The sequence below is a fragment of the Pelodiscus sinensis genome, chromosome 16 (genome assembly GCF_049634645.1).
Source record: "Pelodiscus sinensis isolate JC-2024 chromosome 16, ASM4963464v1, whole genome shotgun sequence".
In the NCBI taxonomy this organism is placed as follows: domain Eukaryota; kingdom Metazoa; phylum Chordata; order Testudines; family Trionychidae; genus Pelodiscus; species Pelodiscus sinensis.
In genome coordinates, this window is record NC_134726.1 from 10481508 (window position 1) to 10553596 (window position 72089).

Genomic DNA, 72089 nt, shown 5'->3' on the forward strand with positions numbered 1-72089 from the left:
CATACAAATTCAACTTAAGAACAAACCTACAGTCCCTATCTTGTACGTAACCCGGGGACTGCCTGTATAGATTAGGGTACATAATATTAGAACCTTGAAAAGCTTGAACTTTCTGTGAGTCCTGCAAGGTTAGTTGTTTCTGTGGGTTTGTGTCTGACAGTTATAATATTATTTTAATGTGTTTTACTCTTTGTTTAATGCTAGTCAAATGGGAGTTATTGCAATAAAAGCTTTACTACACCAAAGGCTTTTCACAGTGCTGATGCGGCCAATTCTGAAATGTTATGGAAACGAAATTACTCCATAGTGAGGTATAGCTTCTTTCCTCTATATGCTGCGTGCATAGCAGAGAATATTACCTTGTAAATATTTGAGGAGACCAGGTTGGATGGAGAAGCAAGTCTGCTACCTCAGCAACTAGAAAGAAGCAGAAAGAAGTCAATCACAAGATTCTTTCTGGCTGCTGGAAGATAAATTCCTTTCAACAACTAGGTATAATTACCCTAGGTGAGTCCCAGTTCAAAAGAGAAAACAATAAAATAATGAAGTATAAAAATCTCTGCAGGAAACATCTTCCTTTTTTAAAAACCTCAGCAGCAAATTCTTCCAGCTGGTAGTTTTTAAAACTTGAACATCTCCCCTCTTCCACCACCACATGAGACATTAGAGAGCATGTCTGGTTAGCAGTCTCAGAGCCCAGCCTTCAGTCTAGGGTAGCAACAGAAGTATGTGCCCTAGGTCCTTGCCCAGTTTGCACAGAAGCCTGTGCCACCGCATCCACGATGCTTTGTTTGGCCATGCTAGTGTGGGTATGTCTGTCTCTGCAGTTATAGCTATGACTTGAAGAGCTCATTTAAGCATTGATGTTTGGTGTCTATTATATGACTTCCTGAATAGGGTGTTGTTCCTGCAGTGGTTCCAGTGAGATACAGTCCTTCAACTTCCCTATCCCCAAATAATTGTTGTGTAATGTAACTGTGGGTTGTCACCCTAGTGGGGGTTGTGTTTCAGTGTTAGGTAAAGAAATCCTCCCAATGTTGCTTGTGTAATATATTAATTTAAGGCTCTGATCCTACAAAGCCTTGATCAAATGCAACCACTTGCATGCTGAAAGCTAAGCATTGAGTAATTTGCAGGATGAGGCTTATGTTCATAAAGCACTTTTGGCTCATTGGAAATAGAAAGTCAAATATAAAAAAGATGTTTTACTTAAGACATATCACTATTCAGGCCTTATAATTACTCACTATGGTCCATCCAGGTTTCTCAGCTTCTGAGGTGAGCTTGGTGAAGCCTTATCACATAGAAAACTGCATTTCAAAATGGATATTATGCTTACCTCTAGTCTCTTCTGAGTCTTGGGAATAATAACAATACTCACCTGCATGACAGCTATTGGGATCCTTTAATTAATGTGGATAAAATACTTTGATTAAACACAAACAGCAACGTAACAAAAACACTGCCTTAGCTTGGGGGCCAAACTCATTAAGCTATACTTGTGCAGCTTCTGAATCAAAGACTAACTCCTACTGAAGTTACAGTGGTGTAAATGGAGGCCAGCATAGTTCCTATACATTTGAACAATCAGTGTAAATAAGAACAGAGTTAATCCCAGTGAATTTATTGGAGACTGTAGATCAGTATCTAAAGATCCCTGCATAGAACTATCACATTAGCAGACTCTTGGCTCTGATCTACACTAACTCCCCTTATTCCAAAATAACAAGCAGAGCATCCATACTACCAAACCCGTTATTTCAAAATAAAGGGCTGATTATTTTGAAATAATAACCCCTGCTTTCCCTGAGGAATAAGGCTTACTTTGAAATAGTTATTTCAAAATAGCAGTAGTGTGGACGTGCCACTGCTGCTATTTTGAAATAACTACTCCCCGGAGTCATTCAAAGTAATTACTCCCCTGTGCTTCCTGGGACTCTAAGTCGAGGTAGCACATCCATATTAAGGGAGCCTGCTTTGGAGTAATTTCGAGGCTTCCCTGTAGTGTGAACATGCTATTTCAAAATACTTATTTTGGGAGTTATTATTTTGAATAAGTGATTTTGAAATAATTTCCTAGTGTAGGCATACCCTTGCAGCTCATGACTTCACAGAGGCTCAGGAAAGATAACTAAAAATTAGCCAAAGGTCTAAAGTTAAAGCACATTAAACTCATCTGTGGACTCTCTCATTCATAATTAAAGTGGATTTAGATCACTTCAGTAAAAACATGCCAATTGTTATAGCAGTTTGTATGTAAAAAATTGACACAAAGTATTTTGATAGGATCAAAATGTTCTATTTAGACTTTTTTGGAATGGACTTTGATTTCTTAACTGACTTTTTATTTTGAAATGTGTTTTATAATATAAAAGTCCAAACTCGGACAAAACACTTCAATTTTATCAAAATGAAAGCTTTTTATGCAAAACAAATTTTTTCAAATATTTCATTTATTGGGAAATTTCTAAACTTAGAAATTTTGAGACAGAAGAATTTCCTATAGAATGGAAATTATAAGAATTTCTGTTCCAACATCCAGATTACAAGGAAATGCCAGAGAGTTTTAATTCCTCAGAAAGGTTTGCCATTGCAATGCCATGCAATTAGGAAAAAACTGCCTGACTCATTGCACCTGTCTATATAGCAACCAGCTACTGAATCAGAAAAGGACACAGGAGATCAAACCCCAAACACAGGCAGACCTCTCTCTGATAGATGCCGGGGGAGAGGGGAGTCTATTTCCTACTTCAGCAACACTTGTGTAGCTTGACATGCCAATAAAGTCTTACTGCAGTGAATTGAAATGTCCAGGTTTTATTGAATCCAGAACTTTTTATCTAAATCGGTCAGAGGAAAATCTTTCAACCACTAGAGAGTGTATTAATCGGCCATCAAAAACACTAAAATGTTCTTCTCTTTCCTGTAAACCCCTACTAAACTCTGTAGGGCTAATACCAGTGTCTGTCCCACTCAGTTACTGCTCAGTTCTTACTCAGACAAACTCAGGGTTTGGTTCAAGGGGATTGGGTTGCCCCAATTGCCCTGTTTTGAGAGAACCTCCAAGCTGAGCAGTTCTGCAATCTGACACAAAGGGTCATAGCACCAGTCAGATATGGCCCAGCTCCCCATCCATGTTGCTCCAGGTTGCGACACCACTCACTCAGTTTTGGCCCAGACTCCCTTTTGTGCCTGGGCTGAAGCTGAATAATACAGTGAATTCATGTGCCAGGTTGTAATTCCAGGAGCCAGGGGGTAGAGAGCTGGGCTCAGCCCCATAGGACAAGGACCAGAGTTTGCACAGTGGAGGGAGTCAGTGGAGGGAGGGGCTCTTTCTCCAAGCACACACACAGCAGGCCTCTCTTCAGTGGTGGGATTTTTTATGGAAGAGGAACTTAGTTTCAAATTTGTATTAGCATTACATGATCTTACATTAATCAGATCTAATCAAATATTATTTTATCTAATCATTCTTTGTAATTTCTGCAGCACACATCCTATAATAGATTGATGAGTTACTGTTGATCCATATTTTTTTAGATGCATGACTAATACTTCACGGATTCTTAAGTCAAGACTGCACATCTTCCTAGAAGATATGCTCTGTTATTGGAGTCAGTGCCGCAATCACTAGGTGAAATTCTCCGGACTGATTTTCAGAAACAGTAGGAGTACATGGCGACAATGGCTTTTTGTGGCTTTACAAGTTATGGAAAAAAATAATTGGTTAAGTTACTATATGTCGTATGTGTTGTAACTCTTTTTAGGAATCTTAGAAGGGTAAGCATATTAGTCTTTAACTTTTAAAAAAATTAAAAATGAGTGGTCCTGTAGCATCTTAAAGACTAACAAAAATGTTATATAGTATCATGAGCTTTCGTGGGCACAAATCACTTCTTTAGATGTGTGGAGCAAGAGGTGGTAAGTGAACTACTGTTGCCACTAGATGTCAGCAGAGACCACTGTTCTTATCTTGAAAAACAACTGCATTTAAAGTGGGACTTTTTCTGCTTCGCTAGGAGAAATATTAAATGCAAAACAAGGAATAGAGAAATGACCACAGAAAACCACTCCAGCAATTAAAAAATCAATATAGCATTTTTATATCAAACTAAATAGAAAACAATTTTTAGTAGACTGTTTCAAGAGAGCTCAAATCTAGAGCAAATGTATTTCTAGTTGTCTAACGTTGCAGTAAAAGTCAGAATTATCCTTACAGCTTCCTACTTTCAAAATCTTTTAAAAATAAAATTTCCTGTAGAGCCAAATAGTCTGTACAAGGACATGGAGGTGAGGGGAATTTTTTAGGAAAACTTCCATCCTTAGAGCATAAAAAATACATCTGAAAGTGTTTAAAAGAAGTGAAAGAGATTAGAGGAAAGGAAAGATGACCAAATAAGCCGGGCTCTGGAATAGGATTTGGGAGACCTGGATTTAATTCTGTACTCTGCCACAGACTTCTTATAAGGCCTGGGGAAATTATTTAAACTATCTCATTCCTCAACCACTCCCTCCACATTGTAAAGCTAAGATAGTACTTCCCTATGTCACAGATCATTATGTGCATGTATCTATGAATACCATTGTTTTACTTTCAGAAGCATTTCCCATGGAGGCCAACCCGTCGTCTCTATCATTGTGACTTTGACACTGGCAGACCAAGTGGCAGCTTATGTGAAAGCCCCTGGCCTATTCCCTTGTACATTAGTAAGGATCAAAGTGATTGTTAAGTGTATGAGTGTATTTGGTGTTTAACCTTCATGAAAACTAAAGGGATCTTAATTGCACTTATCTGTATCCCAGTGGTAGGCAACCTGTGGTCTGAGGGCCCCATGCAGCCCACTGGTTTTGGCTGTTTGGATTTGGTTTATTCCTCCCTACCCCACCCCCGCCTCTCTGAAGTGTGTGCTGTTGCTGGCAGGTGGAAGCTGTGAGCTTCTAATCAGGGTTTGAAATCTAGAAGCCTCTGCTCATTGGTTGAGCCTTAATCAGGGGGCAGAGCTATCAGGGCTTTATAAAGAAGTGAGTCAGCGACCAGAGAGCTTGTGACCAGGGACTGCTGGGAATTTTGAGAGGGAGTTGGGAAGGGGGCGAGGTACACTCGCCATTCTTTAAAATCTTTTCACTGCACTCCTGCCCTTCAAGGAGGCATTTAATAACTGAGGAATCTCTCAGAAGGAAGGCAGGTACAGATAGTGATAAGTCTGCTGTTGTTACCTGTACAGCATGTGCCATGTTTGTCTTCCTCTTGGAAGAAAGAAGGGATTTCATCTGCACTAAGTGCAAGCTGGTCGCCATTTTAGAAGAAAAAATTAGAGGACTTGAGGCCCAAGTATCGAACCTATGTTCCATCAGAGAGGATGAAGACTTCCTTGATGGAAGGCAGCATTTACTCCTGCAGGCATACCAGGCTGAAGAGCCAGTGAGGACAGTACAGGACAAGAAAGAAAACTGGCAGCATGTAACCTCTAGAAGAAAAAGAAGGCCAACTCAGGTATCCCCCATTCCTGTAGAGGTAAGTAACCACTTTCAGGCTGTCTCCACAGGTACTATGGTGGAGAATAGTTTGGCAGGAACCTCTCAGGGAAGAAATCAGAAGAAGACACCATCTACCAGAAGGCATGGGATGCATAGTTGTAGGGATGGGGATTCCATGACCACAACCTTCAAAAGAAGAAGACGGGTGGTGGTGGTCGGGGACTCCCTCCTAAGAGGAACTGAGTCATCCATCTGCAGTCCAGATCTGGAATCTCGAGAAGTATGCTGCTTACCAGGAGCTCACATTCAGGATGTGACCAAGACTCTTCCCAAAATGATCAAACCTTCGGATCACTACCCCTTCCTGTTTCTCCATGTAGGAACTAACGATACGGCCAAGAAAGACCTTGAGTGGGTCACAGCAGATTATGTAGTGCTAGGAAGAAGGATTAGGGAAATTGAAGGATAAGAGGTGTTCTCGTCTATCCTCCCTGTTTAAGGAAAAGGTCCGGGTAGGGATCATTGAATTGAGGAAGTAAATGCGTGGTTGCGCAGATGCTGTCGGAGAGAGGGCTTTGATTTCTTCAACCATGGGACTCTGTTCCGTGAACAAGGATTGCTAGGAAGAGATGGGATCCACCTAACCAAGAGAGGAAAGAGCATCTTCATGGGCAGGCTTGCAAACCTAGTGAGGTGGGCTTTAAACTCGGTTCCTTGGAGGACAGTGACCAAAGCCCTATGCTAAGTAAGGAAGTCAGATACCAGGAAGAAACGTAAGGAGGAACGAGCAACAAGGGAGGACCCCTGATTCGGATGGAGAGGGTAGGGTGATCAACTGGTTATCTAAGGTGTTTGTACAACAATGCAAGAAGCCTGGGAAACAAATAGGAAGAATTAGAAGCCCTGGCCCAGTCAAAGAACTATGATTTGATCGGAATAATGGAGACTTGGTGGAATGATTAGCATGACTGGAGCCCTGTCATGGAAGGGTATAAACTGTTCAGGAAGAACAGGCAGGGGAGAAAAGGAGGAGGAGTAGCATTGTATGTAAGAAAGAAGTATGATGGCTCAGAGCTCCAGTATGTAGAGGGAGAGAAAAGCCTGTTGAGAGTCCATGGGTTAAGTGTAGAGGTGGAAGCAACAGAGGTGATATTGTGGTTGGGGTCTGCTATAGACCGCCGGATCAAGTGGATGAGGTAGATGAGGCTTTCTTCAGACAACTGAGAGAAGCTTCCAGATCACAGGCCCTGGTTCTCCTGGGGGACTTTAATCACCCTGACATCTGTTGCGAGACCAATACAGCAGTACACGGACAATTCAAAAGTTTTTGGAGAACGTTGGGGATAACTTCTTGGTACAAGTGCTGAAGAAATCGACCAGGGGCCATGCGCAGTTTGACCTGCTGCTCACAAACAGGGAGGAACTAGTAGAGGAATAGAGGTGGGTGACAACCTGGGAAGCAGTGATCATGAGATGGTAGATTTCAGGATCCTGACCAAAGGAAGAAAGGAGAGAAGGAAAATACACACTCTGGACTTCAGAAAAGCAGACTTTGACTCCCTCAGAGAACTGATGGGCAGGATTCCCTGGGATGCTTACATGCAGGGGAGAGGAGTCCAGGAGAGCTGGCAGTATTTTAAAGAAGCCTTATTGAAGGCACAGGAAGAAACCATCCCGATGCACAGCAAAAAAAGCAAATATGGTAGGTGACCAGATGGCTTACCGGAGAAATCTTTGGTGAGCTTAAACACAAAAAGGAAGCTTACAAGAAGTGGAAACTGGGACAGATGACTAGGGAGGAGTATAAATATATTGCTCAAGAATGCACTGGAGTTATCAGGAAGGTGAAAGCGCAATTGGAATTGTGTGAATACAGAAAAGTAAGAGTGCATTTAACTCAGCTCAAAAGGAGAGAGACTGTTAGTGTAGAGAATCTCGGATGGACAAGGGGCCCTCTGCCAAAGCTCTGTGAAAGTTATCTGGGGAAGGGCAGGACTCTTATTAGCAGGCTGCATGCCTGCTAGGAGAGAGCTTTAAGACTGCTTCAACCAGCTTCTCCCTTCTGTTTTAATGATAGAACTAGAACAGACTCCATAAGGAATCTCTTTATTTATTTAAAATGTACTCCAGTGGACACTGGGATTTTTGTGTGTCTGTACTGTGCTTTTGGCCAAGAGCTGAAATCACTGAGAGCTGAAATTACTAGGTTTGACCCAGAGCCAAATCCACTGGTGGGAACAGCAGCAGGTGGCCAGCAGGAGCAGTGGGAGCAGCAGCAGGTGGGAGCAGCTGGCAGTCATCTTCTGGCCAGCAGGAGCAGTAAGTGGGAGACTTCGTGATGATGCATCTATGAACTCTGGGTCTGCACTGACTGGACAGAGCCATGAGTGAGATGTTTGAAGTGTGGAAGGCAAACTCTGAGTTGGGGATTGAACTAACATAGTTGAAGCAAAGGACTCTGCCCTGCAGACTCTGGTGATGGTATCTTGGTTATGGATTTTCTTTGTTTATGTGTGTTTCCTTAGATTAATGCTAGATTACTGTTATTATATAGACTGTTTTTATCTCTGACTCCGTGCTTATGAGAAGGGAAGAATTGCCTGTAATGGTGCCCAATGGATAGGTTGAAATTATCCCAATTTACTGGGTGGAGGTTTGACCCAGTTTGGTTACATTTTTGAAAGAACCCCCTAGATACTGCACCTGGCCCTTCTGACTGCTAACTGCTACCATAGGAAGGGTAACATACATAACTCTATGCCATCAACATGTCAAAATAGTGCAGGAAGTTCAAATAAAAAACTAAGATTTTTAAATGCTCCTAGAAGGCACAGAAAATAATCTTAGTAATTTATGGTGAAAAGCTCATTTGTTTTGTACTTAGTTTAGACCACTCCACCACCTTTGTGAGTGTAAATATTTTACATTTATAAAAGATTTGTGTGGCTACAATTCAGACATTCAATAGAGGTATTTGGAAAGCATATCATATTATATATATATATATATATATATAATAACGCTGCATGGGAAACTGTCAGGTTCCTTATAGAAAACATATGTCTTAGTTCTCCTTTGCTTTTGTAAACCATGCTCAGCTGTGAGATATCATTTTAGAGGAGTCAGAACAATTCAGGTCCCTTTTAATGGAGCAGCAGTAATATATTCAGAGAAAAGCAAGAAGCTGCTGCTTATAGTCCATTTAGACATAACAAACATTTAGAGTAGTATTATACAGGTTTTGGCACAGCACTAAATGTGATCTCACATATACAGGGGGTTTGTTGATACATAGAGGTGGAGCCTAGCACACAACATTTAAAGTGACATACTCAAGCACATGTAACTTTAGCAATGAAAGCTTTTCCCTGCTTCCATTTTAAAGCCATTTCTGTGGTTTTGTCCTGTTCATAGCACATAGAAAGATATCCAGCCTAATTCAAGTGTAGGGTGACATGTTGAAAATACAAGAACACTGGAATGTTGTTGGGCGGGATTTTTTAAAGCACCTAAATGACTTTGGAGCTCAATTTGATTGTCCATAAGAGAACTTGTGATCTCAGGAGCTTTAGAAAATCCTGTCTGTATTTCATCCTTATGAGACGGAGAGAGATGATGTTATGGCTAAAGTACTGGACTAGGAATCAGAAGATCTCATTTGTCTCCTAGCTCTACTGCAGACTTCCTGCATGAGTATGAGCAAATCACTTAGCCTCTCTGTGCCTTTACTCTTAGTCCATTAAATTCCCAATACTCTCTGACTCCCACAGGCTGGCTGGCTGGCTTCCCTCCATTTCACTTAATTCCCCCTTGCCCTGTTTACAAAGCTGCCTCTTTGGAGCAACGCCTGTCTCCCACTCTGTGTCCATACAGCACAGAGCACAATTGGGCTGTGCTCTCAGCTGGGGTCTCTAGTATCACTAATGATGCAGTTTTTTAATTCAAAATACAATAAATAATTATAATCATTAACAGAAGCAGGTGAGAGTCATTATCCCCGTGATCAGTAAAGGAGAAACTATGATGCAGCGAGGTAAAGGGACCAGCTCCAGGTCCCAGAGCACACCCAGCACTGCTGAGAAAGAAAGTAGCATCCCGACTCTCAGTCTTGTGCTATGTCTACACAACAGCATTATTTTGTAATACCTTACATTATTCTGAAATATCAAAGAGTGTGTCTACACTGCAAGCTATTATTTTGAAATGATGTCGAGCTGGTGGACTTCTTACTCCAACTCCTGTTACCCTCATTTTACGAGGAGTAAGGGAAATTGAAAGAAGAGTGTTTTTCCCTCAACTTCCTGCTGTGTAGACAGCGCCAAAAGCTGAATTAAGCTATTTCTACTTAAGCTACACAATTGACGTAGCACAAGTTGCATAGCTTAATTCGACTTTTGCCCTGCTGTGTAAATGTGCCCTAAGTCTACTTATTTCAGAATGATTTTCCCTGTATGCATGACATGTGGATCACCATACTGAAGCCATAAAGAAACACTCATCCTTAATAGGAATATAGTGGAGCTGTTGATTCAATAGAGGACTCACTGGAAGTTTGAGGGTTAATAGCACTGCAACCCAGGGACTCTGTGGGCTATAATACAAAAACAAGGCATCAGCACATAAGATAAGTTTCAGCTGAGTTGTACGTTTAGTGTTACACAAGTCACAATCCATGTTAAGAAGTCGCTCCTATCTCAATCCATGTTAAGAGTCCCCATTGACATTACAAAACTAGATGTCAAAGCACCTTGGAGAACAAAATAAATGGCATTGTTAAAGTATAATGCATCTCAAGAATGCAACTAGCGATGCGCAGGTTTCCCTGTAAGGGAAAAGGGAGAGGTTTATAACTTGGGTGCCACACTGGCACACATCTGAAGCAGTGTACGACCTCAATATTGGTGCACAAAACAAAAATCACTGTGCTCATGGATGGAAAATCTTAGAGGGAGCACTGGCAATGTGTAATGAATTGTGAGGGGTAAATATCATCTATCATGTAAAGTGAGTGCTAAGTTTGCAGAACTCCATCGAAATTAGAATTATCTGACCTAGCTTACATTTCATTTTTAGCATTAGCTCTGTGTGTGTATAACCCACAAATCTAGTGTGGTTACTGAGCAATGCAAGTGGCACCTAGACCACAGCAACAGTTAAGACCAAGAGACAGCATGGGCTGGGAGCCAGCTGGCTTTTAGCTCAGAGGGTAGAGGCTCCTATACTTAGGTCCCCAGGTTCAAATCCGCCCGGTGGCGGTTACATGTGCATGTATGTGCCATTAGAAAAGAGAATCATATCTATTATATAAAAACAGAGGTCTCTCATGTCTGAAGTGGGGTGTAAGGCCAGGTCTACACTATTGGAGAAAGTTGATCTAAGATATACAACTCCAGCTGTGAGAATAGCATAGCTGGAGTCGACATACCTTAAGTCAAATTTCTGCAGCATCCCCGCTGTGAAATTGATGGGACAAACTTACTTCTCATGACCCAGTAAAAGAGTACTGGGGTCGACAGGGGGGCCAGCAGCAGCTGATTTAGTGGATCCTTACCAGACTCATTAAATGGAACCCTGTGAGATTGATTGTCAATCTCTGGGTAAGTGAAAACAAGCCCTAAGGGAACAGAAGGAATCTGTAATTAGTAAAGATGAACACTACCTTTAGCTACAGCGTTGTATTAATACCATTGATGTCTACTAAATTGTTCTTTAGACCAAGTCCTACTAGTGTCTCTAGGATATCGCTCAAGTACTCTGGAACCCAGGGTACTCCGGATTGTTGTCTGGGTGGGTTAGGTCACACTTCTGTGTGTGTATGTGTGTCTATCTGTCCAAGAACTCTTCCTAAATGCTAAGAGTTAGGACCACCAAATTTGGTATGCAACTTCCTCTTATAGCTTAAAGCAAAGTAAAGATTTGGTTGGGCCAGAAAAATGGGATGTGCCTGGAATGGGACTGCATTTCATAAAATAGAAATGGAGGACTGGGACATCGGAGGGCAAGGGTAGAGAAAGGGACAGCTATCTGCTATATATTTCAGAGAGTTTGTCTGTTTGTGTGACTGTGTGTCTGTTCCCCAGCTGCAGGATTGTAGAATCATAGAATCATTCTCTTTCAGACCTAGGATTCAATGATTCTATGATTCCTGCCCCCGCTGTAACCACTGGAGCTGCAGCGGCCATGGAGAAGCACCTCTCTCTCCAGGCAGCCTGCAAACTGAACCCCTTGTCCCCTTCCCCACCCTAGAACAATGATGTAAATGAAAAAGACCAAAAATTAACTGAGAGAAGGACCAGAGCAATGATGGGTAAATCTGCTAGTACATGTATACAGACTCTGTATAAGAACTGATACAAAAGACATGCTGTCTAAGGGCTGCTTAGTGGCCTATGCACAATAAATGTGGTGATGGTGTTAGTCCAGCTGTCAAGGGAGAGAGGCTTCCGACACAGCTGCCCCTAATCAGAAGCACCCCTGTTAGCAGTCTCAGCAGAGGCCCATGATTAAATTGGCTGTGGAGACCAGACTCCAGTGCAGTCATGAGGAACTTTGTCAGGGGCACCTAAAGAGGGAAAGGAAAGAGAGAAACTGTTTGTGCTTGACCTGGAGAAAGCTCATTCTCTGCGCTTGTCAAACAAGCATCCTTAGTGAGCACTAAATACACCATTCATTTTCTTTTTAAAGACATGTAGGCCAGCCCATAGATATTTAACACTTGGTACCACCACACAATTGTTGGAAGAGCTAACTCAGCATCCTAGTACACTCAAGAGCAGCTTTGCCATTCTTCTCCACACTGATCCCATAGATTCCACGTATGCATTAGGCTTCTTTGCTGCTTCAGATCCTCTGCTCCCGTCTCTGTTTGAGGCCCACTATTCGGGCAGCCAGCAGGAACGCTGCCCCAGTCAGCACCTCGGCAATGAAGGAGACCCACACAAGTGCCAGTGACCAGCCAAACTTGATGTTAACTTCCTGCAAGAGACTGTTGTTTCCCAAAAGGCAGAGGGCTTCCTTGAAGGCAGCTGCCGCATATGCAATGTAGACACTGATCCCAGTGAGTGTAACAAGGCCTAGAAGAAACACAAATAGTGTTGGGGTCCACTTTACCTGAGCTAAGGATCTGCTAGATCTCCCTCCCTATATTGGCAGGCAGAGCTCTCTCCTGCCTTGGTTTTGTATCTTGTCTCTAGTTTTGTTTTGGTCTCTGTATCACTAAATGAGGAACTGAAATGCAGCACAGCATGTTTCCTGCAAAGTGCACCTATTGATGCATGTCTCAGGGCTGTCCTGTCTGCTGGACAGTTTGAGGCAGCTGCCCTGGGGCCTGTGCTTTGTGGGGGAGGGGCCCACAGAGTCAAGGGCAGTCTGGGGGATTACCAGGGAGGCCTGATGCCAGCAGTAGAGGTTGGACCCTTCTGCACTCACTAGTGGTGGTGGGAGCTGCATGAAGTGGAACAACCTGGCCCCAACCTCCTGTATTCTGCCATCTCTTAGCCAGGCTCTCCGCTCCACCACCCCAGCCCCCACCTCATTCCGATCCCCTGAACAATAAGGCTGGGATGCAAGCATGGGGGAATGCACTGGGCTGGGGCCAGGTCGCTCTGCTTCCCACTGTGGCTGTGACTAGCACTAACCCCCCTTACACCTCCCCCTCCCAGTAATCTCTCTGGTCACATCACCCATGGGGGGGACCTTGGGGGATGGGAGAGGGTGGAGCAGGGATAGGATGAGACAAGGCAGGGCAGAGCAGAGGCAGGGCTTGTAGGGAGGGATGGAGCAGGAGTGGGGAAGGCAGAGCAGGGGCAGGAAGAGATGGGGTCCAGCCTATATTTATTCAAATCAAGAGAGAACAGCAGATAAAGTAGCACTCTATATAAAACTGAATCATGTCTATGTAACTCAAACACCTTCTGGGTGTGGTGCACTGTCCCATCTAGTGGCACCTAGACCACTTACAGAAAAAGAGAATGAGTTTTCTCTGCAGCCTGAGTTGAGAGCGAGCTGGCTTTTTGCTCAAATTGTAGAGGCTCAGGCATGAAGCTCCAGAAGTCCCAGGTTCAGTTCTACCTGTCAGCGTTACATTTAGATTAAGCTACAGTCTCAGAGGGGTAGTCATGTTAGTCTGTATCTGCCAAAACAATGTGTCCTGTGGTATCTTAAAGGCATTTGTGAGTGCAAGTGGTATCTCCCACCGAGGTGAGTTCAGTGTGTTTTGATGGAATTTCCCTCTGAAACAGCTGGAGACCCTAGGGCCTGGGTTAGGGCCCTCCTTCTAGGGCCCCGTCTGGCAGCCCCTTAGGTATCAAGCACTAGGACATGAAGTCCTATGCTGAAGTGTTTCTCTAGTGACTCTGGCTACTAGGCAATACTGCCCTTGACACCAAGGGTGATTGTCTTCACTCTGGTCCTTGGACCTCGAGAGTGTGAGGTCAGAGACAACCAAAAACACTTAATCTCAATGTATCCACACCAATTACCTGCCCTGTTACAGGACAAGTTGTGCATACATTGACACAGTAAGGAAAAAATAAATAAAATGGCTGGACAGACCATGTAAGCCCCTCTTTCCAGGCCTGATACAGAATCCACTGAAGTCAATGGACATCTTACCACTCATAGCTGTTTTTGTTTTTTCTCTTAGACTTAAGATCAAGCCTTAAATCACCACAAATGCAGCGTTGTATAATGCCAAGTTTCACAAATTCCAAAGCCACTATCATTTTACTATGATTTTTTTTTAAATCTTGTCTCTAAAGGACGAAAAACTGACATAACATTTTCTGAAAGGGTATGTAACCTTTCAGGGATGAAGATACCATGTTCAAGATGTCTCTCAATCCTCCAAGAGACACGGCTACATATAACTTTCTGCTATACCTTGTTGTAAATGTCAGCGAGCTACTTCAGAACCCCATTACTAGCTTTTTAATCTAAAAGGAGCTGAATGGGAAAGCACATAAAGTGAATAAACACTGGCACTCAGTTGGAAATCAGACATTTTGCTGGCTGTTCTCATTGCCCTCTGGGAGTAAATGCCCTAGTTCTAAGCTGTCACCCTTCATCTAAAGTAGGTCTCAGTACAGTACCTCCAAAAAGAAAAAGCATTCCCGTCATTAGAAGCAGCAGGTAGGCTCTGGCAAGAATACTGATAAATCCAGTCATCCCTCCAAAAATCATCAGGATCAAGCTGAGAGGCAGCAGGATTACAAATGTCCCATGCATGTCTAGAGAGAAGAAGAGTTATCAGTTTTTCATTATCACTGCCATTTGTGCCCTATCAAGATCAGGGCTTTATTGTGCTGGATATCCCTATTACAGGACAGGGTGTGCAAACACACAGTAAGACCATCTCTTCTCCATAGAGCTTACAGTCTAAATAGACAGGATGCAGGATGAGGGAAATAAAATGCAACACGAGATCCTGATCCCTTCACTTAGGGTACATCTACACTGCAAGCGTCTTTCGGAATAAGCTTTTCTGGAAGAGAGCTTCCAGAAAAGCTTCTTTCAAAATAGCACATTTATCCACAAAAAGCGCAACAAAATAGTGATTTCTATTTTGAAAGATAGCATCCATGCTGATTGGATCAATCTATCTCAATTTAAGGCTACCCAGAACCAGTTCAGGCAGGGCATTAGGTCAGCCGTTGCTTCTGGGAGCTGCTGCATAAGGCTATCTCAGACATATGCTTAAAGGGACCTCCCTGGACAGCTGTTTCTCAGGTTCTTCTGCTTACTTGCCTACCTCTCTGAGGGGACAGCAAAGCATTTCCTCTGTGAACTTTGGTTGCCCTGCTTCAGGACACCACAGCACTCCCTACCATGGAGATGGAGCTGCCTCTGGGCATGCGATGGCCCCATGTTGCCAGTTTCTGCAGCAATTTCTGCAGGCTGCCTTCATGTCCCTGCATGAGCTCGACCCCAAGCTCATCTCTGAGAACCTCTGCCTGTGTGTGGGAGCGATGCCCTTGCAACCGCACCCCACGATGGAGCGATGCCTCTGGCAGCTGGACACCAGTTCCAACTGATGGGACCAGCTGCTGATGGAGCGATACGATGACCAGCTCCAAAACTTCCACATGAGGAAGGAGATTTTCCTGGAGATGTGTGTTCCTGGCTCACCCTTGCCCTCAGATGATGGGACACCCAGATGTGACCCGCCAGACAGTCACATCTGTAGCTCTCCACACCAGACAGTTACCAATCTTTAGACAACCAGTTCAGTGTGGGGAAATCAACTGTCGGGGCCCATCCTGGGTGGTTCTGCAGTCCCAACATCACATAGCCCTGAAGGGGGGGTGGGCTTCATGGGAGTGGCTCCTGGGGTGTTTATGGGGGGGAGGACTCAGGGACCTCCCAAGAGCTCATGCACCCCCTTTGATTCTCTGTTTTGTTTCTTTGTCTCCTTCTGAAGGTGGTGAGACCAACACTGTGCAGGGTCATCCGTCTGGGTGACGTGGACCCCACTGTCTCTGGATTTACTGCCCTGGGCTTCCCCAGCTGCAGGGGGGCTATTGATAGCACACACATCCCCATCTCAGCCCCCTGGGCAGCACAGTACATAACCCACAAAGGTTACTTTTCTATGGTCCTGCAGATCCTGGCTGACCACCGCAGCCATCACGGACATCTTCGTCGGCTAGTCAGGGAAGGCACACAACACCCGTGTCTTCCACAACTCCAGTCTCTACCACAAGCTAGAGACCGGCACTTTCTTCCCTGAGTTTAACATCAAGGTCAGGGACATTGAGATGCCATTGTGCATTGTGGGGGACGTGGCCTACCTCCTCATGCCGTGGCTGATGAAGCCATACACCAGCAAGGACCTGAGCAAGGACCACTTCAATGGCCGCCTGGACAGGGCCTGCATCCAGGCTGAATGAGCCTTCAGCCGCTTGAAGGCAAGGTTCAGGTGTCTCCTGATACACTTGGATGTGGGGGAGGAGAACATCCCCCAGGTGATATCTGCTTGTTGTGTGCTCCACAACTGCATGGAGAGAAAGGGGGAGGCCTTCCTTCTGGGGTGGGGTGTAGAGGCTAGCCAGGAGGGAAGGGCCTTTGAGCAGCCACACACAGTTGCCATCCAGCAAGCCCATCAGGTAGGCCTACGCATCCGGGAGGACCTGAAGGAGAGTTTTTCTGAAGGACCCCAGTAATTCTCCCCAGGGCCTCCTCACTAAGGCTTTGCCCCTGTGCTTTGCCCCTCTCTGCCTTTCCCACAACAACCCCTCCCTTCCCTGCAGACACAATAAAAATTGCTTTGTTTTGGAAAAAAAACCTGGTTATTTATTTGGGATAGAAATAACTGGGAAGAAGGGGGGATAAGAAGCTGGAAATGGAAGGGGGCTCAGAACCTTGGAGGAGGGTGTGGGGGGGCAGAAAAACTTGGAGCGGGGAGGAGAGGCTCAGGACTGGGGCTGAGAGTGGTGCATGGCTTGGGTGCTTCCTCCGCCTCGTGTGTGGGGACCTCTGTGACGTCGTGGGTGGGGAAGTCCAGAAAGGATAGAGGAATAGGCAGAAGGGGGTAGCTGGAGTTGGGTCAGGCATGGGAGGGGGAGTGGGGACAGGGGCAGGGACAGGAACTGATGCCAGGTAGGTCAGAAGCTCCTGAATGGCTGTACACGTGTTGCGTCCCTGCTGCAGCAGTTCAATCCACATCTGGGCCCTCCACTGCGCATCATCCCAGACCTTCTGGGCCAGTGTCTGCCACATGTCCTGCAGGATGCAGACATGCTCCCTCAGGAGGTCCTCCTGGACCCTCCGGCAGCTGCGGCTCCCCGAGGATCAGGCGGCTGGCTTGGGTGGTGTCAATCACCCCATAGTCATGGCTGGTCCAGCTGGGGAGAATAAAGAGAGGTGGTCAGTCATCCCTGGAGACACTGTCCCTGATGCCTTGCCCTCATCTGTGAACTGAGAGCAACAGTTCCCAGGTCAGAGGATGAGGATGTCCTGGGAGCAAGGCCATGTGTAGCCTGGACAGTGGGCCCTGAGGTCTCTAGGGGACTATGCTTTCCCATCCCCCCCCCCCCACACACACACACGTCCCACAGACAAGCAGGCAAGGAAAATGGCAAGCCACACTGGGATCAAATGGCTGGAAGAGGGACCTCGAGCTGCCTGGGCTTACATTGGGGCTGCACACACACCTGTGCCTGGCAGCACTGTCCGTGGGAGTGGGTGCTGCCTCGAGCATGCAGGCATGACTGTGTGCCATTTGTGGCACTCCACAGTCTATGGGCATGTGTGTCTGTGTCCTTGTCCCCAGCCTCCTTCCAGCAGTGGCTGATGGTGGGAGGGAGTCCCCCTCCCCGGGAGTCAGACGTGTGGCCGGCCTCCCCAAAGCCGGTGAGCAGGAGCCCAGGGGTGCTCCGGGGCTGCCTCCTGGGGCTGCGTGGCACAGACAGGTGCTGCACATGCATCCACTTGCACTGACTGAGTGCGATGGCCAGGCCGAGAAGGCCAAGCAACAATTGCACCCCAGCCCGTCAGTACCCACCACCCTCACCCTGTATGTGTGAAAAACTAAGACCACTCGCCTGATGATCCCTCCCTGGCCTCGGAGGATGCCTGGGACACATCCAGGCCACGGGGTACTGGCTCCAAAGTGAGTGTGGTCACGGGGCTCACCATGTCCTCATCATCATCATCACAGGCTGGGACCCCCAGAGGAGCAACGACAGGCATCTCCAGTTCCAAGTCGATCACCAGGGGTGGCGAAGGGGCTGCACTGCCCCCCATTATGTGCTTGGTGCAGGTCTTCAAAATAGGGTCAGGAGTGGCGTCCTGCCCTGGAGGGTGAGCTGCTCTCCCTCGCCCTGGCATAGGCCTGCCAGAGCTCCTTAACTTTGCTCTGGACCTGATCCAGGGTCCTGGCGTGGTTCTTTGTGGCCAGGCTCTTGGCCATCCAGCCATATATGTCAGCATTCATGTATCTGGAATGGAGATCCTGGAGGTTCTCCTTGTCACTCCACGCCTTGAGGAGGACCAGAATCTCTGCCCCAGACCAGGATGGCACACGTTTTTTGTGGCCCCTGGAAGGTTTCTGGGAGCCCTGTGCATGCTCCCTGGGACAGGCAGGAGGCTCTTGGGGCACTTGTGGCTGGGACATGGTGCCCAGACATCAGGCAATGTGAGCTGTGCTGCGGCTGGAGGCTCTGAGAGCTGGCTTCCTGCCACATGCCCTGTCCCCTGTGTCTGTACCTTTAAGAGCTGCAGAGGAACCGAAACTATAGAGTTTTGATGAGTGTAGACCAAGTGGCCAGCAGAGCACCTGTAAGATTTCCTGGAGGACTCTTTTTTTGACAAAACTCCCTATTCCATGTCCACACACACCTAGTGGAATGAGGTTTACCGGTATTGGAAAAAGCCATCCGTTATTTTAACTTTCTTTCGAAATAACACAGTTGTAGTGTGGACACTAGTATTGTTTTTCCAGAATAATGGCCGTTATTCCAGAAAAATGGTGCAGTGTAGACGCACCCTTAGGCTTAGTAGTACTTCATTCGGTAAACAGCTCTGCTGATTGTACTTCTCCTTTTCAGTAAAGGTATCAGAATCTAGCCCACAGAGATCTAGGTGATGGGTTGCAAGTTTCATGTTAGTTCCAGATCCTAGTTTTCTTAGATTCCATGAAACCAGGAATATTCTTAGTGCTGACTAACTTCAACAAGTCCGTGGTAGGGATGAGAGGTTACATGTACAATGCAATGGTAGATGGCTAGTGTATGTCTGATGTGGGTGCTCACTGCCAGATGCATCTCAGAATTACACTGAAAGAGTCATGTCAAAGGTTTTAAATGACAACTCTGCATAAGGCCTCCATCCAAGGGCTGGAACTCTTCTGATTCAAGTTAATTTTTCCCTCTGGCTACGTCTAAACTATGGGCTTCTTTTGGAAGAAGCTTTTTTCGGAAGAGATCTTCCAGAAAAACTTCTTCTGAAAGATAGCATCCTAAGGATAAAATTATTTTGTTGTCAGTATGACCTCTGTGTGACCTTGGTGTTAAGCCTGGTATTTGTAAAGAGGTACATGCTTGGTCACAGGTATGCAACTAGAAGGGGATAGGTGAAACTGGCATAAACCTGTTTTACTGGTATGAACCTGTTGTAAGGCCAAAGAAGGGAATGTGAGGGAGTAGGTAATGATTGGAGGGGATTTGATGCAGAGAGCATGACCTGTGTATGTGTGTACTGTCAGTTGTCAGTGGAAAAGGGGTGATTACCATGTATGATAATACAAAAGACATTGCCTTTTGTTTGGGAAGTTGCAAAACTTTCCTGAGAGTATCCTGGAGATTTTTGCCCTGGAATACATTCCTGAATAAAGCTGGTTGCTAAAGAAGGGTGTCTGAAATTGATTGGGACAGGGGCTTGGACCCCCATCCAAACCCTCAGATTAAAATTCTCTGTCAGTCCACACTGCAAAAGTGTATCGAAAAAGCGATCTACTTTTTCGAAAGAGAGTGTTCAGACTGAATGGATGTTCTCTCACATGTAAGCTGTAATTGCTATGAATGGAGTGGCCTCCAGGGCACTTGTGCTTTTTCCTCTTTCCTCTTCTTCCGAAAGAATTCCCTCTTCCACAAAGGCTTCTTCCTCATAGAAGGAGGGTTACCAATGCCAGGAAAACCCCTCTGTTCTTTTCATTTTCTTGCAGAAGAACGCAATTGCAGTGTGGACGTTCCTCAAGTTTTGTCAGAAAAATGGCCTCTTTTCCGACAAAACTCTATAGTGTAGACATATCCTCTGCCTCTAATCCCAGTTGCTGATTTTTTCTCTTCAAATGATGGGATTTCTTCTCTTCAAATGATTCTCCTAGAATACTTAATTACTTCTGCTTTTTATTGTAAGAGCTGGGGTTGCAGAAGTGGGAAGTGTAGTGTAATTGTAGCAGCTGAAGCTGGGATCCAGACCCCTGGCATCTCTTTTCAGCTCTGAGACTGCCATGCAGGGACCTTGACTAGTTCACAGATTACTGATCTCTGTGCTTCAGTGATGTGGGGGAAGTGAATCTTAACTCATTATCTTGAAACCTTAATTTTGCCTCCCAAAGCCTGTATGAAAGGCTTTGTGCTAGAAAAAAAGAGACAAGCCAAAAGCAGCGTTCAGAGCACCTGCAAATCCAAGGGAACACATTCCTATTAAGAAACCACCACGGAGCCCAGCTCCATGCATGCTACATGCTGAAGGGTCTCACTTGATAATTTCTGTTTCCCTGTGTGGAGGAGTCCTCACGGCCTACCACGCTTGGATATGAGTCTGACGAAGTAAAGTCTAGGCCCTGCTAAAGCCTGGTTCAAATGTGCATGCAGGCGGAGCCTTAGGCAAAACAATTAGGCTACGTCTATATTGCAGGCTTCTTGCACAAGAAGCTTTTTGCAGAAGAGATCCACACTGCAAAAGCGCATCAGAAAAGCAATGTGCTTTTGTGCAAGAGACCGTCCAGATTGCATGGACACTGTCTCGCAAGAAAACTCTAATTGACATTAACAGAATGGTCACCAGAGTACCTGTGCTTCTTCTGATAGACTGTTTTTGCCCAAAAAAATGTTTCCCATCCACACACACCTTTTGCGCAAGAGCTCTTGTGCAAAAAGGAGTTATTCCTCACAGAGAGAGGAATACCTATACCACAAAAACCCCTCTGTTCTGTCGATTCACTGTAAATTTCCTCGCGCAAAAGTGCACTTGAGGTATGGACGCTCCACGTGTTTTTGCACAAAAATGGCTGTTTTAGCGCAAAACCCCTGTAGTGTAGATGTAACCTTATGTGGAAAATGTAACCTCTTGCCCTCGGTTATTGGATAAGGCCTGAGCATAAATAACTAACAAAATGCTGAAACTGCTATGTGTTTATCATAAATAATAATCATAGCTGAAATTTCCAGAATTATTTTTGCTATGGCTTGCAGGAATAGAGAGCAAAATAATGGACACACCTTGCGTATTTCAGAAATACTAGCCACAAAATAGGTAAACAACTTGGGATAATTGCGTATGCTAGGGTCTGGACAAATAAGATAAAGTAAAAGAGGCCAGCATAGTCATGATTTATAGAATAGGGAATCACTTATAGTTGGGGTGAACAACCAAGACTCGCTTTGTTATAAAAATGGGCTTTTGTAAAAATATAGTTGGAAAGTAGGATAGACCCACAGATCCTGCTCATTGTAACTAGAAGCAAAGACCCTTCATCCGGCCACGCAGCATGAGGCGTCTCTAAGTGTGGGAGTCAAAGAGACCACAAACCTCCTGCCTTGACCACTGTAGGGGAAAACGGGTGAATTGTAAGTGAACTCAGTTTAATGTTGTAGTAACTGACTTGCAGTAAGAACTATGTCTGAAGCATGTGTTGCATCTTGCTCTCTATTCATAGTTACTGCATTGCTTTGTTTCATAATATTGGCTTTTGACATTTGCAGAAGACATGCTTAAAAACATATTAACTGCTCGTAAGGCTTGCAAAACTTAAAGGATTTGCAATAAATAAGCAAGTGGTTAAGTCTCTCTGGTGTGGCCTGGTTTCCTTTGGATCTAAAGTCACGCTGAACCACACAACACCCAGCATTTCCCATGTAGTGCTTCCATGGGGTTCTGCTGTATTTTGGTCCTGCAGCCACTGAAGGCCTAAGACAACTTGTCCCATAACAGCTCAATGCCCTTTGAGAACGATGTACAAAAGACATTTAACCACGTAGGTGAGAGCCCTATAAACCACTTGATTGGCACAGGGTGTAAATAGTGAAAGGACTTGCCTATATTCCAGATTTCCCTATTACCTCCTGCTAATGCCGGTGCTATATAATAAATACTCTATAACTGCTGAGGCCACTGCAGGAATATTCTTATCCCTTAACTTTAGTGACAGAATAAGGGTGTTTAACTCAGCATGCTTACCCTTCTCTGCTCATAATTTTTACGCAGCTTGGTGTTTTTATATCTTTTGTTGTAGTACCCTATTCTATACAGACTGGTTATACCGTGTGTTAGACACCTCAGCTCTGCTCCTCACACCTTATGGAGTTTGTTTCCCCTCACATACACACATTTCATTCCTTCAGGTAGGGAAGCAGTCTCTGTCATCTTAGTCTTTCTGAGAACACTGAACACTTCCATTAGTTCACCAGAGCACCGCCTTTGTCCTCTGCCCACCTCCCTTTGTGTTTCATCACAAAAATTCTCCAGACTTGAAATCATCTTTGCTGATATCCATGGATCCTCTCCAAAGCAACAGTTCAGTCTGCAGAAGCGAAGAGTGAGGGGGGATTTGATAGCAGCCTTCAACTTCCTGAAGGGAGGTTACAAAGAGGATGGAGAAAGGCTGTTCATAGTGGTGACGGATGGCAGAACAAGGAACAATGGTCTTAAGTTTCGGTGGAAGAGGTGTAGGTTGGATATTAGGAAAAACTATTTCACTAGGAGAGTGGGGAAGCACTGAAATGGGTTACCTAGGGAAGTAGTGGAGTCTCCATCCATAGAGGTTTTTAAGTCTCGGCTTGACAAAGCCCTGGCTGGGTTTATTTAGTTGGTATTCGTCCTGCCTAGAGCACGGAGCTGGACTTGATGACCTTCTGAGGTCTCTTCCAGCTCTATGGTTCTATGATTCTATGAACAGTTACCTTAAGTGGTATGACAGAGTCCCACATGATCCCACAAGCCTTTTGTCCTACTTCATCCCATCTAGGTTATTTATGTAATAAACGCAAGGTTGCCTGTGTAATCATCAGGGCTCGTCGAACCGTGGCGAGCCCTACTCGCCAGCCGCGCTGTCCAGTATGCGCAGATCGCCCGAACCCGGCTCTTCCAGATTGCAATCTACTCGCCACAGGTGAGTACATTGCATTATTTGTCGAGCCCTGGTAATCATAATTCATTACTCTTGTGCATAGGCCTTATGATCATGTGACCATGTAGTGGGATTTTTCCCACCACATAGCTGCTGCATTTAATGCCTGATGCTTCATCTACACAACAAGTTTTTGCAGCAGAAAATATTCTAATGAGAGACTCATTAGCATAAGTGGCAATGTCATTTGCATATTTTCTGCCAATCCATTTTTTCACTAGGAGTTTTTGCGCAAAAACAAGCAGTGTGAACATTTCTTTTTTGCACAAAAAACCCTTTTTGTGCAAGATTGGTATACCTCCTTCTTTGAAGCATAAGGAACTTGCGCAAAAAGGGGGTTTTGCGCAAAAAGGAAATGTCCACAAGGCTTGTTTTTGTGCAAAAAACTCCTAGCGAAAAAGCAGATCGGCAGAGATATGCAAATGAGATCACGACTTATGCTAAGGAGACCCTCATTAGCATATTTTCTGCCTCAAAAACTCATAGTGTAGACGTAGCCTAAAAGAATGTTCATCACGGGCACCAAATTCTCGCTTTCCCTAGGGATACTCCACCCTTGTCCCCACCAAGGCCCTGCCCTCACTCCGCCTTTTCCTACCTCTGCTCTATCCTCCTCCCCTGCCCACTCCCTGCTCACTGCTGTCTAGCTACCCCCAAGCCTCTCCCTGCTAGCTCATCAGGACACTGCCAAACAGCAGATAAGTAGCAGCACCTCTGAACGACTTTGACTGGTGGTGCTGAACACCCACTATTTTTTTTTTCCTGTGAGTGCTCCAACCCTTGAGTTCCCATGGAGCCAGTGTCTATCATGTTCTCATCACGAAAAATTATTCAAGACTTGTTCTAGCAATTTTTCAGTGGTTCCAGGCCTTGTTTACAGAATGCTATTCAAACCCTGCTCTGACAGAATTATTAATCTCCCCCTGGGGCTTTTCTGTTTTCTTCATTACCACAGTGTCAGAATGCTTCACAACCAGTGTCCCAGTGAGAGGAGGGGGTAGCTGTCTCCCACTTCACAGATAGGGAACTGAAGCACAGAGGTCAAAGGAATTGACTTTTTTAGTGTGCAGGACCTGACCTTTTTTTCTCTCTCAGAGAAATTACCATTATATAGCACTTAATTTACATGCAAACTTTGCTCCTCTTGTCTCAATTTGTCTGTAAGTAGACTGCTCTTGTTCAAATCAGACCCCACTATCTCAAGTCAGGCCCCCAGGCTTTGTCTACTCTGAAGGGGTTTTGTGCAAGAAGCTTTTTGCAGAAGAGATCTTCCGCAAAAACTTCTTGCACAAAAGCACATCCACACCAAAAAAGTACATCACTTTTGTGCAAGAAAGCATCCACACTGCATAGACCCACTTGCACAAGAAAGCTCTGATTGCCATTTACAGAATGGCCATCAGAGCACCTGTGCTTTTTCTGATAGGCTCTTTTTGCGCAAGAAATCCATGCCTTTTTGCGCAAGAGCTGTAGCACAAAAAGAAGTTATTCCTCGCGAGGAGAGGAATAATTCTACCAGCAAAAGCTCTCCGTCCTGTCAATGTACTGTATTTTTTTTTTGCGCACAAAAACGTGCTTGGGGTGTGGATGCTCCACCGGTTTTTGCTCAAAAACAGCCATTTTTGTGCAAAAACCTTGTAGTGTAGACATAGCCCCAGAGAATGAGAAACACCTATCTAGTCACCATTTGTGAAAAGTTTGGTTGAAGTGACTTGCCCAGCATCACACAGTCTGAGGCAGAGCTAGAACCTAATGAGGCCATCCTTCATCTTCCTGCAGTCCCTGCCGCAGTCACTGCACCTTCCACTTCAACATAGAAGGCAAGAGTCCTATTGACAACAGAATTATTCACTATACAACCATGATTCTCATCCCAGGGCAGGTCCATCCTGGGCTCTGAAGAAGGCAGGGGTCCAGTATGTGTGTTGGGGGACAAAGGGGAATAATGATCATGTAATTAAAGACAATCTCATACTCACAAGGAGGCTGAAATAAGGTTGCCCAGGTAGACTTAATTCTGGCCAGGCCCCCCAATGTGGGGGGCAAAGGATCTAGTTGTCCCAGGGCCCAACAAATTAAAAGGTTCCAGGGCTTTGGTCCCTTTAAATTGCAAGCAGAACCTTGCATGGCATGCTCCAGGAAGCACTGAGGGCTGGCTGTGGGAGGTGCAGTACAGTGTGTGTAATGCTGAGAGCTGGCTTTCCTTAGCCCCTGCTGAGTGTCCCAGAATTGAGCTCCTCGCACATTGCCCAGGGCCTGGCCAAGTTTGCCACCAGCCCTGATTTTGGCATTTCCTAACTTTGAATACCTGGCTCTTTAGTCTTAATCTTTAATGTTGCTTTAAGCCTAATTTTCTAGAGGATTTTTTTAAGAAAACTGAAAAAATAAATTCTACCACAAGTCACCATACCAGCTCCTCTTGGGATCAGCAGCAGGGCTGGAACCTTTAGATCCACCATACAGACCTCTGCTACTTATGGTAACGGTGTAACCAATAGCAACAGTAGGTTGGCATCCTCTAGATGGACCTGCAGCTTTGCTAGTGGGTTTCACAGTTATTTGCTGGCTGAAGAGGAATGGTGAGACTCTGGGTTCCATTCCAGACCCTGGAGGGAGATGTTCTCTAATGGGCACTGACTCTTCTTCCCCCCACTCCCTTCCAGATTGTCTTTATCTGTGTCCTGGATCCCTGTCCCAGGCCCATCATCTTTGCCATTCTAGTCTGCATGCCTCAGGTTTCTCATCCCAGTCTCCTTCCTGAGTCAGTCCCAATCTCCTCTTCTCCCTCCAATCGGACTCTTTATTTGAATTGGGCCGCTCCCCCTATTCACACTCTGTTCTCAGTTCAGGTGTTTGGATGCAGAGCCAGCAGAGTCCACAACAGTCTGAGATGAAATTGCAAGGAAAGTCCTGTTCAAGTCCCTGCTGCAAAGAGTGGCCCCTGGAGATGTTAAAACAAAACAAGTTTTCAGAACGCTTTGACAGGGGCATAGCAATGTTTTTCCTAGCCACCCTCTCGGAAACAGCTGAATCGTTTGGGCTGAAATTTTTCAAGAAAATGAACCATTTGGGTTGCTAGATAACTGCCTCGGGATGAAAGTTTGACAAACTCTAATTGCACTGTCTTACAATGGGAAATGCTGGGCAGCCAGCCCTGCCTATAATAGAACATTAACTAATAGGATTCTGAACAGCACTACTCAGTTTCTTAGGGAGATCCAACAAACACTTTACTGTGTCTACTGTCAGGCTATGTCTACACTTGCACAACAAAACTTGTGTTGTTCATTGGTGCTTAACACACAGACACACACACACACACACACACACACACCGTGAACTATAATGTTTTTCCCGTGGCAAGTGCACATGGTAATGCTGTTTTGTTGGCAGGAGCACTCTCCTGACAACAAAGCAAAACCCATTGAAGAGTGGAAGTATTTCACTTGTGCCAACAAAAAGCATTCACACATGCCAGCTTTTAGCAACAGAGCTGTGTCTACGCAGCTGTGTCAGTAAAAGCTGCAAAGAGTAGACATTCCCTGGCATTCTGACCTTCTGAGATCCACTTGCTGAGAAACTGACCTTCTGAGAAACTGAGATCCACTTGCTTACCCCATTGGCACCTACCTGCCAACTGCTACAATCCACCCAGTCCCCTGAACCTATCTGGGTCTCTCTAAAGCCGTGGTCACCAACCGGTCGCTCGCGAGCTACTGGTCAATCTCGAGGCCTCGACCAGTCGCTCACGAGGCGTCCTGTAAGCCCTGCCCCCATTTCCCTCCCACCCCCCAGAAGCCCCACTACTTACCTCCAGAGAAGACGGAGGTAGTGTCGGCTTCCGGCGCGCTGGGGTTTGGCCCCGGGGCTTCCCGGCGCGGGGAGGGGGTTGGCGCCGGGACAAGCGCCCACAGGGCTTCCCTGCGTGGGTGGGGGGGTTGGCTCCCTGGGCAGGCGAGGCTTTCCTGCACAGGGAGGCGGGGGGGGGGGGTGGCCCCAGGGCAGGTGAGCACGCACGGAGCTTCCCTGCGTGGAGGGGGGAGTTGGCCCCAGGGCAGGCGCATGCGGGGCTTCCCTGTGCGGGGGGGGAGTCGGGCCCCTGGGCAGGCGCACGCGCAGGGCTTCCCTGTAGGGGGTTTGGCCCCGGGGCAGGCATGCGCTGGTTTCTGTCTCCTTCATGGTTCCAGCCCAAGACTGCCTCGCTCCCAGACCCTGCCCCCCAGCCAGGTGTTCGTCTGCGCCTCCCTCCCTTTGTCTTTCCCCCTGGGAAGAGCCTTGTTATCTGATCAGGCTGGGCCTAGGTGTCTGGGCTAATACACATGTCGGTGAGTCAGTGGGAGTCACACATCACAGCTCAGGGGAGCCCCAGGTTACAGAGCAGACAGCACCCCCATTACATTACAGATGAGTACACATGAAGAGACAGGTATGACTCAAATATGGGAGGGGGGAGCACAAGAAAGAAGTGACTCTGCAGAGCTAGTACCGGCCACACCCACCACAATCCTGCTCTTGCTGTGGTGGGAAAAGGAAATAACCCCTAGATAGAAGCTGGTAGCACAAACCTAGGGTCCATGATCCACATTGTCCTTCCCCTACCCTCATCCATCTGCCTTTATCTAAGGGTGTGTCTACACTATACCATAGGTCAAAATAAGATACATAATTTGAGCTATGCATATTGCGTAACTTATTTCAATGTTATTTCAAAATAGCTTATTTTGAATTTGGCAGTCTATACAGCACTTATTTTGAAATGAAGTGCTATTCCGAAACTCCCTTGTAGAATGAGGTTTACAGGGGCAGAATAGCAAGCCTGTTATAATTTGAAATAGCGGACGCACTCAAAAGACGCAGAATAGCTAATTCAGGATACATCCAGTATCCCAAAATAGCATTGCAGTGTAGATGTAGCCTAACTGACCTTATCGTGTGCCTTCTAATTGTGGCATTTCACATGATCATCCCCATAAAATCATTAATCTCCACCCCATGTTTAGGCTTCCTGAACATTAAATGCACTTAATAAAGTTGCCAGTAGGCAAGCAGAATTTATCTGTGATGGACCAGCTCTTCGGTTAGTATTAATCAACATCTCTGCATTGAAGGCAATGGAGCTACCCCACATTACTCCAGTTGAGACTCTGTTTGTGACATTTTGGGGTCCACCCAGAACAGGAAAGAATTATATCATCACCTGCCCCAGAACTTCAGGTTCTTTGCCTGGTGCAGCTATGAGTCTGTTCCCTGGCTGCAATAGCCTGCCCAGAGCTTATAGCCTCACCAGTTCTCACTAGCCTCATTATGCTTTGCATGTTGGTACTAACTTCCCTTCCAGCCACAGGTCTCCCCAAATGCATCTTTCCTAACGTATTAATTACCCAGATATTCATACTGTTCTCTCATTTTGACCCCATGGGTGTGAAGCCAGATCCCCAGTTATCAGCTCACTCTGGCTCTCACACATGCACATCAGATGGAAATAAAGTTTGCAGAGGATGTCCTTTAATAGCCAATACCCTCTCGTTCCACTTGGTTTGGATGATCAGTATGACCAGTCCTGAACTGACATGCCCCTATTAAATTAATCTAAATGCTGCCTTTGTTGGAGAAGTTCAGGACTCCTGAAGATCAAATACATTTGTGAGCATTAATGCTTTCTGGTCCTCAAGTTAAACTTTACCTGGGATGCAATCTTCAGCAGACGGATGGGCTCTCCTTATGGCTACTGGTCCATAAGCTAGTCTCTTGAACTTCCTTAGATAGTAGATTGATATGTCCAAACGGGTTCCTTGGGTTTCTGAGAAACCCAAGGAATCACTTTGCACTAAGAGTACCAGTGTCAACAAATGTTAAGAGCCAAATGATTTTCAGATCAATTCCCACACAGACTAAAGAATATGATGCAGTATCTACACAGCGCCAAATTTTGAAATAACCCACTATTCTGAAATGTCCCTTAATCCTCGTGGAAAGAGGTTTATAGGGACGTTGAAATAGCAAACCCAAAATAGCTTGCTGATAAGACATTGGATAGCTATTTTGGCATACTCCAGCATCCCAAAATAGCATTGTAGTGTAGATGTAGACAAAAAGAGCAGGATCAAGCCCAGCCATGTGCTTCACATAGCCACTGAGCCTGATTCTGCTTTCATACCAGTTTTACATCAGTGTAAATCCACTGACTTCAGTAGGGTTATTAATATTTCTGTGCTTGCCAGAGGAGAACTTGGCCTTTTGGGGGCAAAGTTTAATATCAATCTGCAACTAAAGTAAAGGAGAACAAATGTAATGGCTCACTTCTACCTTCAGAAATGACATTGCTGGGAGCAGCACCATGTAAACAAAAGCTATAATTGTGCCTGGAGAATGAGATCATGAGCAGGGATGAGCAAGGATGACTTCATTTTGGAGTTGTTACCTGCTTCACAGCTTCTCAGAACACTGTCCTTCACTAGCTGATATAGCAGGTCAGAAGGGCTAATGAGCAGTTGCTTTCTTGTCTATAGTTTGACTTCTATGAGTCAAGGCCTTAACTAAAGTACCCAAAGTTATGGATTCAAATATATTAAGCATGTTACAGGAAGTGCATCTGGATACAGCATGTCTTCTTGTACTTAGAGATAGAGCCCAATGCAGAGGGAACAGAAATCCACTTCAGGCTATTCTCCTCCTTCCAAATGAATTAGCAAAGTGATGAAGTGTTTCTCATGTCTAACCATGCAGGGTGGGCGAGCTAATGTTAATCGCCTGTGACAGTCACATGGACTCTGTAATGCCTTCTCCACTAGAAGCAAATTTCAGGTATAGACTAAGTGAAATCTATGCATCTTCCTAGGAGGAAGTACTGCTATCTCTAGATGTGGGTTCCAAGGATTTATGAGAAAATGTGGTAATTTAAAATCTGCTAATTAATTATCTCACGTCAGGTTAAACAAGGCATTTAGCATATACTGTATGAATCCAAAGCCTAAGACTCATTTTGTTCCACTTCAATAAACACAGTTATCACCTGGCAAACTTTTTTTGAAATACTGCCATGGAAACTGTTCAGTGATCCAAACTCAGGCCTTCTGCCTTAGATAACAGAACTAGTCTACAGAAGGAGGCTATTTTAAATATCTTTAGAACACTTCTGGCCTCAGTGATCAATCTGTGTAAGAGGCTCAAATGTGATTTCTGCTGACACACACTCCATTTCCTGCTTTTCTGAAGTGGACTGAAACACATGTTCCAATGTGGTCCTGGTCCTTCTGGTGGCATATAGAGATTATGTGGGTAAAAACCTTTTGTTCTGTTTATGAAATTTCACTCTTAGTGCATTGGCAATGTGGTTGGAACAGCCTTTTGGTTTGTTCATTTTATGTTTTCACTGTTAGTTGGGCAATTTAATCAGCCCATGAAACGAAATAAAAATCAAATGTTTCTGGACAACAAATGCTAAAAATTAATTCATTTCAAACTTCAGCCAAATGTTTGAATGAAATGTCTTGCAGTAATTGTCAAGATTTGTAAATATTTTAAAGTAATCATTCAAGATGGAGTGGATTATTGGAAGTAGCCCACATGAATGGTTAATGAATTAATCAGAAAATCAGGTGATGTGAATGGAGTTATGCCAGCTTAGCACCTGGACATATATCTTTAACTCAGTTCTCCGCTTAATATGATTATGTTGAACTTATTTTAAGGGGAAAAATAGGATTGGTTTTGAGTGTCTGGCAAATAGCAATGCCAAAACTACAAAACAGGCAATAAGCATTACTGCTTTAAAAGGAAGGGAGAAAACATAATTGTAGAATAATAGGTAATAAAATATATCCTTCACCTTCTCTACCTTCCAAGGCCCATGTTGTTTGTTTTAGGCTAATGAAACTCTCAGATCAAAACATTCACCTGGTAGTGTGATTCATTTGGAGTAATACTGAAGTCACTGCAAATCTCTCAGGGTCAGAAAGAATCTCATGAACTCACTGAAGAACTTCAGTGGGGAATCATGCACAGTAGCTCAGAAACAAATAAAATCAGTATAACATACTAAGTATTTATTACATGATTTAAGATAGAAAACACTGAGTTATATTATTTAATTTCATTTAGTTTGTATCATGGCAAGATGGCTCTTTAAGAAGCCTGGTCCCGCTCTCCCGTTACTGATTTCATCTTAGAAAGGGAAGATTATGCAGACTGTAAATCCCAGGGATCATGGGTATACTGTAGGCCTGAGAACAAGGTATGTTGGGAAAGGAGGAAGAGATACAAGTAAGATGCCTTAATTTATAATGGAAACAAGACCATTCTTTGGACTCTCCAGATGAAAGTAGGAAAGAGGGCCTAGGAGAGGGCTAAAGGGACAGACAACGGGCTGTGTAAAGTACCACCTGCCAGGGGTGATGCTCTGACTAAAAAGCTAGAGCAATCCAACCCCAGAAAGGGGAATCAAGGGATTGGGCATCTGTGTAATACTTGAGATAGGAGAACAGAGCTAAAGAACTCTTTAAGGGGGGCTTCTAGCTAGTGGTTGAATTGTCCTTATGCTGGAAGGGTCTTAATTTAGCCAGAGGACTAAATGAACTTAGTATGAGAGGGAATGTAGGAAGCAGCTTCATTATCATAACTAGGAGGTAAGCCATTGCAGGAAAGAGTCATTGTCCTTCCACAGGAAACATTAAATTCCACATAACCATATAGTTCAAAGCAAGTTGATATTAACATGTACATTGTGAAAATATTCTAAAAAGCTGATCCATGCCCAGGTGCACATACTATTCTCAAAATCATAACAAGGAAAGCATTTTCTCCCAGCTATATGAGTGGAAAATGGCATGACAACTAACACCTGATCACCGGGTGACTCTGGAGCACCTAAGAAATGAATTGTGACAAGAAATCAGCCATTGGACAGGAGGAGTACATTGTTTAAATGACTTTGGCATTGACAGTGATTTAATCATGCCTCATAGGTATCTAATGCATTTAAGGCTATGACACACAGTATGTGAGAGCAAATCAGGATTAAAAATGGTATTTTCTCTAGATTCTTCTTTAATCTTCATCATATATTTCTTTACATGTGATCAACCCAACACCACATCTAGGTCCATAGGGTTGCACCCCTGCAGCAGAGCTGGTTGCAGATTCAAGACATAAGATGAATGATCTTTGTTGCATGAAAACACATTCTTGTGGGCCTGGGGCAGTGCTTTTTGGGCTAGACTTCATACGGGGGAAAATGCTCTGCTGGTAACAGAAGCACAATCTTGTTCAAAATGGCCTCATTTTTCTCAAGCTGCAAATAATTATACATTTCTTTTTACTATATTTTTAAACCAAAACCAAAACTGAGTTGAACATAAGAATGGCCGTATTGGATCAGACCAAAGGTCCATCTAGCCCAGTAACCTGTCTTCCAACAGTGGCAAATGCCAGATGCCCCAGAGGGAGTGAACAGAACAGGGAATCTTCAAGCAATCCCTCTCCTGTCACCCATTCCCAGCCTCTGACAGAGGTTAGGGACACCATTCCTACCCATCCTGGCTCACAGACATTGATGTACCTAACATCCATGAATGTATTTAGTTCTTTCTTGAACCTTGTTAAAGTCCTGGTCTTCACAACCTCCTCTGGCAAGGAGTTCCACAGGTCAACCATGCAATGTGTGAAGAAAAACTTCCTTTTGTTTGTTTTAAACCTGTTAGCTATTAAAGGTGAAAAGTCATTCTCAGTTTAGCTTTGGAAAATATAGCAAAAAAGCTACTAACTAAAAGATCTTGTACAAGCAAATGCCCATGATTTGAGAAGAGAATCCCAATCCGTTTTCAGGGACCTGCAAACTGTATACCATTCATACAACACTGAAGTCATTTTTATTAAAATGTTATATAGCAGTAGTACCCATAAGCCTTAGTCAGCATCAGGATCCCATTGGTTGGTGCTGTACATATATATAGAAACCCATGAGCCCTGTCTCAGCTTGATGCTAGTTCAAAAATCATTTAGGGTTTGTGTTTGTACGATCTGGTCCTAATGTTAAGTTCAAAGAGCTATACAGGACAAAGCAGGCGGAGCTATCTAATCGGTGCACAGTGGTATAATTCAGGCAGAGCACTGTACATCTCTTAGTAGTGAGACCGTTTGCCCAGAGTCAGGTTTCCTTCCTACTAGAAAAGTGAAACTCAAACTTATAACAGACTTTTGACTTTTTGTCAGAAAATGCTAATAAGTAGGTGTGCAGCAGATGTATCTGCTGGTGAATTCCCCCTCAGATAAAGTTGATTGTGATCTTTATCTGGGCTCAGAGTAGGGATCAATTCTCATTAAAGCCGGTTGAAAGTTTGGAAATTGTGTCCATTTTGTGAGGTTAAAATAGATGCATCTCGAATTATTACTGACACTTTTTAAGTAGCAAAAACTAGGAGGGCTGGTAAATGAAAATGTAGTTCCAACGTTTTTTCATGGTCCTGAGAGAAATTCCAAAACTTAAGTTTTTCCCTTTAAAATAGGGTTTTTTTTCAGGGGCAGACTTGTTTTTCACCTGTGAATCAACCCATTTGAAAACAAGAATCCAGCTGGGTATGCCAGACCCAGACTGATATGCCCAGACTGCATTTACTTTTCTTCCCTACATTTATTTTAGTCACTGCTTAGCCTAACTCTTGATGTTACATTCACTTAGGCTACGTCTACACTAGCACCCTTTTCCGGAAATGCTTAAAACGGAACAGTTTTCCATTATAAGTATTTCCAGAAAAAGCACGTCTACATTGGCAGGATGCTTTTCTGGAAAAGCACTTTTCCGGAAAAGTGTCCGTGGCCAATCTAGACACGCTTTTCCGCAAAAAGGCCCCGATCGTCATTTTTGCGATTGGGGCTTTTTTGCAGAAAACACTACTGTGCTGTCTACACTGGCCCTTTTCCGGAACAGTTTTCCGGAAAAAGGACTTTTGCCCGAACGGGAGCAGCATAGTATTTCTGGAAAAGCGGCTGATTTCTTACAGTAGATCGTCAGTGCTTTTCCAGAAATTCAAGGGGCCAGTGTAGACAGCTGGCAAGTTATTCCGGAAAAGCAGCTGATTTTCCGGAATAAGTGGCCAGTGTAGACACAGCCTTAGAGTAATGTCTCTCCTGCTCACAAATGACAGAGGACCTAATTCAGCTCACCTTGAAATCCATAGGCTCTACTTTCAGGGCATGTCTACACTGCACGGCTATTTCAGGATACCATGATGTTTATACCAGAGGTATCCCGAAATAGCTACCCCATGTCTACACAAGCTGCCCATTATTTCAAAATATTTTTTGAAATAGCGGGCGTGCTATTTCGGCATCCCAGTAACTCTTGTTCCACAGGGGTTAAGGGGTATCTCGAAATAGTACATTATTTCAAAATTTGGTGCTGTGTAGATGCGCCAAATTTCAAAATAAGCTATTTCAAAATAGATTTGAAATAAGATATGGAATTTGCATAGCACAAATTGCATATCTTATTCTGAATTTAGGGTGCCGTGTAGACATACCCACAGAGACCTAACTCAGCTCACCTTTTAAGCTGTGGGGACTCCTCTGCTTATATTTAGCGAGAGCTTGATTGGGTCCACAATGCCAAACTCCTCTCTCTCTCTGATCACTTCCCAAAGCAGACACAGGAAACACATTAGGACAGCCATCTTCTGCTGACAGATTATACCTTTTAAAGGAGACTCACTAAACCCAATACCAAATCATAAGAGGAACATAGTGCAAACTAGAAAGCCAAAATATAGGAAACTAATCCAGTTAAAAATATCCGTTTGTTTGTTTGTTTGTTTAAAATCCCATAAGAAATAGACATCCTGCCTGAATCTGCTGTTTAACAAAATTACTAAAGACTTGAGAAGAAAACTGCACTTTAAGGTACAGTTTAAATCAAACAGCAGTAGCTCAGAGGCTGAAAAATCTCTGACATTTAAACAAAGGCAATTACTGTTGCATTCACCACAACTCCTCTTGTTTACCAATCACCAGATCATTCTTGCCTGTCATACATATAGGTAATATCCACTTGTCTTAAGTACCATGATGTTTATTTCTAATGGTAACAATCAATATCTGGTGGTAGGCATTTCTGTAAGGTAATGAAGACAATAATGCTGTCTGCAACTAACACCATCAGGCCCATATCCTGCCCTCTCGGCCCTAAGTTCCCTCCAAACTGAGTGGCCACTGCCTAACAAACCCTGTAGAGGGGCTGGTGCAGTGTGCTTCTCCCCCGACCGTTGCACGCAACCTGGAGCTGTCCCAAAGCTGCCACTGCTGGGAAACACAGCACCAATGCAACCTCGCCTGGACCTGCCCAAACTGGGGGACAGACACACCTCCCACAGCTGTGCTTGCTGGATCTGCAGAAGCTACTAAAAGGCACTACTCACCTGGCCCCAGCTGTCACAGTGAGGCTACATTTAGACTATGGGTTTTTTCTGGGATACCTCTGGATACCTGTGGTATCCCAGAAAAACTCCGCCGTGTCCAGGGAACACATCTGCACTTCCACTTTTTTTTTTTTTTTTGCAGAAGAGCAGACGTGCTCTTTAGGAAGCCCTGTCTTCCTCCTTCCACGAGGAAGAAGGGCTCTTCTGAAAGAGGAGGATTTTCTGAAATTTGGTCCAGTGTAGATGGGCCAAAATTCACAAAAACCTCTTCTGAAAAAACTATCAAAAAGGTATGCAAATTGCGGAGCCTGCGCCCTGAACCCCTTAATCCCAGCTCCAACCCAAGGCCCTCACCAACAGCCAGAGCCCTCATTCTGAACCCCAGCCCTCTGCCATAGCCCTGAGCTCCCTCTTGCAGCCCAATCCATCAGTGTCACCCCTACCACACTCTGTGTTCAAAATTGCATAAAAAGTTGGAGGGAACAGTGCTGAGAACACTAAGAAACAGCCCAAAAAACTCATTTTCTGGAACTGCCTTCCCCTCATAGTGGATTGGAAAGAAGAGGGACTTTGCAACATCTCTGTCTACCCAGGGCCTAATCCTGCAAGATGCAATTAAAGTTGGTGGGAATTAAAGTTGGTGGGACACTTTGCAGGATTAGTCCCATAAGGAGAATGGACAGGCTGTGTGGCTTCCTAAACCTGCAGGCTACGTCTATATTGGCAAGATTTTGCGCAAATACTCTTTAACGCAAAAGTTTTTGCGTTACAGTATTTAAGTAAGAGAGGGTCTACACTGGCATGTGCCTTTGTGCAAAAGATGTGCTTTTGTGCAAGAGCATCCATGCCAGTGTAGATGCTCTCTTGCGCAAGAAAGCTCCGATGGCCATTTTAAACATCGGGCTTTCTTGCACAAGAAATTAATATTGCCTGTCTACACTGGCCTCTTGCTCAAGAACAGTTGCGCAAGAGGACTTATCCTTGAGCAGGAGTGTCAGAATATTTGCGCAAGAAGCACTGATTTTATACATTAGAACATCAGTGTTCTTACGCAAGTACTGATGGCCAGCGTAGACAGGTGGCAAGATTTTGCGCAAAAGCAGTTGACGTAGCTGCAGAGTGCACAAGATTTACTAGGAAATCCTACAGATGTCAGGCCAAATAAAGCTTATGTGCATGTTCAGTGACTTTGCACTACTTCTCATCCCTCTTTGGTAGTAGAATGGTTCATCTGGGAGCCTTGCTGCTATTTATTGTTTTCCAGTCCCCAGGGAAAGACTGGAGAGGTTTCAGTGTGGAGGAGCAGCAGCAACAGGAGAGAAATGCTGATCCAATCAGCCTTCTCCTACAATGTGATAGCTCTTGGGGTTGATTGGAAAGCCAATGCTAGGTACAAAAACACAAGAGTTAGTTCTTCTTTGCATAATCCTCTTTATAACTCTGTAACTATATGGAATTGTTTTATTTCAATCTGCAGTTCTCAAAGCACTTAACAAGAGGGATTAAATAATCAGAAAACTGAGGCACAGAGTATTGATTTATCCAGGGTCAGACATAGTTGCTAATCATAAAATATCAGTAGATCTTTCATCCTGAGCAACAGTCAACTATTTGCTTTTGGAGGGAATTATGAGGTGCTCTGCACCTTACACTATCAAGCTCTAAATTATGTATGTCCTATTGTCACTAGTGAAGATATTTGTAGGTCATATATTGATGTACAGTCCTCTGAGTTCCATCCTGCTTCTGTTGAAGTCCATTAGGAACACACTTATTGATGTCAGTTGAGCTATTAATATTATTTCTGTGTGACAGCCCCTTACAGCCTTGCTCAGGGATGAGGGCCCCACTGTGCTAATGCTGTGGAAACCCTGCCCCAAAGCGCTTACAATCTATGCCAGACACACTTTCTTGCTTTCATCCCCTATAATGTAGTTGACTGGTGATATGCAAATAATATAAAAGTTACTCACTTAAGAGTTGTTTGTGTGAAGCAGTCATGTTTATGTTCTCATGCCAGAAGGGGTTCATCAAAGGGAAGCATTTGCTCCTAACTGATAGAGAAGAGAAAAATATCATGGAAATTTTGTACTGTAAATGAAAATAGAAGACTTTGATGTGGTTTCTCCTCAACATGCACATACAGATGGCTATGTCCACCCCTTAAGAAAGATCCTGCTACATCCTCCCCTTAATCAGTTATTCTCCACACATAAAAATAAGAGTGAAATCATTGTCAATTACTTCCACAGGACAAACACTCATTGATTTCAGTGATGCTGAGATTTTACTGAATGAACAAAATTCATCCCGGATGCTTTTTGAAAATCCCACCTGAATGTCTTTTCAGATTTGTTCTCCCTAGTTGATACACATTAATCACTTTGCGACTTTAATGCTGTGATCTTTTAAAATTTAAATTAATTCATATATCATGGAAATTTTCATGACAGGAGAAGGAGAATGGAAAATCCTATCCCACCCAGCCTCCCGTATATACCAAGACTGCAAAATATTTTCCAAGATTAAAATTAGCATATAATCTTGTTCAAAATATTGCTGTTGGTCATTTTAAATTTTACCATTTGGTGGTTCAGACCATTCCTTTTATCTGAAGAAAAAGGCAAAACTGGCTGTAAGGGTTTTTTTCCCTGCTTGAGTCAATCTCCAGCCTTCAAACCCGCACAATTTTACATTTTAAGCTAGAGGACTTGAGATGCCTTCTCATCTTTTTTAATTTTGTTGACTGTATGAGGAAAATGTATATGCTTGTCAGAAGTTTTGCTTACACAAAATATTTATTGGCGGTTTGTTTGTTTGTTTTTTTAAGTTGTATTGTAAACCCTCAGCCAGTCACCTGCAACCAATGAGTCATGCTAGGGAGCCAGAAAGTGTCATAGCTTCACTGGGTATCGCTATTGCGCCGAGCCAGGGCAGCTTTGGTGAACGTGCCAAACAAGCCAGGGGCGGTTTGTAAAGTACGTAAAGGCAGCTACAGAGACAAACTCCGCCTTTACCCCTCCTCGCGGCACTATCAGTCCGCGGTGCCTAGGCGCTGTGTGAGCTACAGCCCCACCGTTGTGAAGGCGGGAAAGCAGCCGCTGAACGCGGCGGGGTGGGGCTGCCGGCAGGGGCGAGGCGGTCACCCGCCCTGTCGTTCTGGTGACGAGGGGATTTGGCTCCACGGCCGCTGGCCCGCTGAGGGGCTGGGGTGACTCGCTAGAGCCGGCCGAGTCCGGCTGCCCTGCGGCTCCCGGGCCAGGGGCGCTCACCTCTGCAGGTTCTCCAGAGCCCCGAGTGCGAGCTCAGCGCGGCCGCCGAGCTGTTGCGCTCCAGCGGGGAGGCGTCGATGATGTACCAGAAGTCGGTCCCGAGGGCCGCCACCAGGAAGCTGAAACTTAAAACGCCCAGGAGGGCCGCGAACAGAGCGAGGCTGCTGAACCTGATCCTCATGGTGCCGCCCGGGCCCCTCAGCGCCGGAAGGGGCCCGCCCCGGGGCTCATCCCCAGCCTGCTGCGCCCGGGCCGGCCACCTCCGGCAGCGCCCAGGCTGCAGCAGCGGGGCTGTCACCAGGACCCAGCCTCCCGGCTCTGGGCTCCTCCCAGCCCCGCCAGGCGGGGGCGCCTCTGCCGGGGGGGGGGGGCGCTGAAGCAGCGACCCCAGAGCCGGGCTTCCAGCCCTTTTCCCGGCGGCAGCCCCGCCCAGAGCACTGCAACAAGCGGAGCCGCCGCGGCCGCCTCCGCTCCTGGGGCCGCGCCGCGGGCAGCCCACCGGCCGGCAGCAGTTGCCCGCCTGCTCCCTCTCGTGCGAGGCGCGCCGGGAGCAGCAGCACGGCCGGTCCCCCGCAGAGTCCCGCCCGGAGCGAGGGTCGCGTCTGCCACGTGTAAGGCCCGGGGGCCAGCGCCCCGAGAGCGCGAGGCAGCAGCCCCCTGCCCCGCGAGCCGGGTTGCTGGGACCAGCTGCTGCTGCTGGCGAAGAAGCGTTTTTAACACCCCCCCTTCCTCCCCCGCGCTTTGAGCACAGGGACACCAGCTCTGTCTCTCCGCCCTGCCCGCGTCTCCAGCTCTCGCCGGCGCTTACTGCATCTGAGTCTGCCCGCTCCCCCTCCACCCTCCGCACAGGTCTGCCTTGCCCCTGTCCATTCTCCTCGCGGCACCATTGACTGGGGAATTTCCCTGCCCCTGTGCATGATGCCAGGAGCAGAGGTCCTTGGTCCTGCAGCAGTGCCCTGGATACGAATCCTCGCAATTGAGAGCAAGTTTGACCGTGAGCCCCTACTCTTCCTTAGTAGGTGTATGTGTGCAGATGTTTGCTTGCTAGGTAGTAATTACCTAGCACTTACCGCTGCCTTTACCTCACTTCCTCTCAAAACAGGTTTAAGGAAGGGTGGGTAGGAATGGTGTCCCTAACTCTGTCAGAGGCTGGGAATGGGTGACAAGGAAGGACTACCTCAGGGTTACCTGTTCTGTTCATTCCCTCTGGGGCACGGCTCCTGGCATTGGCCACTGTCAGAAGACAGGACACTGGGTTAGATAGACCTTTGGTGTGACCCAGTATGGCTTGTTCTTATATTCTTAATTAGAAATGCATTTGTTTGGGTAGGATTGGGAGGGAGTCCTCCAAAGCCTCTCTACAGGATTTGAATAATTATTCAAAATTAGTGGTAACTCAGTATCCAGATCTCCAAGGGAGCTTTGAAAATCTCAGCATAGCTGTCTTGCACAACAATGAAAAATCCTCCCCTAGTGCAAATAAAACTATTTAGAAGGTAGGTGTGGGAGCACAGGATAAGACAGCATAGCATGTGAAGTGTTTGAAAATAAATGTTTCCTTACATTTGAACATTTCTGAAGGTCTACTCTCCCAGCTACTTCATGATTCAATGTGTGTGTTTGTTGACCTTTCCAAATGCAGGTCTGAGTGGTATAAATTTCTTTAATCCATTTTAGAATGGAGTGGGGGAGAACTGATGCACTACATACCTTTCAGCTCTATGTATCATGCAATTAGGAAACAATTGCAGTATGCAATAGGGATGTAATAGTGTAGTCGATTAACCGATTAGCAAAAGCTTCTAGGTTAATGCTGTAGACACCATGCATTTCTTTCCCCTCCCCCGCCCCCCCAACAGTACATTTTTTAGCAGGCTGGCTAGCAGCTCAGCTTTGTTCTGGATCACACCAGGTTTGAGATTTAGCCCCAATGTGGCTCTGCATTTAAAGTGTATTAGGAGCTAGGCAACCAGGCAGCCCATCTCAGTTCCGATTCTCGTTGGGTCTGGAAGCTCAGACCCCCTTCCCCCCCACCTCACAGACAGGGGCTGCTTCTACCTGGAGCTGCTACCTCTTTATCAGAGGCAGTAGCACAGGGCAACAAGCAGCTGGTCTACAAGAGGAGCTGATTTTTAAACTGGCTTCCTAGCAGACTAGCTCTTGCCTGGCCCCCAGGGACTATAGAATAGTCGACTAACCGATAAGAATTCATGAGGTTACTTGAGTATTCATTTAACATATTTAACATCCCTAACAAACAATAAGAGCTGCTGTAACTACACATCTTGTACATCTTTCTAGCAGTCAGAGAGCAAGCCTCAGAGCCAGCTTTTTTGGGTTCCTTTGACAGTTCTGCCATCAAGTCATGTGGCATTGAGTAAATGGCTCAATGCTGTGTATACTGTCCCCATCTGCAAAATACTAGTCACCGAGATGTGTGCTGTGTGGCTTCATAACTATTAACTACTTCAAAATGGACAGGCAAAATATTCTCACTCTATGCAGGACATTTGCTATTTCATAATACAGAGACACTGCAATGTTACCAAAAATACTTCTGTGATAAATCCTGATTATTATTCTGCTCTAGATTATATCCAGTAAAAAAAAATCAGATCTAGTTTTAACACCAAAAACTAAGCATTTTTGCTACCTCATGAGTAGGTACCAATTTAAATCTGGATTAAATCTGACCATAGCTGCAAAATCTTTGGAGCCTCCGATTATCCCCTTCCAATAAAGCAGAAGGTGCAATGAGTTGTAAACACAATGGGTGTGTCTACACTGGGCCACTTATTCCGGAGAATCAGCCGCTTTTCCGGAATAAGCCGCGAGCTGTCTACACTGGCCCTTGAATTTCCGGAAAAGCAACGATGCTGTACTGTACAAAATCAGCCGCTATTCCGGAAACCGTACGATGCTCCCGCTCGGGCATAAGTCCTTTTTCCGGAAAAGCTTTTCCGGAAAAGGGCCAGTGTAGACAGCTTTTCCGGAAAAGCAGAAGAAACGTAAAAAAGCGGTTTGGACGGCGGGAGACCCCGTAGAAGCCACGGACTTCCGCATTACCCGAGGGCTTAAAGAGCACGCACACTACTGGCCGCACGTGGCAGGAGGCCCCCAGAGACCTCCCTTCCCAGCTCTGCGACGTGGCAAGTGTGCTGCCCAGCCACCTGAGCGGAGGCATGGCAGCTCGAGGTGGTCAGCCACCGTCACCCGGGGCAGAGGAGGAAGCCCCCAGGGGCTGGAAGCGCAGGGCCCCATCCTGGACCCCCAGGGAGCTGGAGGCCCTCCTGGACCTGTGGGAGGAGGAGGAGGGTCTCCATGACCTCCAGTCCCGCCGCCGGAATGCTGAGCTGTACACCCGGATGGCCCGGAACCTCGCCCAGCAAGGGCACCCCAGCCGCAACTGCGAGCAGGTCCGCTCGAAGGTTAAGGAGTTGCGGCTGAGGTACGTGCGGGCCACGGAGGGGAGGGGAGCAGGGCCTGATGCCTGCCCCTATTTTGAGCGGCTGAACTCATTTTTGGGCGAGCCAGCCCCGCAAGGCCCAGCTGTCCCCGTTGACACCTGCCAGCACCCCCCGATCATTCGTCCCACCGAACCGGAGGAGGAAGACGAGAGCGGCGGCGCTTCGGGAGAGGAGGCCAGCGTTGCCACCCAGCAGGCCCCCTCCAGCAGCTCCTCTGTGGCCGGGGAGGAACCCACTGGTGAGTCTTTGAAGGTTACACTCCCAAAGGGCGGAGGGCGGGGGGAGCGAGACCCAAGTGTCCGGAGGGGGGAAGGGGAGAGCATGTCACTCAGGCCACGTGAGCTGCACGCTGCATAGCATGCGGCAGTTAGCAGCACGTGCAACCACGTGCAGCCTGGTGACTGAGCGGCAGGTGGCCGTGGCAGGCAGCTGCGGGCACGGCTGGGACCGTGCTTCTCACACACATTTCAGCGGGATCAGGGGGAAGGGTGGATGCCGGCTGGAACCGGCCAGGGCCCGAGGGACTCAGCCCAGAGCCTGCTGCTCCACCAAGGGGTGCAGCACAGGGAATGGCACACTGTCCCAGGCCTGGCTGTGAGGCACAGCCAGCTGCTCCTGGGATAAGTGCAGCGTCACAGTCCTGTGACCGTGGACCGCCACCGAGCCGCTCACCTGCTCCCAGTGCCTTGGCAGGTTCCCCGAGGGAAGTCCCCACTGCGGCCACACCTGTCCCTGGGCTACCAGGCTTGCGGGAGGGATAGTGGGAGGGAGATGGGCCCCTGAGTTTTGCTGCAAGGATGGGACATCCCCTCCACCCAGTCACCCTTTCTGGTTCTGACCAGGAGATATCGCACGCAATGGGATCTGAGAGCCCAGACCGCCACTGACAGGTGTGCTCCCAGGCACTGCGTGGGGATGCATCTCGCTCCCTGTCAAACACCAGTGATTAGCCCTAAGCTTTTCACAGGGTCCACCGGCAGGGAGTTCCACAGGTGAACGCAGCACAAGCACCCTCCTGCCCTGCACGGAGCCAGGATACAGACCGGTGCTTACAATACTGCAGGGAGGACCCTACTCCCAGGGGTGGTCCTTCTTGCCAACATACAACACCCCCCGGGAGCAGGAGGGGAACTGAGTGGGCCCAAGCCACAACTGTGCGGTCACCTGGGGCTCTGGGGTGGAGGGCATGGAAGTGTGGGGACAGTGGATGGCCTGCCTGACTGACCCATCCTTTCTTCTCTTCCCTGCAGCGGGACCCAGCACCAGACCAGCGACTCCAGCAGCAGCGGCACCCCCAGCTGCCCAAGCCCGGAGGACCAGGCTCCGACACCGGGACCAGCTGCTTCGGCGTCATGTCACCGCGGTGGAGGGGATCCAGACCTCCATTGCGGAGCGTGTGCAGGGGGACCAGGAGTGGCGGCAGGAGGGATGGGCTGCGTTCCTGGAGGAATGCCGCGAGATGCGTGCCACAATGGGCACCCTGACGGCACATTTAATACATGCCAGCCACTATGGCATGGCCGGACCGCATGCCCCCGCCATCCCTCCGGGAGCACAGCCCATGCCCCCTCCTATCCCTGCTCCTCTCCCAGCTCCTGCTCCTCTCCCAGCTCCTGCTCCTCTCCCTGCTCCTGCTCATGCTCCTGACCCTGACCGTGCTCATGCTCCTGACCCTGACCCTGCTCATGCTCCTGACCCTGAAGACCGTGCTCCTACTCGTGCTCCTACTCGTGCTCCTATTCGTGGGCACCTCAGCGTGCAGGCTGCCCCAACGCGGTCTGCCCAGCGTGGGCAGGTCCGCCCCCAGAGGGGCGCTCGCAGGGGCCACCCGTCCCAGTAACTGCCCCCCCCCTCCTTCTCGCAGTTAAAGGTCCCCCCCTCCTTCTCGCAGTTAAAGGTCCCCCCCCTCCTTCTCGCAGTTAAAGCTCCCCCCCCCTCCTTTGTAAATAAAAAGTTCTGTTTTCATTTCAATCTTGTGTGGTTATTGTGTTCCTCTAGTAACTGTACAGAAATTATGTGAGATGCCAATTAGCCACTTCAATTTAAAGAGGGTTACAACTGTGGACAACAAATTCATGACTCTATCACCGGGGGGGGGGGGGGGGGCTTTTTCAGTGGTCATTGGTTCGCGGCGCATAAAGAAATACTGAGACTTTTCAGTAAAGATGTAAACCAGAAACTATATTTACATAGCAACAAACAAGCAGAAAAAAATGGTTACAATATGCAGTACAGTACAGATTCAAAAACATAAGTTAGGCGCAGGGAGGACGATTGTGGTGTTGCTGGCCACCTCGATCCTTCGGTCCTTCCGGGCCTCAGGAGAGGAACAGCCAGGAGATCCCTCGACGGATGACTGTGGTGTTGCTGGCCACCTCGATCCTTTGGTCCTTCCGGGCCTCAGGAGAGGAACAGCCAGGAGATCCCTCGACGGATGACTGTGGTGTTCCTGGCCACCTCGATCCTTTGGGCCTTCCAGGCCTCAGGAGAGGAACAGCCAGGAGATCCATTGAAGATGGCACTGATGTAAGCCTTCCACACAAGTCCCAAATCCTGTTGGCTGTTCCTCAGGACGGCGATGGTGGCCTAAACCCTAGCCTAACTTAAAAGAAAAACCCTAACTACACCCGACGCACCCGACGAACAGACTCGATGACGGCCGCGATGTGCTGTGACCCGACGCTTTACTATACTATGGGGAGGGGGGAGGTAAGGGGAGGAGGTGGGGAAGGGTAGGAGCTGGGACAGAGTACTCTGGGGTGACCCAAGCGACCCTGCTACGGGGCTTGGGCAAACATGTCCACCAGGGCCTCTCTAATACGCACCGCCTCCTGGCGCGCCTGGCGGATGGCAGCTGCGTCGGGCTGGTCCAAGGTCTGTGCCTCAGCTGCCACCCATGCAGGGAGGAAGGCCTCCCCACTGCGCTCCACAATATTGTGGAGCACGCAGCACGCGGCCAGCACTTCTGTTGCATTCTGCTCACCCATGTCGAGACGGGTGAGCAAACAACGGAAGCGGGCTTTTAACCGTCCAAACGCCAGCTCCACTGGGTTTCGGGCCCGGTTGAGGCGGTCGTTGAACCGGGCCCGGTTCTGGTCCGGCTGCCCCGTGTAGGGCCGCATGAGCCAGGGCATCAGGGGGTAGGCCGCATCCCCGACGATGCAGATGGGCATCGGCACATTCCCGACAGTCAAGTCCCGCCGGGGGAAGTAGGTGCCCGCCTCCAACCTCTGAAACAGTCCTGAGTTCCGGAGGATGCGGGCGTCGTGTGCCCGGCCGGACCAGCCGCCGTAGATGTCCAGGAAGCGACCCCGGTGATCCACGAGGGCTTGCAGGACGATGGAGCAGTACCCCTTGCGGTTCATGAAATGGCCCGCTTGATGCTCCGGGGCCCGGATGGCAATGTGGGTGGCATCCAGGGCTCCCCCGCAGTTGGGGAACCCGAGGGCAGCGAAGCCGGCCATGGTCTCATCGACGTCACGCAGGCGGATGATTCTTGGCAGCAGGACATCGTTGATGGCGTGGACGACCTGCAGAAGGGTGCAGAGAAACACAAGGGAACACATTACATACAGCCAGGGGTGAGTGTGCGCTCCCTTGGGTCCCCCTCTTGATTCCCTCTGTACACACACACACACACACACAGGGCCCCCCTCGCCCCACGCCCCCCCCCACCAGTGGGCCGGTGCAAGGGAGGGACGGTCGAAACCCCTGAGCGACCCAGCCTGGAGTCTTGGGTGTCCCTGGGCCTGGAGTGGAGCACCCTCCCCCCATCTCACTCCCCCTGGGACTTACCTGGATGACGATAACACCAACGGTGGATCTTCCCACCCCGAACTGGTGTGCCACCGAGCGGTAGCTGTCCGGTGTGGCCAGCTTCCACAGCGCGATGGCAACCCTCTTGTTGACGGGGATGGGTGCCCGCAGCCGGGTGGCGGTTCTCTGCAGCGCGGGGGTCAGCCAGGTGCACAGCATCAAGAAGGTCCGCTTTCTCATTCGGAAATTCCGGACCCACTGGTAGTCGTCCCATCGTCCGAGGACCACACGGTCCCACCAGTCGGTGCTCGTTTCCAAAGTCCAAATGGGCCGGTCTATCGTTGGGTGCTGATGCCACGCGGTTGCCAGGACCTCCCTGGTGAGGGAGTCCAAGGCAATCTCTGCCTCCTGGTATGTGTACAGCAGGGCACCAGCCTGCAGCACGAGCTCCAGGCACCTGTACAGGTCTAACAGGGGCCCGAGCAGGTACATGGCCACCCACGGCTCCATAGCAGACAGTGCAGAGCAGAAAAAATAAAATGCCAGGAAAAGCTGGTGGGGGGCCAAAGGGTGGTGTCCCCAAAACTCACAGGGCAACCACCGACCCTGTGAAGGGTGCCAGTCTCTGGCAGAGGTCACAAGGCACGGGAGCACGAGACAAACGGCTGCCCGGCGAGACCCCTTTAACCACGCGTCTGGACGGAGCTCCAGCCCCGCCCCCGGAAAGGTCTGGTGGCCTTTGCCCTTTTCAAAATGGTTCCGGGCTTTTTGCTTTTCCGGAAAAGCGCGCTGCCAATGTAGACGCGCTTTTCCGGAAAAGCGCATCGTTATCGCGGAAACTCCGTGGCCAATGTAGACGCTCCTTTTCCGGAAAAGCTGAAAACGGAATGTATTCCGTTTTAAGCATTTCCGGAAATTCATGCCAGTGTAGACGTAGCCTGGCTGTGTCTAGACTGGCAAGTTTTTCCGCAAAAGCATCTGCTTTTACGGAAAAACTTGTCAGCTGTCTACACTGGCCGCTTGAATTTCCGCAAGAACACTGATGATCTCATGTAAGAAATCAGTGCTTCTTGCTGAAATACTATGCTGCTCCCGTTCGGGCAAAAGTCCTTTTGCGCAAAAGCTTTTGCGCAAAAGGGCCAGTGTAGACAGCTCAGATTTGTTTTGCACAAAAAAAGCCCTGATCGTGAAAACGGCAATTGGGGCTTTTTTGCGCAAAAGCACTTCTAGATTGGCACGGACGCTTTTCCGCAAAAAGTGCTTTTGCGGAAAAGCGTCCGTGCCAATCTAGACGCTCTTTTCCGCAAATGCTTTTTCCGATAAAAGCATTTGCGGAAAATCATGCCAGTCTAGACATAGCCAATGTGCGCCAATGGATATAACATTTGAGAGCATAGATATCTCAGATGTCTGCATCTGTTTCCCCCTTACAAGATATCTGAAGACTAATATGCATGTGATTCACTCAGAGGCACACACTTTATGTCAACAGATTGGCCATTCTGCCACCTCATCTCTGAGCCAATGACTGAATTCAAGTGACATCAGTTATTTACCTGGATCACAGAATAATAGAATACTAGAACTGGAAGGGACCTTGAGAGATCATCAGGTCCAGTCCCCTACCCACATGGCAGAACCAAGCACTGTCTAGATCATCCCTGACAGGTGTCTATCCAATCTACTCTCAAATATCCCCAGTGATGGAGATTCCATAACCTCCTTCCTCCAGTGTTTAACCACCCTTACAGTAAGGAAGTTTTTCCTAATGTCAACCCTAAACCTCCCTTGGTGCAATTTAAGCCCATTCTTCTTATCCTATCATTAGAGGCCGAGGAAAACACTTTTTCTCCCTCCTCCTTGTAACACCCTTTTAGATACTGTACTTAAAAACTGCTATCATGTCCCCTATCAGTATTCTCTTTTCTAACCTAAAGAAGCCCAGTTCGTTCATCTTCCCTCATAGCTTGTGTTTTCTAGACCTTTATCATTTTTGTTGGTCTTCTCTGGATCCTCTCCTAATTTCTCCATATCTTTCTTTAAATGTGGTGCTAATACATCCCAGAATCACGTTTGCTTTTTTTGCAAGTTTTTTTCAGCTGTTAACTCATATTTAGCTTGTGGTCCAATATGACCCCTAGATCCCTTTCTGCAGTATTCCTTCCTAGACAATCACTTCCCATTCTGTATGTGTGAAACTGATTGCACACCAGTGCAAATTTATGCTTAAACCAATTCAAAGCATGTGCACATGAGAGGCTGTCTTTGGTGTAAAATATATAAAGTGTAAAATCTGTTTTCGTGAGTACAACCCTCTTCTTCAGATGATTTGAGTATTAGAAGTCCAGATCCAATACTCCAGTCACCTAAAGAAATGACTATTCATTATTTTTTAAAGTTTTTCCAGTTATAGACTAACTCGGCTACCCCTCTCAAGCTTTTTAACACAAGAGTTCCTTTCTTGAAGAATTTACCTTAATCTATCAAGGATTTACTTACACTCTCTGGATATAAATATAGATATAGATATACAAAGTGTTCATAAATTTAGATAGTAAAGTTAAATCACTGCATATGTCTTTGCAGGATATGGGTATAAATAAACAATTTAGCAATTAATATCTTGATGAAGCAAGTGCTTAGTGCTTGTACAATTAGGCCATAATGATAAATGGGCCTAAATGCAAAGATATATCAAAGGAGGATTAATTCCCCTATCAATATGGTCTATTCAAGTGTAAATCCTTGTTCTGATGGATGATAAAATCCCGGAAGAAAAAAAATATACAGCAATTCAATTGTGCAGGTAATCCTGCATCATAATAGCCTGACAAAATCATTACAAAGATCCCATAAAGAGAATGGGGTAATCGATAGTACAAATGTAAGATTCCCTTTCCAGAGATCAGTTCCCAATTTATTGAATTCTTCAAAATCATCAGGATGTTAGGGTCATAGGATCTTTGCTCAAGGAAGACTTTGATTTGAACTGGCTTTTGTAGATGGAGGAAATAGTCATTTGTGCTTGATCAGTCTTGCCTTTATTAAATATAAAAGTGACTGTGACGCTATGCCCCCATATTTTTATGGAAATGTTTTGAATATGAATATGCATAACTCAAATATGCATTATGGAAAATCCAGCATGTACTCTTTCATTGAAAAAATATTGTAATCCGTTGAATGTGTCTATTCTGTTTGTGTGTATGTATTACTCTCGTATGTGAACTTAGAAGTATGAAGTGAAAATCTGCTTATTAATCTAGGTCTTCTAATGAAAGTCATTGGTGGTGATTAAGGAACTTAATTTTTGCTGCTCAAGACAATGATCTGTAAATGGTTTTGTTTTTCCTATAAGCACAAATTGTGGTTGTTCTTACAAAGACTTGTGACTATGCCACCTGGTGCTCGAGTCCATCCTGAATTTGGTGTTTTTCCATTGGGGTGGGGAGGATGAAATTTCTATCCTAGGGAAAATATATTTAAGGGAGGGGGAGCAAATAATTATTGTCATCAGCTGGCTTTTTAAACTGCATCCATACTATAACAGGATACATAAGAATATCTAGAAAAAGAACTGTAACAAGAAGGTGGAGGAGCATTGCTGGACCCAGGTCAGAGAAAAACTCTGAAAAACTGAAATAAGGAATAGGGTGAGGAATATGATTTGTAACAACTTCTCTTGTTGTATTAGGCTTAACTGGCATGTTTGTTTTATTTTTGCTTAGTAACTTCCTTTGATCTGTCAGTTTTCATTTGCAAACACTTAAATCCTACATTTTTATGCTTAATAAAATCACTTTTGTTTATAATCAAACCCAGTGTGCCTAATTATTACCTGAGGGTACAACAGCTGTGCATATCTCTTTTTCATTGATAAAGAGGGCAAACTTTATGAGCTTGCTTTGTGTAAAATTTTTATATAGAGTAAAATGGATTTATCTGGCATTTTGGTCCCTTTGAGGGGTGCTAACAAGTCCCCTCCTCCTGTCCAGCCCCACAGCCCCCGATCCCCTCCCAGCTCTGCTTCCCACCCGCTCTTCCTGCCAGCCAACCCCCCGGTCCCCCTGCACATCCCCCACAAGTGCTGCTTCCCACAGACCCACAGCCCCCAATCCTCCCCCCAGCTCTGCTTCCCACCTCCCTTTTGGCCAGCCCCGCCCCCTTCCCCTCCCTGCGTGGCGTCCGCCCCCCTTCCCCTGTCTCCGTGGCGCGCTGTGGTGCTCCCCCGGGCCCTCTGACTTTCAATGGAATATTGACTGATAAACAAATCTTGCCTTAAATCCTTTAATTGATTAAGAAAAAACAGGGAGGAGAAAGTCACATTTCCTGAGAAAATTATTTTTGAACACCACTAATTCAACTGATTCCATTTCCTGCAGTATAGTCTAGCTTTGACATATTCATGTTACAAATATGCATTCATCTAAGACTATCACTTCATTTCATTTGGAGAAATATTTATCCCTGGAGTAAATCTATTTAAATCCATGAAGTTATACTGGTCCAACTTCAGTCTATTGGTCTTTAATTTACTGAAAGTCCTATATTGTAATTCCTGGTCAATGAGTCTGTAATGCTGAAATGCTGGCTGTTCCCTCTGGGTGGCTCGCGCTGCATGGGAAGTGCGGGGCCCAAACGGCCGCTTGCTTTGCTTGCTCGCCTGTGGCAACCCGGCTGAGCGGCGCAGAAGTCAGCCGAGCACCACAGTAGAAGGGGCAGGGCGGTGACGTGTGGCGTGACAGCGGCTCCAGGCCCCACCCTCTGGCCGTGAATGTCACCGCCCCACCCCTCTTCGCCTCCCTCCATGGCGCTCAGTTGACTTCTGTGCTGCTCAGCTGGGCCGCCACGGGGGAGCCCAAACGGCTGCTTGCTCCCCCCTGGTGGCCCAGCTGTGCAGTGCAGAAGTTAGCAGAGTGACACAGGAGGAGGTGAAGGGGGGCAGGGCGGTGACGTGCGGCATGACAGCAGCTCCAGGCCCCACCCCCGGCCTTGAAAGTCACCGCCTCACCCCCCTTCGCCTCCCGCTGTGGCGCTCGGCTGACTTATGCGCTGCTCAGCCATGCCACTGTGTGGAGTAAGTGGCGCAAGTGACAATTTGGGTTCCGTGCTCCCCATGCAGCACGGGGAGTGCGGAGCCCAAACAGCTGTTTGGGCTCCGCTGTCCCCCGACAGAGAGGCAGGACGGGGAGAAGAAGAGAAAAAGAGAGACAGAGAGAGAGAGGCAGGAGGTGGAGGAGAGCTGAGAGAGAGGGGGGAGGCAGTAGGAGAAGGAGAGAGAGAAGAGAGAGACTGAGCGAGAGACCGGAGACTCAGGAGAGAAAACCGATGTGGAGGAGAGACCTGAAAATCCCGTCTTATGATGGGCTAATTGGCTAGTTTCTTTATAAACACACATAATTTCTGTAACCATTTACCGGTGGATGAACAAACTTCCCTCTCTCTATGTTCAGTCCACCCTTATAGATGGAACTGCAATTTCTATCTAAAGGTGATAACTTGAATAAGGATAAGTAAACTAGAATAACTAAACTAAATAACTAAACCAAAATCATGAGTGGTATATAAAATCATGAGTGGTGTGGAGAAGTTATTTACTTGTTCCCATAATATAAGAACTAGGGGCCACCAAATGAAATTAATGGGCAGCAGGTTTAAAACAAATAAAAGGAAGTTCTTCTTCACACAGCGCATAGCCAATCTGTGGAACTCCTTGCCTGAGGTGGTTGTGAAGGCTAGGACTATAACAGGGTTTAAAAGAGAACTAGATACATTCATGGAGGTTAAATCCATAAATGACTATTAGCTGGTATGGGTAAGGAATGGTGTCCCCAGCCTCTGTTTGTAGGAGTGGAGATGGATGGCAGGAGAGAGATTGCTTGATCCATTACCCTGTTCGATTCACTCCCTCTGGGGCATCTGGCATTGGCCACTGTCGGCAGACAGGGTACTGGCCTGGATGGACCTTTGGTCTGACCCAGTATGGCCGTTCTTATGTTCTAATACAGTCATTAAGTTGTGCAGATATTACATTAGAAACTAATGGGTCCCGATAAACAGAGGTTTTTCCTTTTCTCATCCTCCAATCTCTGCCCTGACCAGTGGTTTTGAAACCTGCATTAGCAAAAGTATTATGAGATGCTTAAAAATCAGATCTCCAAATATATTATTCAGATTTATTTAGATATTTTTACAAATTGAAATTAATATGCCATTGTGATGGATAGAACATCCTTTTCTAAACATCCCAGCATTCAGTAACCAAAGGTAGCTAGAAAGTGTTGGCAGGGAGCCAGAAGAAACAACAGGAAGAAAGTATTACAATTTGAATTGAAAGGGATACCTGCCTGTTGTTTCTCATTGTGGGTATGTCTACACTACCCCGCTAGTTCGAACTAGGGTGGTAATGTAGGCATACCGCACTTGCAAATGAAGCCCGGGATTTGAAAAATTGTTCCTCTTGGTTTCTGAGGACAGGACAAGGAGTAATGGGCTTAAAGTGCAGCAGGGGAGGTTTAGATTGGACATTAGGAAAAAATTCCTAACTGTCAGGGTGGTCAAATATTGGAATAAATTGCCAAGGGAGGTGGTGGAATCTCCCTCTCTGGAGATATTTAAGAACAGGTTGGATAGACATCTGTCAGGGATGGTGTAGACGGAACTTGGTCCTGCCTTGAGGGCGGGGGGCTGGACTCGATGACCTCTTGAGGTCCCTTCCAGTCCTATTATTCTATGATTCTATGATTCTAAGCCGGCCGGCGCCATTTTTAAATGCCGGCTTGTTCGAACCCCGTGCCGCAGGCGTACAGATAGTTCGGAATGGCTTGCTAGTTCGAACTATCTAGCCCGTGCCGCGTGTAGCCGCGTGGCACGGGGTTCGAACAAGCCAGCATTTAAAAATGGCGCTGGCCGGCTTATGCAAATGAAGCCCGGGAAATTCAAATCCCGGGCTTCATTTGCAAGTGCGGTATGCCTATATTACCACCCTAGTTCAAACTAGCGGGGTAGTGTAGACATACCCTGAGTGAGTTTAAACCAGGAGCTGGGGGAACAAGATGAATTAAACCAGGCAGAACTACTATGCCTACAAAGAATACTGGGCATGGAAATGGACTGGATCTTGAAGCGTGGATATCTGAGTAGATAGGGAATGTCTATTTAGATAAAATCAGATCATTTTATTTGTTTTATTGTTTGGTTAATTTTTTCTGCACTAAATCCATGTGCCCCCGCGTATGCTGTAACTTTAAGTTATACCCCAGAGATGAAATTCTCTGTGTTTTAATTTGTTCTTTTTTCAGTTGCTTCCCTCTGTGCTGCATACATGCCAGGTCCAGCTGTGCCAACATCCCATGGGGAGAGGACTTCTATCCCTGCCCATTGGGGGAGAGGGTGTTGGGGGAGGTGTGTGTGAGCAACAGATTCCACTTGCCGGGGAGGGTGCTACTGGGGTCCCCTCTTCCTCCTCCCTCCTGGAAGGTTCCATGCAGGGGCTCGGTGTCCTCCACCTCACTGCACTTGCCTGGGAACGGATGCCGCCCCAAGAGTGCAGCCATGAGCCTGTGCCATGTACAGCACTGCTGAGTGTTTCACTGACCCCATCCTCCTTAGTGGTAGCTTGTGGTGGGAAGGTGTGCCACAATGGAGTTGGAAGTAAGACAGGCCTGTGCAGGACCCTTGTGAGAGGAGTGACTGTTTCCTTTGTGGCAGCCTCATGCAGCTGTCTGCTCTGGACTGGTGCTCCATGTGCACCCACAGGCACAGGCTGCTGTTTAATCCCCAGTCTGGGAAGGTTGAGTGAGGAGTGCGCAGCCCCTTGCTGCCTGCCACCTCCCCCCACGTGTATCTAGGGAAAGTAATGGAACTCACCTAATGGGCCTTCCTTGGCTTTTTCCAAACCCTGGGCAACATTCTGGGAGGGGGGTACCAGCTCCAGGGACAGAATGAGTTCCTGGCTGGCAGGCATGGTGTCAGTGCTGACCTCCTCATCATTGTCATCCTCCTCATCCAAAGCCCCATCCTCTGGGAGACTCATGATGGGTGTTTTCAGGCTAGAGTCCATGACAAGGTGGGGAGGGACCAATTGCCCTCCCAGGATGTGGTGCAGCTGCTCATAAAAGTGGCACAACTGGGGTGCCACCCCTAAGCAGTAACTCCATTCCCTAGCCTTTGTGTAGGCCTGCCTAAGTTTTTTACATTTTCAAGCGCACCTGCTCCTGGGTGCACGTGGCCCTTCTGGTGCTGGCTGGCAACCATCCAGCTTTATTCCTGCATCTGCTGCAGAGATCCTGGAGGTTAGCCTCTCTCCCCAGACCTCAATGAGATCCAGGACCTCCACACCAAACCAGGACAGGGACCTCCTTTTCCACCACCAGGCAGGGGCTTCAGAGCTGGTGGGTTTGGTGGGAGTGCTGGGGTTGCTCATGGCAGCAGGGGAGGCAGTGAAGGCTGCTGGTGTGTAGCACAGGGCTGTTTGGGCCTTCCTTGTGCCACAAGCCATTTGCCCTATGACTGCACCTTTAAAGCCTGCAGGGAAAGGGGAACTATAGAGTTCTGAGGGTTGTAGACAGCATGGCCATTAGGGCAACTGTGAGAATCCCTGGAGACCATTTATTCTGAAATAACCACAAATGCATCATCCACACACACCCTATTTCAAAATAACTATTTCAAAATAGGTGTTATTCCTCGTGAAATGAGCGTTTACTATTCCGGAATAAAAACCTGTTATTTCAAGATAATTTCAAAATAATAGGCTTGCTGTAGATGCTCACCTTGTTATTTTGAAATAACGTGCCCAGAGATTATGTTTTGTTTTGTTTTGTGTTTTGTGTTTTGTTTTGTTTTAAAGCAAAAGTCTAGAGAGGCAAGGTATTTTTAAGGGCTCTTGTGGGACCCCCACATTCTGCATTTAGAGTGCCAGAGTGGAGAACAGCCTTGACAGCCACCAACAAGAAAGTCTGTGAACAGGAAAGTTTTAATTTAAATAAACTGAGAGTTTACACTGAATATGACTGTACAGATTCTCTGAGAGAAATATACAAATCTTCGCTTTAAAGTGTGCTTCACAAATTGCTTCATAGATTTGCCAGCTCACCACAATAATTCCAAAATGCTGTCTGCCCCCAGTGGAAGTACAGGGTCTGATTCTGATCTCACTTCAGGTCCTGATCCAGCAAAGCACTTACTTAACTCTAAATATGTGAGTAGTCCCCTGGGAATCAAGAGGCTGGAACCTAAAAGGGATTGCTCACATTCTGTCATCATATACTTATGTTCTTTGTTAGATCAAAGCAAATCACCTTTGTAGATAAGGAATAAACACCACTGAACTCCACTGTAGAAGTAGAATCCAGCCTATTCTAATTATGCAACAAAAATGTCAAGTCTGTGACCCAGTTTTAGTCATACTTTGAGTTAGACAGCATTGTCATGCCACCTTGATTGTGAATGTCAATCTCTCAAGCTAAGTGGACATGCTGGATTAGTCCTTGAAGGGGAGACCTCCAGGAAAGCCAGGCTCTTGCACAAAGTGTCTGTGATTTGGGACCAAACTAACAATGAAAGGCAGTATTATTGCAGGCATCTCTTTTCTAATGAACTACAAAATGAAGTCTGATTCCTGACCACTTGTAACCACTGAAGTTCTTCTGGCACAGTTTATCCAGAGAAAGATAGTTGGTCAATCTGTTGGTCAAATTACGTTTGTGTTAATTACATTGTTAGTTGACAAATGTTGCTACATTCAGTAAGGAAAGTCAACATGATTCACTTGTGACATGATTCACAAATTCTTGGTGTAGTATAAAAAGTTTAATCAGTATGTTGTGTAGTTATCTTTTACATCTATGTGTCTACACGTGGAGGAGGGATGTATATAATTATAGGCCAGATTCTCTAAGCTCTGTTCATTGCAACAGAAGGTGGGAGCCAGTCACTACTCCCTTCTCTTGTTGGCTGGTTCATGCCATGCTCAGGATGGTAGGAGTTGCATGGTTTCTTAGGCTATTGTATCAGGGTAGGATCGGCATGCCCTTTCCCACGTAAACACACATCCTCCATCCTCTTCAGGCTGAAGAAGCACTCGCTCAAGAGGCCATGTGTGCTAGACCCAGAATGTGCTAGACACAGCATGAAGCTGCCCTCTCCTGTCACCCCTTCTGCCCATTGGCTCTTGCCCTGGCTAGCCCCTTACCGTGCCTGCATTCCTCCAAACTGAGTGTGTCCCAATGTTCCCCTGAGAAGTCTGTGCACGTCCTGAAAAGTGCCCACTTTAAAGCAGACATTTGGCCTTGCATGGAACACATCTCCATTGTCTTCACACAGACCTTCATGCAGGCTAACGGATTAGGATTAGATTTAACACAATGTATCTCCTGTAATGTCTGCTCTTGTACTTTTCATTGTAAGTGGGACAGCAGCCAGCTCGCAACATACTCCCCCTCTGACAGCATCTGCCTGCTTGGTTCAGATCTGCAGGTGAAAGTGGACAAGAGAGGAACAGATGGACTGCAAGAACTCATTTGTGGAGGAGATGCAGGCAGGGCTCCTGGACTGGGTCATGGAATGGCAGGAGAGAAGAGCCACCAGGGAGCAGCATGCCAGACAGCAAAAGACGATGCTTGTCTCCCTGACCGCCGTTATGGTGTGCCTGGCTTCATTCCTGGAGAGGGCCTCATCCCAGAATCCTGTCTGCCCCAATGAAATCCCCAGTTTCTCCTCCCCCTGCCCTGTTGCTTCCACTCCCAGGGTCCCCAGGGAACACTAGGCCCCCAGGACATGGGGGAGGGACTTCAAGGGCAGCCATAGCCTCCAACCCCTTGGGAGGCAAAAGGCAGTCCGATGGGCATTCCTGAACCCTTCCTCCCTCCTTCAGGTTCCCATTGCCCTGCTGTTTTCCCCAAATAAAAACTCCCGTTCTTTGAACAACTATCTTTTTATTGCTTAAAATGCAGCAATGGAATGGGGGTGTCACAGCTCAATCCCCCAACTTGACACATTGTGTGCAGAGATGGGGAGCCACCTAGCAGAATAAACACTGCAAAACCTGCCTCTGTGATTCCCAGCGACAAACTTGTTCAATCTCAGTCCCCCTGAGATCCAAAAAAGACAAGACTAGTTCCGCACCCACGTGATTAAAAGAAAATGTAAAATAAAAACTCTTTTCTAGGGAGAGAGATCATTTGGGAATCTCCTCCCCTAAGGTAAAGCTCTCCTCCTTCCCTCAACCTCAGTTTTGCTTAAAGTTGGGAAAACAAAGAGACACCACAGAGAACAATGGAGTCTGCATGGGTAATTAGTCACTGAAGTCTAAGGACACAACAATCAACCAATACCGGTTAATTAAAATAAAAAGAAAACTCTTTTAATATCAAAGAAAAAATACTGTTGCAAGCATAGTAAATTGACTAGGTGGTAAACAGACACAATTGACATAGACTCAGGGAAAGTCTTTGGGCTGTAAACCTTAGTTACAAAAGAGAAAAAGAATTAACCAGCTCAGACATGATTTCCAAACCCCCAAACAAGGAAAACAATAAACCCTGATGGGCCATCTAAACTTTTCCCTCCCTACACATTTCAAGAAGTCCGTTCTTGGAAAGAGAAGCATCTCCCATGTCCCTCAATACCTGGGAGAAACTGCTCTGATCTCCAACAAAGGAGAGAGAGAAAAACCCCTTTGGCCCAATTTGAAACTCCTAGGTGCATTTTTATTGGCTGACTATCCGACCCTCCTTGGCCGACACCTTTGCTAGGTACACCTTTGCTAAGTTAACCCTTTAGTCACCGGGTGCTGGTCAGCACTCCTTCTGTTCATGACAGGGGGAATAAAGGCAAACACAGGGAATGTAGGAGCAAATTGAGACACGGGGAAGTGTCTCAAAACTGGCCATGCATAAAACTGTTCTTTAAGACCTCTCTGATTTGCACTGCCCCTTTCTGTGTTCTCTTTATTGCACTGGTGTCCAGCTGCTCAAACTCTATTGTTAGGCACTCTGCCTCAGTATTCCATCCTGCCAGAAAGGCTTCCCCCTTGTTATCACACAAATTATGGAGCACACAACAGGCTGCTACCACAAAGGAAATGTTGTGTTTGCTGAGGTCCAACTGAGTCAGGAGACTCCTAAACCTACTCTTTAAAAGAGCTTTCAACCACCATTCAGCACATGCTCAGTCCGTAGTCAAACTCCTCCTTGCTGAGGTCTAGGCCACCCATGTATGGCTTCATGAGCCAGGAAAGTAAAGGGTAGGTTGGGTTGCCCAGGGTCACAATGGGCATTTCCACCTGTCCAGTTGTGATTTTCCTGTCTGGGAAAAAAGTGTCTCTGTGCATTTTTTGGAAGAGGCATTCCTAAAGATGTGGACATTCATCTAATTGACAGGATTGATTGGTGGTTGTACTAGCAATCAACACCAGGCCTTGCATGAGCAGCGCCTCCGTGCATGGCAAGCTTCGTCCTCTTTCTAGAGGAGTGACATATGTACACTGTCCAAGTACTGCACGATTAGGCGCACCACGACACACATGAGCATCAGTATGGTTTGCTGCAAACTGGGCTCCATGCTCACACTGCTCTGGTGCCTGCACATGCAACCAGGGCACAAAAGTCACAAGCGTACTGCCTCCCATTGATCTCACATGAAGGAGGAGGGACTAGAGGAGTGCATTATGGGATGCCACTGACATGAACCCCTAACTACCTGCTGCACAGTTTTGGTCCCAGCAGCCACCAGAAGCATAGCCCAGGGTATGTATGCACTACAGAGTTTTTTTGGAATAATGGCCATTTTTCTGAAAAAAGCTCCAGTTATGTCCACATTGCAATTGAGTTCTTTCAAAAAAAAATCGAAGAACAGAGGGGTTTTTCCGACATTGGTAAACCTCTTTCTATTAGGAAGAAGCCTTTTTCCGAAAGAGCTCTTCTGTGTGGACGGGGAAGAGGGCCTTCTTTCAAAAGAAGAGGAAAGAGGAAAAAGCACAAGTACCCTGGTGGGCACTCCGTCCATAGTAATCACAGCTTAAATGCAAGATAGCGTCCATTCAGTGTGGACACTATCTTTCAAAAAAGCAGATTGCTTTTTCAATGAGCTTTTGCTATGTAGACTCTCTCTTTCGGAAGAAGTTTTTTTGGAAGATCTTTTCCAAAGCCTGCAGTCTAGACATAGCCCAAGACTGCAAATCTACCCATAGTGCATTGCTCTCTGAGTTAATGGCAGGCTCCCTAATGGGTACGCACTACTTTGGACAAGATTTGATTCTTCCCCTCAGTTAGGACATGGACCTTCAACATTTCAAAATTGGGTACCCAGAAATCTATTATAGTAGGTTTGACCTTATCTCATAGTGTAGATGTGACCTTAGAGACATCAATAGACTATGAGTATTTACCAGCTAATGCAAGTAGCAAAATGACAGAGGTGTCATTACATTTTTCTTTTTTTACCATATGTATTTTCATGGCACTAAGCAGAAATGCACTATGTGAGGGTTTTTTGTCTGGTTTTAGTCCCATTGCAATGTGTCAGATCACTCTCCATCCATCCTACACAAGGTGAATAGATTGGTTAAGCATGCCCAGATAGCTCTTGCTGAGAAAGCAATCATTTTAAATAAGGATCCCTGAAAGAACCAGTTCATTGTGACATTGTGAAAACTGGGAAACGACTATAATTATTAAACTTCTTGCAAAAAATGAAAACATTGGCTATTTCTGGACTCAGCAGAAATATTTGACTTATGACACTTAAAACATCCTTTGTTCTGTTGTTTACAACATAGGAAAATGTTTTTGAAACCAATACAATGAGGACATGCTTTATACAAAGGCTCTGTCTGTCTAGTTAGAGCTAGATTGATCCAAGACAAGAGACGGAATGTTTGCAACCATCTGCAACTAGTGACATTTGACACACGGGCAGCATTGGGAAATTCCTGTTGTGAAGGTTTTCAACTCAAACACAAAATATTATAATGAAGATTTTTTAAATCTATTTGCTGGAAATACAGCTCCAATCAGCCCTTTAACCCTGTAATGCAAACAAGTGTCATCAGAGAATTATTTAAATTGCATTTGCTAAATAGTCATCTCAAAACAGAGCCTAGTTTGAGGCAATATCAAAAAACAGTTTCCTCAGATTATCCCTGTTCAGTCATTCCAAAGCGTCCTTTGTTGAAGTTAAAGGAATATGACCATTGTAGCTCATATGTTCCCATTGATGAACACAAAAAATATGAGCTAAAAAATCTATTTGCCAGCTCATGTTACATGACAAAAATGGTTTCTTGTGGAAAATTCTCTAATAATGCTCAGAAGGCACAAATACAGGGTGTGGGTGAAGTCCTGGAACAGAAATACATCAGTGAACTCTAGAGCAGTGGTCACCACCAGTAGATCGGAATCTACCAATAGATCTTGGAGCCTCTGACAGCTGATCCTGACTGGTTTGGCCAGGAAGCTATCAAGTGCTGGCACTTGAGTTGCCTCTCCACCTACTGGCATGCTGCTTCTGCCCTCTGCCTCGGAGCTGCCCCTTGGGAGTCTCCTGCTTGCTGTGCAGGGTGTGGGAGGGATAAGGCGGGGGGGAGGGGTGCTGATGGCAGGGTGTCCCTCCTCCCTCCACTTCCAGGGTGGGCAGGGAGGGACTCAACCCTGTGCTCCCCAGGCAAATACCCTATCGCCTAAGTCCACTCCAGAATCCACCCCTTCTCCCTACCTTCAGAGCGTCCCCTCCCACACTCCAAACCTTGGCCCAAGACCATAGCCTGCACCCCAACCCCTTACCCCAGTCTGGTGAAAGTGAATGAGATTTGAGGAGGAAGGGGAATGGACTGAGTAGGGTGAGGCCCTGGAGAAGGGGTGGAGCAGGGGCAGAAAGGGGGAAAGGAAGCCAGGCAAGGGTATTTGGATTTGAGGTAGAACTTACATTGCACTTAAATTGAAAAGGTGATCTTGTGGTTAAAAAGGTTGGAGACCCCTGCTCTCGAGTGTCTATAGGACAGGGGTGTCCAAACTTTTTTCAAAGAGGGCCAGATTTGATCAAGTGAACATGCGTGAGGGCCGACCATTTTGCCTGACATTCTTTGAACCATTAAAATTAAATGCAAATTAACTATTTTATGCAAAGTTTATTGCAAACGGCATACTTTTCATTTCGTCACATGGATGACAAATCTAAACAGGTGTTAAATCACTCTGCCTTTCATATCTGAAGGTCAGATGAAAACAAAATCCAGGAAGCTGAAATATATGTCAGGAACATTGTAAAGTACATTACATATTATTGGTAATAAAGGTTGTCTGTCAACTTTTAAGTTCAAAAAATATGAACAGGAACATAACACCAAGTATACATGTTGTGTCCAAATATATTTATAACTGATTTAGACCAACTGACATTAACTGAGATTAACTGAGATTTTACAATGTATTCATCTCAATACATATGGATTCGTTGGGGACCATAAAAGATAGATATTGCCAAATTACCTGTGGGGCCATATTAAACCGGAACACAGGCCGCAATTGGCCCGCGGGCCGGACTTTGGACATGCCTGCTATAGGAGATCTCCTGCAAATGCTAAGATTGTTTGGGCTTTGTTTTCAAAGCTCTAATCTCTCCCACTGTAGACATTGCCACGTGTGCTATGCCCTGCCCTGCATTTTCCTTAAAGAAATGTCCTTATGCAATTATTATCCATTAATACTGATAATAATAATTGGCATTCCTGTAGCACGAAGAGATCTCAAAATATTTTAAATCTAATATATAAAAGAGAATGTTTGTAAGTTTGTGCACTAATAACTTGGACACTATAAGAGCTACCGCAACCAAACTACAGTTTTTCTATATTTTGTTCCTCCAGTTTCCCAAGCAATGCTGGGTAACTCCAGCTAGTTAATAATAAAATAATAAAAATAATAATAATAAAAATAAAATAATAATAATAAAATGGACTTCTCGATGTACCAGTACTATCCCTGTTATACAGATGGGGAAACTGGGAGGCAAAACAGTTACATAACTTGCTCACCATCAGCTGGGAAACGTGGCAAAGTTGGTAATTGAACCAAGAACTCATAATGCCTCATCTTGTACTTTAGCCACATGAAAATCCTCCCCCAACTCTAAAAAGGCAGCTGCTGTCATTTAAAAGAGTAACTGATTATGTAGTAACAACTAGAGCCGCTTTTGCGCAAAAACTAGCCAGCTGTCTACACTGGCCATTTGAATTTGCACAAGAGCCAGTACGTTCTAATGTAAGAATTCAGTGCTTCTTGTGCAAATACTTTGACGCTCCTGCTCAGGGATAAGCCCTCTTGCGCAAGAATACTTGCGCAAGAGGGCCAGTGTAGACGGGCACCTTAAGTTTTTGCGCAAGAAAGCCCAATGGCTAAAATGGCCATAGAAGCTTTCTTGCACAAAAGCACGTCTATACTGAGCACAGATGCTTTTGCGCAAAAGCATTTTTTGTGCAAAAGCATCCATGCCAATCTAGATGCTCTTTTGCAGAAATACTTTTAACGGAAAATCTTTTCAGTTAAAAGTATTTCCGCAAAATCATGCCAGTCTAGACACAGCCACTAGGTATTGCCTACTGGAAAATATTGCTCAAAGTGCAAAGAAGGGAAGCGTGATCTACTTGAAGAAAATATATTTAGTGATTTAAGGCCCCAGTTCAACAAACTCAAGTCCATGCTTAACTCTAGGCATGTGAGTGATCACATCCCTGTCCAGCACTGATCAATGCACTGTGGGCATGTACTTATTGCTTTGCTGAATTGTGGCCTAACTTCTCCATCTTAGTCCTCCGAATTCTGTATAAAACATGCCAGGAAGTCAATTCACAAAGATTGTTGAGAATTTTTCAACAAAACGTATTTTTATTAAATATAAAACTAATCAAAACTGAATATTTTCATGGGGATAAATCAATTTTATTGAATCTCTTGACCTGAAAATTTTTGGAAAAAAAGACTGGACTGCTTTGCTCTCCCTCATCGAGGTAGACAAGCAAGCGGGGAACCCTGAGAACTGTCTATTCGGGATGGGGGTTGGGTCCCTTTAAGCACAGCCCTTGGCTAGCCTGAATCAGTAGCTCCATGCTCTAAGTCTTAACCTTATGCCCTGCTGGCACTGCTTCTGGCCAGCCTTAACTTCGGTTCAGGGTCCACTCAGTGTGGACATGCTAGTTCGAATTAGCAAAATGCTTATTCAAACTAGTTTTTAGGTCTAGATGCACTAGTTTGAATTAGGTTAGTTTGAATTAACTAATTTGAATTAAGTTAGTTCGAATTAGTGCTATAGTGTAGACATACCCCTCCTGAGAAGCTGAAAACATAGATATGAGAAAAGAGTGATTAATAATAAGGCAATAAGCTGACCTCGAGGCTGCGAGAACTGCCCTGGCTGGTACCCATGTTGATATGATCACACACAGTCATCTCTGGGAGAGGAATCTCCCAGGGTATGTCTACACTGCCACCGTAGTTCAAACTAGGGTGGCTAATGTAGGCAATCAAAGTTGCAAATGAAGCCCGGGATTTAAATATCCCGGGCTTCATTTGCATCTTGCCGGGCGCCACCATTTTTAAATCCCCGTTAGTGCGGACTCCGTGCCCGCGGCTACACGCGGCACGGAGTAGGTAGTTCGAATAAGGCTTTCTAAATATTTAAATCCCGGGCTTCATTTGCAACTTCGATTGCCTACATTAGCCACCGTAGTTCGAACTAGCGTGGCAGTGTAGACATACCCCCACTGAGAAAAGAATGCCCAGTACTTCCAAATTAGTTATCTCTCTGACAAGTGTAAATTAAGTTCACAACTCCCTTGTAAGAACTCGGGTCACAAAAGACAGACCAGCACCATTTGGCATCACAGATAAGAAAGAGAAATACGTGACCCCATGGGTATAAAGATGGGCCCAGCAGCTTTGAGTGTCACTTTGAGTGTCAATCTACCATCTTCCTGCTGGTCGGGTTAGGTGTTTGACCTCCTGAGGTTCCACGGGGACGCCCACCTCATATTCGTCTTTCCTAGGAATTGAGGGACCGGCTTTGGCTTGACCCGCTGGAGTCAAGAGGCACAGAAGGGGGTAAAAATTGTACCTGGATGTGGTCCTTTGTCTTAAGTGTACACATAGACTTAGAGCTCTTTAAAGATTAAGCTGTCACTTGGTACCATTATTTCTATTTTCTATCTTTATTTTCTTTGTAACCATTTTTAAGATCTATATTTGCTAGCAGTTAAGAAAGAGAGCAATAGCCATTGTAACCATATGATTTATAAGCTTCTTTAATAAACCTGTAACTTTTTAAGTTTTAACCTGACTCCTTCAGTTGCTGTAACAGAACCAAGCACAATTTAAAAGAACTCCAGCCGGTCATAAGGGACAGATATAGGAAGAGCTTGGGCCTTTTGGATCATGTCACTCCCACGTGACAGATCAGTTGGGGCACCTCTCAGTCTTCCCTAGACTGCCCGCTGCGAAGGGATCTTGTATCCTAGCAGCTGAAATCTGAGATGTAATAAGCTCTTCCTATAAACTCTTGGGCATCTGTCAGCCTGTTGGCTGCCCTCCGCGATGGGACCCTGGTCCTAGCGGTAGTCACGGACATTAAACCTTTTCTTGGTGACACACACACACTGCCCTGACCGTCGGCTGACAGTGCTATATTAATGATCACAAGAAAAACTAACCTCCACATTGACCCCCACAGAAACATTGGGAAAACCCCAAACAGTAGGGAGAATTAAGTGATTGTAAAAATAATTGCTTTCTCTGCCTTGTTTCTTCTCTGGAAAGTTGTGTGTTCTTGAAATCAATTTGCAGAGACAGTGCTCTGAGGGTCCAAATTTGTCTTATTGATAGCAATCAGAAGAAACACAAAGTAGTACAGTTTACACTCAAGAGAATTTTTCCAGAATCCTTTAACAGAAAGATTTATTTCAGGACTTTCCCTTTACCTCCCTCCCCCTTTGGTTCTTGTCACATAGTCTGAAAGCAGAAGAAAAGAAGTGCAAAGTGCAGGCAATGTGATGTTTATTGGTGTTAGTTTCCACCAAACATATCCATATCTTTACACATCAGCACCGTCTGTTTCCCAGGGCTTCATTCCAGCTCTGATACTGCTTTCACCCCCTTCCCAGATCGGATGTCACAGAACCTTTTCCTATGTTCCCATTCCTACTCTCAGCTCCTCAAATATACTGCAGTGGACACTCCTGGTCTCACCCCTTAAAACTGATGATAATGTTCCATTTTGGAGGGTTGTGAATCTGGGGACTTAGTATCCCAAGGGAAGAGTAAGGAGTGAGGTCGTATACTGGCCAAGGTCAGGCTTTTCTTTGGCTGTTCGTATTTCTTATGCCTCCTCCCATCCCTGCTTGCCCCTCTGAACTTGGCTTGAGAGAGGAGCCAGGCAGCCTTCCAGAGTAAGTTCATATATTACTCTCCCACCATACCCTGTAACACTTTAGCTGTTCTTATCTGTTCCCATTATATTAACAAACAGATCAGGGTAGGCAGAAGCAACACACAGCAGGGAAGAGCAGGCAGACTAAGTAAAACAGCTGCTGCTAACAACCTGCAGTGCTAAAAGGTGACAGTTCTGACAATGGAGGTGGAAGCAATTTGGGAGTGGGGGAGCCTAATGAGTTCAAAGTGTATAAGCCCAGACAATAAAACAGGGAGGAATCAATGTTGCCATGAACACAACCAAACAATTGTGACTTGCAGACAGATATGGAGCAAAGACCACGGGCTGTGTCCCTTAGAAATGCACTTGGCCTTGCAATGTTTCATTAACCTTCAGTGGCAGGAGGGGAACTTATCAGTACAATCCATGTATTACTTTGGGTTGAGCCTACTGAAGAGCAAGCAGTGGTGTGTGTTCCATCAGGCCCGACATGCATTAAGCGGAGTCCAAGCTGTATGAGTAAGGATGCAGGACCTGGAATACTTATCCAGCTGTGTACACAGAGCCATTCTTGTGTGCACAATCTTAATGTAAAATAGAGAGATCCTGGGAGGAAATAAAAGGGATGTGCCAATCCAAAGGAACTGCTAAAAGGGCCAGATTCAGCAATGATATGTAAGGTGGTGGTTAGTGCTACAAAAGGACCTGATTCTCTGTTGTCTGCACCTTGTGCAGTCATTGATATCTGTGTAGGATGGATGTAAAATGCTATCAGATCAGAATGGCACCACTGAACATCCACTCAGCAGGGGTGTGAATGACTATAACCTCAGCCCTGTAGCCTTCATTTGCATGCTGGCAATTCATCTGAAAAATGAGGGCCACACAGATATAAATTAGGGCAGAATTAAGCTAAGATTCCCATAGACACACTTGCAAATCGATCAGGAAGTCTAAAGTGATGTATGCTTACATGTCTAGCAGTGTGTGCTAAAGTAGGGAATGATCTACTTACAGACCCTTTTTAGCTGCTTAAACTCATCTCCTGAGGCTCCGTGGTGTCTGAATTACACAACTTTATATTACCTCAGACTCACTGGGTCAAATTAGAGGAACTGCATGAGGGAGAGGTATTAATTAACCACTGTAGGTTAGTTCAAGACTTAAGAGTTTGAGATGGTGTAAAGTACATAAAAAGTACATAGTGGAGAAGATGGGAAGAAGGTGAAGTTATGCCAAATTAGGCTAGAGTCAGCTCTGAATTTGGTCCAATCTTTAATCAAAGAGTAGAAAAATATCACCCCTCCCAGGAGAATTGCTGATGTATTGCATCTTGAATATTTTTCAACTATGAAAAGGCCAATTACCACAGCCAATGACAAAATATCCAAGCGCCCAATCTTATGAGGTCTGAGAACCTATGACTCCCATTGAAGGCAGATGGCCTCTCAGTGGATCAGTCTATTACATGTGAATAATAGCATCTGGCAAGTGACACATTTTTAAACTATCACAGCAAATGTATGTTAGGTGATTAGCTATAAAAATGAGCTATAACCAAGCATGGATCCACCCTGGCACCTCTGCTCTCAGGTGCTATGCACGACATCACATCCACACCACTAAGATGGCAGGGTTCCAGCTGGAGAGAAGCAGTGATGTGTTACACATGCTGATTTAGTGAAGGGTGAACATTCATTACATGAGAGTAAGAGAGACTTCTGATAAGAAGTCAAGCTGGTACTCAAGATAACTGTCCTAGAAAAATTAGAGGAATTCAGCCCTTGAGACCATAGAAGTGTCCCATGGAAATTATTCCATGCATACAGAGACTTTTACTTTTTAGAGCATGGCTCTATATTAAATGGAAAGGCTGCTAAAATCTTCAGACGTCCCTCATTTTCAGAGCAGGTACACTCCAGATTAGTCCAAAAGAATCATTTATCTTAACTCTCTCATCATAATCTAGCCTGGAGGAGTCAGTTTATCTAAGGTCAAGAGCCAATTAATTCTCTGATTGCAGAAGGATAGGAAATACTAGGCTCCAGTAAATAGCCTTAATAGTTTACTTATGTACCCTGCACCCTTACCCAGCCTTGCCCAGGTCCTTTAGGACAGGGGGCTGGTGGTGTGGAGGTGCAGGAGGCAAGGCCTTAGGGATGTGAGGAGCACTGCAGAAAACTGGGGCAGAGGGGTGTGAGAGTGAGGGTTGGGAGTGAAGAGGGGCTCAAGGTGAAAGGTCTCATCTGGGATGGGCCTTTTCTCTCTCCTCCCAGCCTCCCCCCAGGCTGCCAGGGGCCTTTTCTCTTCCCCCAGCTTCCCTGCCAGGAACCATTTTTCTTCCCCACCCCAGCATGGCCCATGGCCGGGAGGGGGAAAGGGTTTGGGGCAGAGAGACTACTTACCCAATGTGCTGGCAGGCAAGATGATGGAACCCCAGCCCTACTAGCCAGTGGCGTAGCAAGGGTGTTATGCACCTGATGGCAAAGGCAAAATTTGCGCCCCCCCCCCAATCATTTGTTACTATGTATATGTTTTAAGAACATAAATTTTTAAAAAAGAACAACTTCCAGCCGGACCCCCCCTTGCCTGTCCCACCACCATGTGGGGCTCCCCCATTCTACTTCCAATCAGACTGACATACCCTCTGGCCAATTGGCAGCTGTGGTTTCTTGGGGGCTACAGTCAAGGACCCAGACGCTGAGGCCCAATGGGCGGTGCCTCAGACCGACTGGCAGCCAAGGGGATTGTGGGGGTTGTAATCACAGAGGGGGCCGTTCTGCACATGCTCAGCCTGAACCCCACCCTGTGTACTGCCCCCGCTGGGGGCTTTGCACTCAGTTTCAATTTCCTGCAGGTGCGGAAGTGGCCAGCGCCTGCGGGGTCCTAGCACCATCCTTCCCTCCACTGTCTAGCTGTCAACATAACTTTTGGCAGCTAAATTGGTGTCCCCACCCCCAGAGTGATGTCTGTAAGCAACTGTCCCCACTCTGTGCCCTCCCTCGCTACATCACTGATGGCAGCCCCCAGTGGACACTCTGCATGTATAGCTGTCCTCTGTGGGCTCGCTGCCCCAATGGCCACACTTAGTATTGCATCCCTCCGAACAGCAGCCCCACCCCCCTCTTTGCATGTTATGGAAAATAGTCCCTTTCCCAGGGCTTCTGATTGTCCTGGCACAACCAAATCCTGAGGCTATGTCTTGACTGCAGGCTTCTTTTGAAAGAACCTTTTTTCAGAAAATATTTTCTGAAAAATCTTCCAAAAGAGAGTGTCCACACACAAAAGCTCATCAAAAAAGTGGTCTGTTTTTTCGAAAGATAGCGTCCACACTGAATGGATGCTCTCTTGCATTTAAGCTGTGATTACTATGGACAGAGGGGCCACTAGGGCACCTGTGCTTTTTCCTCTTTCCTCTTCTTTTGAAAGAACTCCCTCTTCCGTGACTACACACACCTTTTTCTGAAAGAGCTCTTTCTGAAAAAAAAGCTTCTTTCTCATTGAAAAAGGATTACCAAGGCTGGAAAAACCCCTCTGTTCCTTCGTTTTACTTTTGGAAGAACATGATTGCAGTGTGGACATAACTCAGGTTTTGTCAGAAAAACGGCCATTTTTCCAACAAAACTCTGTAGTATAGACATACCCTGAGCTATTTAACTTCGGAGAAGAGGAAGCTATATACCAAATTTAGTGGCTCTGGGTCTTACTGTTTAGGTAGGAGGAGTTCTTGAACAAACAGACTCAGACAGACACACTTAGGGTATGTCTAGACTACATCCCTCTGCAGCCAGAGGGATGTAAATTAGACATACCGAAATTGCTAATGAAGCAGGGATTTAAATCTCCCATGCTTCATTAGCATAAAAATGGCCGCCGCCTTTTGTCGCCATGGACCTTTGGCGACGAAAAGTGGCAGTCTAGCCTTGGTTCTATCACTCACTAAAGCCTTTGGTGTCAGATCCCTTATGCCTCGTAAAATGAAAGAACTTTAAATCCCTGCTTCATTAGCAATTTCGGTATGTCTAATTTACATCCCTCTGGCAACAGAGGGATGTAGTCTAGATATACCCTCAGATAGATAGATAGATAGATAGATAGATAGATAGATAGATAGATAGATAGATAGATAGATAGATAGATAGATAGATAGATAGATAGATAGATAGATACTATAAGAACCAAGATGCAGTGGGCCTGTGAAAATGAATAAGATGTCTTTATCTTTGTCTGGAATGATTCAATGGTAGGAAGATGTTGTAAAGCAAGTAGCGTAAATTCATGCATTAAATAGCTATATTGTGTTTAATGGAGAAAAGAAATACATTGTGGGTTACTTGCTCTGAGAGAGGATATTTTATAGCCTATATATAAGGCTATAAATCATTAAGATAGTAACTTAGGGGGCAGAATTGCAATTCAGGCTGTGAAGGAGAAAAAACATTGTGTACTGGTTTCCTGAAGACTTAGAAAAGTGGATACCAGCTGCAGAGACTGATTGTCTACTGGGGTTTACAGTATATTCCACCCACCTACTCTGTACTGCATACCCACCTGTTTGCAAGTATTTTATTTCAAGGGCAAATTCCAGTGAGCTATCTAGGAACTCCACCAATACAGATCTGGCACTGTTTACACTTGAAGGAGAGGGAGGGGAGGGCGTGTCATTGACCCAAAGCCAGTTGCTAGCTATCCTTCCTCTTGACCCTTCACAATATTTGACAAGAACACGATGCAAGGAATTTAATTCTATGTATTCTACAAGCCAGCAGGTGTATCAAGGGCTCTTGTGGCTCTTGCTCATACTATGAAATACAGAGTATATACTACACAGAGCCCCAAATTTCCTCCAACATCTTACCTACATTACCGGCATGTGCCTACCTTTAGATCCACTTTGTTTTACTATTCTCAGGCAAGAATTACATTAATCTGGCTACGCAGAGGGTTCTTTGAGTTTAACGCTGAACTATACTATCTTGCACACACACACCAGGCCCATCCAGTGTTGCCTCAAGTAAAAATCAAAATCCGTATCTGCTCTAAGAGGGCAATATGATAAAGAAGATAAATTGTTATTTTTCCTCTCATGAAAATTCAGTTGCTAAGTGATCCCATAAAGCTAAGTCTAATATCTCCTCTTGGTTGTATTGGGTGCTACTTTTGTATGAGTTAAAACCAAATTTAAATAAAAAAATGAAAAATCTGGCTTTGGGTCAAAATTCACATGATATTGAACAGGAGAAAGACTTATTTAAACTGTCCTGTCTGAACATGCTCACAGATTGGATATTGGGGGTGGCAAGCTAAGGTTAAGAATTGTATGATATGGCAAGACTAAATATCCTGCCTCTTCTAAATGAAATACTGGTTTTATTGACCTTGATGGGAGTGTTGCCATTAATTCTAGTAAGGCCAGGGATCAGGTGTTAGATGTGATGTTGCAATAATCATAATGGGACAAATCCTGTAGTCCTTGCAGGTTTCCACAGTTAAAGCAGCAAGATCAGAAGGTCAGAATACATGTTAGATTAAATATAGTTTGAAATGAGAGCTCTGACCTTTCTTTCAGCTACTTGTTTTTTAAACTTTAAAATATTTGTGTGTCTAGACTAATTACAATGGCATGACTATGGAAAAATGCAATTTACTTTGTTGGTATGCCTTGGGAAATTAGAGATGCACTCAATACTGAACAAACATATTAGGCACATTAATATCAATTTGGGATTCTTCTATTTTATTTTTGGTGTCAACTTCATCCTACCACTTAGATTGCTTGACCAAAGCAAATCTTTAAAGGAGCAAATGTCAGGCAGTATGTCATACTTCCTCTCAGATGCTTGCAGGGAGGAAATGAATTTAGAGACCAGAGAATTGTTGTCTGGAAATATAGAGGTGTGACTACACTAATAATATATTTATGAAAGAGGGAAATTGTGTCTGTTAGGGCAACAGCTTCCCTGGTGTCCTCCATCAGCATTAGCTGCAGCATCTGCTTACATAATGGGGAGAAGAGATTGCAATGTGGTTACACTGCAGCACAACTGTGGGTGGAGGTTACTCCATAGTGGAAGTAAGGATAAGAGCTACTGGAACCAGAAATTCACCATGGTTGTGTCTAGACTGCATCCCTTTTCTGTAAAAGGGATGCAAATTAGACACATCGCAGTTGCAAATGAAGCGGGGATTTAAATCCCCCCCGCTTCATTTGCATAAACATGGCTGCCGCTTTTTTCCGGCTTGGAGCTTTGCCGGAAAAAAATGCCAGTCTAGACGGGGATCTTTCGGAAAATAAAGCCTTTTCTGAAAGATCCCTTATTCCTTATTTTAAGAGGGATAAGAGATCTTTCGGAAAAGGCTTTATTTTCCGAAAGATCCTCGTCTAGACTGACGCTTTTTTCCGGCAAAGCTCCGAGCCGGAAAAAAGCGGCAGCCATGTTTA

General features: G+C 45.9%; 1 protein-coding gene across 5 annotated transcripts; it reads right to left on the reverse strand.

The window, feature by feature from the left end:
• Window positions 1-8513: 8513 nt before the first annotated feature.
• TMEM114 (transmembrane protein 114) lies at window positions 8514-39838 on the reverse strand. Of its 5 annotated transcripts, none has more exons than XM_075899265.1 (4): window positions 39006-39838; window positions 37707-37787; window positions 14568-14705; window positions 8514-12040 (listed from the first exon to the last, which is right to left on the reverse strand). In XM_075899265.1, the coding sequence occupies exons 1-4, from the start codon at window positions 39184-39186 to the stop codon at window positions 11982-11984; spliced, it is 459 nt and encodes a 152-aa protein (XP_075755380.1). In that variant the 5' UTR covers window positions 39187-39838; the 3' UTR covers window positions 8514-11981. The 5 variants fall into 5 exon arrangements, with proteins under 5 accessions (XP_075755380.1, XP_075755378.1, XP_075755382.1 ...); XM_075899263.1 differs by having other exon boundaries at window positions 8515-12551; XM_075899267.1 differs by lacking the exons at window positions 8514-12040; window positions 14568-14705 and adding an exon at window positions 16300-17318.
• Window positions 39839-72089: the final 32251 nt, after the last annotated feature.

Bases quoted from the DNA above. Each gene is read 5' to 3' on its own strand.
- TMEM114 (XM_075899263.1), bottom strand. From the start codon at position 39,186: ATGAGGATCAGGTTCAGCAGCCTCGCTCTGTTCGCGGCCCTCCTGGGC. The intron at 37,788-39,005 runs GTGAGCGCCCCT...CTTCTCTATCAG, and splicing joins GCTCTGGAGAACCTGCAGAG to TTAGGAGCAAATGCTTCCCT. The intron at 14,706-37,706 runs GTGAGTAACTTT...TCTTCTCTCTAG, and splicing joins TTCACACAAACAACTCTTAA to ACATGCATGGGACATTTGTA.